Consider the following 72,089-nt stretch of genomic DNA (forward strand, 5'->3'; position numbering starts at 1 on the left):
TTATACAGAGTGAAGTGAGTCAGAAAGAGAAAGATAAATATTGTATTGTGTACCGCACATATATGGAATCTAGAAAAATGGTCCTGAAGAATTTATTTACAGGGCAGCAATGGAGAAACAGACATAGAGAATAGACTTATGGACATGGGAGAGGGGAGGAGAGGGTGAGATGTATGGAAAGAGTAACGTGGAAATTACATTCCCATATGTAAAACAGATGGCCAACGGGAATTTGCTGTATGGCTCAGGAAATTCAAACAGGGGCTCTGTATCAACCTAGAGGAGTGGGATGGGGAGGGAGACAGGAGGGAGGGGATATATGTATACCCCATGGAAAAGAAATGCAAAAAAGCAAAATGGCTGTCTGGGGAGGCCTTACAAATAGCTGTGACAAGAAGAGAAGTGAAAAGCAAAGGAGAAAACAAAAGATATAAGCATCTGAATGCAGAGTTCCAAAGAAGAGCAAGAAGAGATAAGAAAGCCTTCTTCAGCAATCAATGCAAAGAAATAGAGGAAAACAACAGAATGGGAAAGACTAGAGATCTCTTCAAGAAAATTAGGGATACCAAGGGAACATTTCATGCAAAGATGGGCTTGATAAAGCACAGAAATGGTATGGACCTAACAGAAGCAGAAGATATTAAGAAGAGGTGGCAAGAATACACAGAAGAACTGTACAAAAAGATCTTCATGACCCGGATAATCACGATGGTGTGATCACTCATCTAGAGCCAGACATCCCGGAATGTGAAGTCAAGTGGGCCTTAGAAAGCATCACTACAAACAAAACTAGTGGAGGTGATGGAATTCCAGTTGAGCTATTTCAAATCCTGAAAGATGATGCTATGAAAGTGCTGCACTCAATATGCCAGCAAATTTGGAAAACTCAGCCATGGCCACAGGACTGGAAAAGGTCAGTTTTCATTCCAACCCCAAAGAAAGGCAATGCCAAAGAATGCTCAAACTACTGAAAAATTGCACTCATCTCACATGCTAGTAAAGTAATGCTCAAAATTCTCCAAGCCAGGCTTCAGCAATACGTGAACCGTGAACTTTCTGATGTTCAAGCTGGTTATAGAAAAGGCAGAGGTACGAGAGATCAAATTTCCAACATCTGCTGGATCATGAAAAAAGCAAGAGAGTTTCAGAAAAACATCTATTTCTGCTTTATTGACTATGCCAAAGCCTTTGACTGTGTGGATCACAATCAACTGTGGAAAATTCTGAGAGTGATGGGAATACCAGACCACCTGACCTGCCTCTTGAGAAATCTGTATGCAGGTCAGGAAGCAACATTTAGAACTGGACATGGAAGAACAGACTGGTTCCAAATAGGAAAAGGAGTACATCAAGGCTGTATGTTGTCACTCTGCTTATTTAACTTCTATGCAGAGTACATCATGAGAAACGCTGGACTGGAAGAAATACAAGCTGGAATCAAGATTGCCGGGAGAAATATCAATAACCTCAGATATGCAGATGACACCACCCTTATGGCAGAAAGTGAAGAAGAACTAAAAAGCCTCTTGATGAAAGTGAAAGAGGAGAGTGAAAAAGTTGGCTTAAATCTCAACATTCAGAAAACAAAGATCATGGCATCTGGTCCCATCACTTCATGGGAAATAGATGGGGAAACAGTGGAGACAGTGTCAGACTTTATTTTTTGGGGCTCCAAAATCACTGCAGATGGTGATTGCAGCCATGAAGTTAAAAGATGCTTACTCCTTGGAAGGAAAGCTATGATCAACATAGATAGCATATTGAAAAGCAGAGATATTACTTTGCCGACTAAGGTCCGTCTAGTCAGTGCTATGGTTTTTCCTGTGGTCATGTATGGATGTGAGAGTTGGACTGTGATGAAGGCTGAGCGCCGAAGAATTGATGATTTTGAAGTGTGTTGTTGGAGAAGACTCTTGAGAGTCCCTTGGACTGCCAGGAGATCCAACCAGTCTATTCTGAAGGAGATCAACCCTGGGATTTCTTTGGAAGGAATGATGCTAAAGCTGAAACTCCAGTACTTTGGCCACCTCATGCGAAGAGTTGAATCATTGGAAAAGACTCTGATGCTGGGAGGGATTGGGGGCAGGAGGAGAAGGGGATGACAGAGGATGAGATGGCTGGATGGCATCACTGACTCGATGGACATGAGTCTGAGTGAACTCCGGGAGTTGGTGATGGACAGGGGGGCCTGGCATGCTGCGATTCATGGGGTCACAAAGAGTCGGACAAGATTGAGTGACGGAACTGAACTGAACTGAACTGATGGCTGATTCATGTTGAGGTTTGACAGAAAACAGTAAAGTTGTGCAAATAAATTGTCCTTCAATAAAAAAAAATAAACTAAAAAAATACATTGTGAACATCTTTAGTATTACAAGCTGTATCCTGTGGAAAGTGGAATTGCTAGGGCATGTCACTTGGGATTAGAGATTGCTACCTTGGGATGTGCATGAGGAGCTAGGTTATTGGTATAAATAATGTGGCGAAAGAATAATTACCTACTTACATCTTTGAGGCATGGTTCATTTTTACATGTTATTTTTGCCTCTTTGCAAATCATAGGTCTGTGTACGTGCACCTGTAATGTTACCAACACATGGATGTATAGAACAAGGTTTCTGCTCTGGTGCTTTTCTTTGTAATTTTTTGGGATCCTCTTCTATTTATGGATACCAGAGAAGCACTGAATGCATTTCATCACTTTCATTATCAGCAGTTTGGTGTTTCTGAGTGAAATGGATTGTCTCTGTGCAGCTTTCAGGGGGCAGAGTCCACCCCACCATCTTGTGGCCAGGATGGGCGAAGATGGCAGAGGGCACCCAGAGGTGCTGCTGGCAGATGGAGACTGTACTGCAATCATGAGTTCCAAAGAAACGTCAGAGACTTAAATGGAAATATGTGAAAATTCTACCCATTACATTTAATTACCTCTTTAAAAATCTAACGTCCCCTTCTCATTTCACAAGTTAATTTAATAAATGCTGATACATAATAAATAATGCAATGGGGATTGATGGCAGTTTGGGACATTTCAGGCTGGAGATAATCAAACATGAAAGAACGCTTTAATCGGTAGCTGGGGATGTGTCTGGGTTGCAGTCAGCTCCTGGCTGCAGAAGGGAAAGCATGGGGAGTGTCTGGGTCCCCACATGTCTCCCCGCTCTCCTGGCCTATCTGCCCCATTCTGGCCTTGGCTGGCAGACGAAGCCTCCGAGCTTCCAGCCCACACTGTGGGGAAGGACGACCTCTAACCTTACACTGAGCGCTGCCTTTGAGGGTTCTGGTCCCTCTGCCTCTCCTCTCCCCCTCCCTATCATGTATTTGTGGGAGACAGGAGCCAAGTACCCCACCTTAGTCAAGAGAACCAACGTGGTCTGACCACTCAGGACACTTCACAGGGAGTGGCTACAACAGCATTCCTGTGTGGTGGGTGAGGGTGGGAGAGGGGCGTGTTGGCTTGGGACGCACTTCAAGAAGAATAGCTTCAGTTCAGTTCAGTTCAGCCTCTCAGTCATGTCCGACTCTTTGCGACCCCATGAATCGCAGCACGCCAGGCCTCCCTGTCTATCACCAACTCCCGGAGTTCACTCAGACTCACATCCATCGAGTCAGTGATGCCATCCTGCCATCTCATCCCCTGTCTCCCCGTTCTCTTCCTGCCTCCAATCCCTCCCAGCATCAGAGTCTTTTCCAATGAGTCAACTCTTCACATGAGGTGGCCAAAGTACTGGAGTTCAGCTTTAGCATCATTCCTTCCAAAGAACACCCAGAACTGATCTTCTTTAGAATGGATTGGTTGGATCTCCTGGCAGTCCAAGGGACTCTCAAGAGTCTTCTCCTACACCACAGTTCAAAAGCATCAATTCTTCAGCGCTCAGCTTTCTTCACAGTCCAACTCTCACATCCATACATGACTACTGGAAAAACCATAGCCTAGGCTAGATGGACCTTTGTTGGCAAAGTAATGTCTCTGCTTTTTAATATGCTATCTAGGTTGGTCATAACTTTCCTTCCAAGGAGTGTCTTTTAATTTCCTGGCTGCAATCACCATCTGCAGTGATTTTGGAGCCCCCCAAAATAAAGTCTGACACTGTTTCCACTGTTTCCCCATCTATTTCCCATGAAGTGACACTTCAAGAAGAATAGCTGACAGTATCCTTATTTCAGGCTTGGAAGTGATTTTAGAATCACTTTCAGAGCTCAGAAAATTTAAAATCCTCATTAGATAGCTAAGGAGATCGGGGCAATGAAAGGCTAAATGATTTTCCTAAGGTGACCAGGATTACGTGGTTTTGCATCTATTCAAGAGAAGTAGATGGGTAGGTTAGGCACTGTGCATGGGGTTGGGGCCACAGAGATAAGTCTGATTTATCCCCGACTTCAAGGGTCTCTTGAGATAGGAGAGGATCTATGTATCTCCCTTTCTATGTGCTTACCTATCTGTATCATCTGTTATATCTACTATTATCCATCTATCTATCCATCCATCCCATCTATCTCCATCACCTTTCCACTCTTTGTTGAGCCAAATAATACATGGCTGTCCAATGAAGGTGGGAGTGAGGAAGAACAGCTCAGAATCTGATATCAGTAACAAAATCTCAAACTATAGGTGTGTGGATTGATCTCTGGGCTTTCTATTTTGTTCCATTGATCTATATTTCTGTCTTTGTACCAGTACCATACTGTCTTGATGACTGTGGCTTTGTAGTAGAGCCTGAAGTCAGGCAGGTTGATTCCTCCAGTTCCATCCTTCTTTCTCAAGATTGCTTTGGCTATGCGAGATTTTTTGTATTTCCATACAAACTGTGAAATTATTTGTTCTAGCTCTGTGGAAAATACCGCTGATAGCTTGATAGGGATAGCATTGAATCTGTAGATTGCTTTGGGTAGTATACTCATTTTCACTATATTGATTCTTCCAATCCATGAACACGGTATGTTTCTCCATCTATTAGTGTCCTCTTTGATTTTTTTTCACCAGTGTTTTATAGTTTTCTATATATAGGTCTTTAGTTTCTTTAGGTAGATATATTCCTAGGTATTTTATTCTTTTCATTGCAATGGTGAATGGAATTGTTTCCTTAATTTGTTTTGCTATTTTCTCATTGTTAGTGTATAGGATGGAGAAGGCAATGGCATCCCACTCCAGTACTCTTGCCTGGAAAATCCCATCGATGGAGGAGCCTGGTAGGCTGCAGTCCATGGGGTCGCTGGGAGTCGGATATGACTGAGCGACTTCACTTTCACTTTTCACTTTCATGCACTGGAGAAGGAAATGGCAACCCACTCCAGTGTTCTTGCCTGGAGAATCCTAGGGATAGGGAAGCCTGGTGGGCTGCCCTCTATGGGGTCACACAGAGTTGGACACGACTGAAGTGACTTAGCAGAGCAGTGTATAGGAATGCAAGGGATTTCCGTGTGTTGATTTTATATCCTGCAACTTTACTATATTAATTGATTAGCTCTAGTACTTTTCTGGTGGAGTCTTTAGGGTTTTTATGTAGAGGGTCATGTCATCTGCAGTGAGAGTTTTACTTCTTCTTTCCCAATTTGGATTCCTTTTACTTGTTTTTCTGCTCTGATTGCTGCGGCCAAAACTTCCAAAACTATGTTGAATAGTAGTGGTGAAAGTGGGCCCCCTTGTCTTGTTCCTTACTTTAGGGGAAATGCTTTCAATTTTTCACCACTGAGGATAATGTTTGCTGCAGGTTTGTCATAGATAGCTTTTATTATGTTGAATGTTCCTTCTATTCCTGCATTCTGGAGAGTTTTTATCATAAATGGATGTGAGGTACCATTTCATGCCAGTCAGAATGGCTGCTATCCAAAAGTTTACAAGCAATAAATGCTGGAGAGAGTGTGGAGAAAGGGGAACCCTCTTACACTGTTGGTGGGAATGCAAACTAGTACAGCCACTATGGAGAACAATGTGGAGATTCCTTTAAAAACTGGAAATAGAACTGCTTTATGACCCAGCAATCCCACTTCTGGGCATACACACCGAGGAAACCAGAACTGAAAGAGACACATGTACCCCAATGTTCATCGCAGCACTGTTTCTAATAGCCAGGACATGGAAGCAACTTAGATGTCCATCAGCAGATGAATGGATACGAAAGCTGTGGTACATATACACAATGGAGTATTGCTAAGTCGCTTCAGCCATGTCCGACTCTGTGAGACCCCATAGATGGCAGCCCTCCAGGCTCCCCCATCCCTGAGATTCTCCAGGCAAGAACACTGGAGTGGGTTGCCATTTCCTTCTCCAGCGCATGAAAGTGAAAACTGAAAGTGAAGTCGCTCAGTCATGTCTGACTCCTAGCGACCCCATGGACTGCAGCCTACCAGGCTCCTCCATCGATGGGATTTTCCAGGCAAGAGTACTGGAGTAGGGTGCCATTGCCTTCTCTGAATGCTATAATGGAGTATTACTCAGCCATTAAAAAGAATACATTTGAATCAGTTCTAATGAGGTGGATAAAACTGGAGCCTATTATACAGAGTGAAGTAAGCCAGAAAGAAAAACACCAATACAGTATACTAACGCATATATATGGAATTTAGAAAGATGGTAATGATAACCCTGTATGCGAGACAGCAAAAGAGACACAGATGTATAGAACAGTCTTTTGGACTCTGTGGGAGAGGGAAAGGATAGGATGATTTGGGAGAATAGCATTGAAACATGTATAATATCATATAAGAAATGAATCACCAGGCTAGGTTTGATGCAGGGTGCAGGATGCTTGGGGCTGTTGCACTGGGATGACCTGGAGGGATGATGTGGTGGGGGAGGCAGGAGGGGGGTTCGGGATTGGGAACACGTGTACACCCATGGCGGATTCATGTTGATGTGTGGCAAAACCAATACAACATTGTAAAGAAAAAAAAAATCAAACTATACCTTTTTGTGTAATTAAAAAAATATTCTGTCCTCAGGCAAGTCACTGTGAGAGAGCTCATCCTGATGGACACTCTTTAATTCAGCCTATTTCCTTCCTGTCACTTTAAATCAGGTCTTAGTGCCTTGGTCACGTCATAGGGTTCCACTTGAAAAGCCTTCGACTGATCCTGGATTGTTTCTATTTGAAGGTAGGTAGAGACAGAGCTTGAGTTGTAGGTGAAACTTTTTGGGTTATTGTTAATCTGGACAGACACTGTCTTCATTATTGGAAACACACAGGGAGATGCAGTTCCAGTCTGCAAATTCAATAGTGCCTAATCTGCGAAATATACTGTATTTAGTTTTTTATTGTTCCAAACCCACTTAAATCCAGTTCTGAGCCTCTGCCTCGGTGCCTAGGGAACTCTGCTTTGTCTGACGAAATCCCACAGCAAGGAGCAGCGCAGGGCTGGGGCCCTCTGCTCTTTGATCACTCTCTGGTTTCCACTGCTGCCCCTGTGGGAAACCAGCCCAGGGTCTGGTGTCCCCAAGGGCAACGTGCCCTGTGCCCCAGAGGTGACAGTGTTCCAGAAGATACTGGATCTTGCCACTTCTCTCCTGCGGCTCTCCAAGGCTCTGCTCTCCAAACCCTAAAATCAGTGGTGAGATTAGGTCTGGCTTTCATACAAGATGAGGAGAAATCTCCAGAAACAGCGCAGAAATCTCAGAGGCCAAGAGTTAAGAAGATGTTCTGGTTAAAGTTAGAGAATAAAGGCAATAAACAAATTAATTGTTGTCTCAGAAATAATTAACCATGAGTGTAAACTCCAAAGCCCCTGGGCAGAATTTCATTGCCCCTTGGCATTGACAGAAGCTGCACTGGACATCTCTGATCCAAACCAATAGACACAGCCAGTGATTACATCTGAGAGGGGGCAGCGTGGAGTGTCCTGATCATTTCTCCCTTAATCCACAGTGAGATTCCTCCTCTCCTCCCTCCCTTCCTTCTTTCTTTTGGTCTTTGTCTTTCTTACTTTTGTAAGCTAAGCTAATGTATAATTTTTGCTTCAGACTTTTGTCTTTAAACTGATACATGGCAAAACCAACACAATATTGTAAAGTAAAAAAAAGAAAAGATGAATAAAGTCTGAGGATCTAATGTAAAACATGGGGAAAAAAAAGGCATTTACCATCTCAAAAAAACCCCCAAGAAACAAAAAACAACAACTGTACCTGACCCAACTCATCTAGATGTGACCACTGGCCAATTAAAAACCCATTTTTAAAAAGCTGTGGCCACTCCTGCCTGGTTTGTAGCAATTATTGCTCAGCTTCCTGCTTGCAGCTTTCTCCTGGGTTTTCTTCTTATTTAATTGACAGGTGTGACTGCTCAGGCCTAAGTCAGGTGGTGGGATCGCCTGATTCTCTTCTCTTGTGAAATGATGATGACACAGGCCTGCTGACACCCACCACGACTCATCCATCACTCAGGCTCCGGCATGTCACTTCTCATCAGCCCCGATGCTGGGGCCTGAGCTGTGCCAGCAAGTCTGCCTGGTGGTGCAGTCCTCTGCTTGGAGAGCTTCAGTTCAGTTCAGTTCAGTTCAGTTGCTCAGTCGTGTCCAACTCTTTGCGACCCCATGAATCGCAGCACACCAGGCCTCCCTGTCCATCACCAACTCCCGGAGTTCACGCAGACTCACGTCCATCGAGTCAGTGATGCCATCCAGCCATCTCATCCTCTGTCGTCCCCTTCTCCTCCTGCCCCCAATCCCTCCCATCGTCAAAGTCTTTTCCAATGAGTCAACTTTTCGCATGAGGTGGCCAAAGTACTAGAGTTTCAGCTTTAGCATCATTCCTTCCAAAGAAATCCCAGGGCTGATCTCCTTCAGAATGGACTGGTTGGATCTCCTTGCAGTCCAAGGAACTCTCAAGAGTCTTCTCCAACACCACCGTTCAAAAGGATCAATTCTTTGGTGCTCAGCCTTCATCACAGTCCAACTCTCGCATCCATACATGACTACTGGAAAAACCATAGCCTTGACTAAACAGACATAGTTTATTTTCCCCTAATGATCCATCCAAAGGGTATCGACTGTGATTTCCATTTTGTGGTTTCTCCTGCTGTGACCTATCACTAGAGGCTCATAATGGTGGCTTCTTTAAGAAATATTAGTTGGGTTGATTTGCTAAAGAAGCAAAGGAAATAAAATATTTTTATACTCATTTTTGTGGCCACTGCAACTAAAATCAGCAGAATCCTGACTCAAGAATGCAAAACAATTTGATTTCTTTTTGGGGGAATGGTGCAAATTTCCAAATCACCTCAGAATGTACAAAAGGTAATGGAAGACATGTGCTGATTTGACATTATAGGATTTTATGTTCTTTAATATGTAAATTGTCTTTTTTCAAGTTTTATATCTGTAGAAGTGAAAGTCGCACAGTTGTGTCTGACTGTTTGTGATCCCATGGACTGTAGCCTGCCAGGCTCCTATGTCCATGGAATTCTCCAGGCAAGAATACTGGAGTGGGTAGCCATTCCCTTCTCCAGGCGATCTTCTCAACCCAGGGACTGAACCCAGGTTTCCCACATTGCAGGCAGATTCTTTACCATCTGAGCCACCAGGGAAGCCTATATCTGCAGAAGGACAGTCCTAAATATTATAATCATACACACACACTATATATATGTGTGTGTGTGTGTGTGTATGTATGTATATATATATGTATATATATATGTATATGTATATATATATATGTATATGTATATATATATATAGGCTTCCCAGCTGGCTCAGTGGGTAATGAATCCATTTGAAATGCAGGAAACACAGGAGATGAGGGTTCGATCATTGGGTCAGGAAGATCCCCTGGAGGAGGACATGGCAACCTACTCTAGTATTCTTGCCTGGAGAATCCCATGGACAGAAGAGCCTGACAGGCTACAGTCTATAGGCTTGAAAAGAGTTGGACACCACCAAAGCGACTGAACACACACATACACGGACACACACTATATATACTATACAATTATATATAACATATAGTATCTATGTTACATATATGTTGTTGTTGTTTAGTTGCTAAGTTGAGTCTGCATCTTTTGCAGGCTCCTCTGTCCATGGGATTTCTTAGGCAAGAATACTGGAGTGGGTTGCCATATCCCTTCTCCAGGGCATCTTCCCAACCTAGGGGTTGCACCCAGGCCTCTTGCAATGGCAGGTGGATTCTTTACCACTGAGCCACCTGGGAAGTCCATGTCATATATCTCCACACAGCGATGTATGTGTTTTTACAAGCAGATTCTAGTTCTCCTTTTCACTGCTCCATTTACCAGCTGAGGATCTGACTCAGGCCTTCCACACCTTCAGCCCTTGCCTCCCCTCCATCCACTCCCTGGAAGTCAAGGCTTTTAATAAAGCCTCCACTTAGATGTTCTTTGTTCACATACCACTCTGATGAGTCCAAGTGGCCTCTCTGTGAAGTGGTCTCTGTGTCTGCATGAAGAGCTAAGAATTAGGCAGCTGACCCTCTGGACTTTGGGTCAACCTGAGGGGCAGCCTAGTAGGACCCAGTCCTGTCCCCTGCCCCATCAGAGGATCTTATCTGGGGCCAATCTGAGAGACAGAAATTATTTTTAAAAAAGCAATTCTAAGATTTTTTTTCCTCTTATTATTCTGAAATCAAATTAAGGTTTGCTTAGCAGAGAAGCAAGGTAATCAATACAAATTCTTTAAAAAATTTCTGCTAGACAAAACAACATTCAATAATAAATTATATGGAAAATGAACTGTAAATTAGAAAAAGACAAGCAGCCTCTGACAGACAGGTAAAAAGGACCTTGTAATTACTTTTATCTAGGAAGACAGACCCACAAACAGAGTGAATTTTTAAATTAGTTTGCTCATTAAGAATGTCTCTTGCATGAAAGCCAGCATTATCTCTTTAATTAGAAAGAACCTGACTTTTGAAGGTATTTAAGCCAAATCACTATAAAATGCTGGATGAAATTGCTGCATTTATCTACTAAAAAAAAAAAGAAAAAAGATTTGGATATTTGATATCCTGTTGGCTGAACCCAGAATGATCTCTGATTGTTTCCAAGGCAAACCATTCAATATCACAGTAATCCAAGTCTATGCCCTGACCAGTAACACTGAAGAAGCTGAAGTTGAATGGTTCTATGAAGAGTTACAAGATCTTTTAGGACTAACACCCAAAAAAGATGTCCTCTGCATTATAGGGGACTGGAATGCAAAAGTAGGAAGTCAAGAAACACCTGTGTAACAGGCAAGTTTGGCCTTGGGAGTACAGAATGAAGCAGGGCAAAGGCTAATAGTTTTGCTAAGAGAACGCACTGGTCATAGCAAACACCCTCTTTCAACAACACAAGAGAAGACTCTACACATGGACATCACCAGATGGCCAACACTGAAATCAGATTGATTCTATTCTTTGCAGCCAAAGATGGAGAAGCTCTATACAGTCAGCAAAAACAAGACCGGGAGCTGACTGTGGCTTAGATCATGAACTCTGTATTGCCAAAATCAGACTTAAATTGGAGAAAGTGGAGAAAACCACTAGGCCATTCAGGTATGACCTAAATCAAATTCCTTATGATTATACAGTGGAAGTGAGAAATAGATTTAAGGCGCCAGATCTGATAGAGTGCTTGATGAACTACGGACAGAGGTTTGTGACATTGTACAGGAGACAGGGATTAAGACCATCCCCAAGGAAAAGAAATGCAAAAAAGTAAAATGACTGTCTGAGGAGGTCTTACAAATAGCTGTGAAAAGAAGAGAAGAAAAAAGCAAAGGAGAAAAGGAAAGGTATACCCATTAGAATACAGAGTTCCAAAGAATAGCAAGGAGAGATAAGGAAGCCTTCCTCAGTGATCAGTGCAAAGAAATAGAGGGAAACAACAGAATGGGAAAGACCAGAGATCTCTTCAAGAAAATTAGGGATACCAAGGGAACATTTCATGCAAAGATGGGCTCAATAAAGGACAGAAATGGTATGGACCTAACAGAAGCAGAAGATATTAAGAAGAGGTGGCAAGAATACACAGAAGAACCGTACAAGAAAGAACTTCACAACCCAGATAATCACGATGATGTGATCACTCACCTAGAGCCAGACATCCTGGAATGTGAAGTCAAGTGGGCCTTAGGAAGCATCACTATGAACAAAGCTAGTGGAGGTGATGGAATTCCAGTTGAGCTATTTCAAATCCTAAAAGATGATGCTGTGAAAGTGCTGCACTCAATATGCCAGCAAATTTGGAAAACTCAGCCGTGGCCACAGGACTGGAAAAGGTCAGTTTTCATTCCAATCCCAAAGAAAGGCAATGCCAAAGAATTGATACTCTTGAACTGTGGTGTTGGAGAAGACTCTTGAGAGTCCCTTGGACTGCAAGGAGATCCAACCAGTCCATCCTAAAGGAGATCAGTCCTGGGTGTTCATTGGAAGGACTGATGCTGAAGCTGAAACTCCAATACTTTGGCCACCTGATGTGAAGAGCTGACTCATTTGAAAAGACCCTGATGCATTGAGGGCGGGAGGAGAAGTTGACGACAGAGGATGAGATGGTTGGATGGCATCACTGACTCAATGGACATGGGTTTGGGTATACTCTGGGAGTTGGTGATGGACAGGGAGGCCTGGTGTGCTGTGGTTCATGGGGTCACAAAGAGTCAGACACGACTGAGTGACTGAACTGACCTGGCTGAACCCAGTCTGTGTAAAAACATTTCTCCTGATAAACACTTCTCTTGGAAATTTGAAAAGTGTATCTGTGCATACTTGATTGACAGCGGGAGCAGATTTTCTGTTTGGGCCCCAGCTTCATGCCGTTCCCTGACAAGAAAGCATACGAAGCCAAGAAGGCAGAAGTGGGCCATCTCTAGGAATGTAAAGTCTCAGATAGTTTTGAGGTTCCTGTTTATGCCAGTAGTGTCAAGCTGTGTGGGAATGTGTGTGGAATCTGGAGTGTGGAAAGGCCAGTTTATTTGCCCAGCATCCCAGCCTGTGTCAAGGCTGAGCCCAGAGAAGAGGCAGGTGTGCCCAGTGGTCCCTATTCATCTACCCCCAAACCCTAAAAATATTTAAACTTGGCCAATATTCCAGATTGGTTTCTACTATTAATACAATGTGGTTATTATCACTTGCTGTTTAGTCACTAAATTGTGTCTGACTCTTTTGAGACCCCCATGGACTATAGCCCCCAGGCTCCTCCATCCATGGGATTTCCCAGGCAAGAATACTAGAGTGGGTTGCCATTTCCTCCTCCAGGGGATCTTCCCGACTCAGGGATTGAACCTGTGTCTCCTGTATTGGCAGGCGGATTCTTTACCGCTGAGCCACCTGGGAAACTCCTATTATCACTTGAATTCCACAAAATGACACTTGTGCTAAACAGCATTTACTTCTTTCTATTATCCTGAAGAAATGTCTGAAACTTCCATAATTTGGGGGGAATGTTAACTAAATCACTACAACATGTTGCCTACTGACATCAATACATACAAAGTAATTTGCCTAATTGTTTATCAACCTAATTTTTTATAAATGTGAATATTAACTAGAAAGAAATGTATTACCCTTGTCAATAACATTGGTGGGAATTTCAGAGTAAGATGGACTGTATGATATATAAGTGTCTTTATTCTCAGAGAGATTAAATTCTATTATTATAAATAAAATTTATTAAACTGTTAAAGTTACCATATCCCAAAGATGGGGGAAGTCAATAATCCAGAGGTATTAATTCTATATTCTAATTCATTTGTCTATATTCTTCTACAGTCTAATCAAGGTACTCCTCATGCAAAGAAGTACAGTGCTTATAAGGAGTTACTGACCATTTTTAAGTCAGAAGAACTGCCTAGATTGATGATAACTGAAAACAAAACAGTCTCCTACCCAACTATACCTGTGAAATGGAAAGATTGCTCTCAGCTATTCAGATTCGAAATAACCTCTCTCCATAATAATTTAACACAAAATAAAGAAAATCAGGAGCTGCTAGACCTTGTAAAAATGGCAAACTAGCTCGAGGTGCTGGCTTCATTCTCCTCAAAGTAAAGTTAAGAAGTAGTAGTAATAGGTGAGAAAGGAAAGCTTGGGGATGCTGGCAAGTTACCAAAAAATTACAGTGAGAAACCTCTGGGTATTTTGGAGCCTATTTTGTTGCTCATTGAGCTGAGGGAGTCTGGAGGAGAAACTTTTTGTTTATGCTTCCCTCTTTTCTCTCTTCTGAGCTGCACTGAGTCAAGCGACCGTCTGCTCCTTTGTGGAAGAAAGAGCAACCTCAGAGACTGAGCAACCTCAGACTCTTCCTTACAGGGTCTGTGGAGCTGGGGTTGATACCAGGGCAGCAAAAGCCCTCCCCAGGTGGAGGCTTTGTGAAAACAGGTGTGGGCAGACATGAAACAGATTGACGACGGCATCTTTAACAGTAACACTGGGTGGAAGAGGTCATTAAGAATATTTCTAAATATTAAGATGTATAACTTGGAGTTTAAATTTTATCTAACAGATGGTTACAAAAATGTGGGAATGCAATAAATATTTTTGCACTGACAGTCTCAGACATTTTACTACATAAAGACACATATTGAAAATGCATTTTGAGATACATTGACGAGATCTGCTTATGAATGAAGAGAATTAAATCCACTTGAGTTGATGTGGAATATCTTTTCATGTGCTTGTTTGCCATCTGTATTCAGATTCTTTGTAGCATAAGTGGTTTGTGAATATTTTCTGTAGTTTGTTATTTCTTTCCTTTTCTATGTCTTTTGTGAGCAAAAGTTTTTTAACTTTTATGGGGTCCAATTTATTAATTTTTCCAGTATGGATTTTGTTTTCAGTTTCAAGCATAAGATGCTCTACATGTTTTAAGTTTTTACTTAATAATTTATTTCAGTTCAGTTCAGTTGCTCAGTCGTGTCCGACTCTTTGCAACCCCATGAACCACAGCATACCAGGCTTCCCTGTCCATCACCAACTCCCGGAGTCCACCCAAACCCACGTCCATTGAGTTGGTGATGCCATCCAACCATCTCACCCTCTGTCATCCCCTTCTCCTCCTGCCCTCAATCTTTCCCAGCATCAGGGTCTTTTCAAATGAGTCAGCTCTTTGCATCAGGTGGCCAATATTGGAGTTTTGGCTTCAAAATCAGTCCTACCAATGAACACCCAGGACTGATCTCCTTTAGGATGGACTGGTTGGATCTCCTTGCAGTCCGAGGGACTCTCAAGAGTCTTCTCCAACACCACAGTTCAAAAGCATCAATTCTGAGGGGGTAGAGAAAGATGGCGGAGGAATAGGATGGGAAGATCACGTTCTCCCTCACAAATTCCTCAAAAGAACATTTCAACGCCGAGCAAACTCCACAAAACAACTTCTGTAGGCTGGCAGAGGACATCAGGCAACCAGAAAAGCAGACCATTGTCTTCAAAAACAGGTAGGAAAAAATATAAAAGACGAAAAAGGAGACAAAGGAGGTGGGGAGGGAGCTCCGTCCTGAGAAGGGAAGCCCGTCCCGGGAAGGGAATTTTAAGAAGAGAGGTTTCCAAACACCAGGGAACACTCTCCCTGCCGAGTCTGTGGCGAGCCTTGGAAACACAGAGGGCAACATAACAGGAAGGAAAAATAGATAAATAATTAAAACCAAGAGATTACAAGCCCACCAGTAACTCCCCCAGCGGAAAAGCAGCACAGACGCCTGCATCCGCCATTGGGAAGTGGGGGCAGGGCAGGGACGCGCGGGAGGCGCGGGCTGCAGTGCTTTGCAAGAATCGGGCAGGAATGCCCCACGCGCAACCAGAACGATCTAACTTGGGCTAGCAAACCAGACTGTGGGATAGCTACCACGCGAAAAGCTCAAAAATAAGACACCGCCAGGACCGAGCACAGAACAAAGGACGGAGTGGAAAAAGCCGGCTGCAGACCATTCCCCGCCGGGGACAGGCAGCCAGAGCCGTAAGGACTGGAAAGGGGCAATTGCAGACCCAGAGAGACTTTACTTACCTAACTGCAAGCAGGCTCCTTTGCTAAGACTTCTGGGGGTGCTGGACAGTCACAGTCTGCCTCACGGGGTGCGCCAGCGGTCCACCCAGAGAGCTGAGCGGCAGCGGCGGAAAAGGTGACAAGCCGCGGCGATCGTGCTCGCCAAACTCCTGAGCTACTCGGACCTGGGAAGGGCACAAAGCGCAGTCCCAGCCGCATTTGTGCCTCTGAGGGCTGCCTGAGGGCCGAACCTGAGCGGCTTGGACCGGGAAGTGCACGCAGCCTAGGGCCGGCCCCAGACGGTTCCCGGCTGAGCATCGTAGAGCCGGAGCGGTTTGTGCGCCGCGAGAAAGGACAGGTCAAGCGGGGCAGAGATACTGTGTACACACGACAGTGCTATTTGTTTGCAGCATCCCCCCTCCCCACAGCGCGACTGAACTAGTGAGCCTAAAAACCAGCAAACAGAAGAAGTTAAACAGAGGGAACCACCTTGGAAGTGAGCCCACATGGCCCATAACATCAGAGAAGAGCCAGATATATTTTTAATTTTTTAATATTTTTAAAAACATTCTTTTTTTTTTTTTTGCTTTTTGCTTTTTTTTTTCCTTTTTTTCCGAGCTTTTTTTTTTAATTGTTAAGTCTTCTATTTCTCCTCTAATTTTTATTTCTATAACCTAGTATTACTATTTTTTAAAAAAGACTTTTTTTTTTTTAAGGCAAACACCATATATACTCTTTGGATGGTTGTTGGTGTTTTGTTTCGTTTTTTTGTTTGTTTGTTTGTTTTTAATAATTCTTTTTTTTCTTTCTTCCTTTTCCTTCTGCTTTTCTTTAATATTGTATCTTTGAAAATCCGACCTCTACTCCAGATTTTTTAATCTTTGCTCTTAGGTTTTTGTTGTCAATTTTGTACATTTAAAAACCCAAACTTCACTACCCAAGTTTACCTGAGAGCGAGATTACTGGCTTGACCACTCTCTCCTCCTCTGGACTCTCCTTTTTCTCCACCAGGTGGCCTCTGTCTCTTTTCTCCCCATCTCTTCTCTATCCAACTCTGTGAATCTCTGTGTGTTCCAGACGGTAGAGAACACCTAAGGAACTGGTTACTGGCAGGATTTGTCTCTCTCCTACTCATTCCTCTCTCTTATCCTCCTGGTCACCTCTGTCTACTTCCTCCCTCTCCTCTTCCCCGTATAACTCTGTAAATACCTCTGAGAGGTCCAGACTATAGAGCGCACATAAGGAAGTGACTACTGGCTAGCTTGCTCTCTCCTCTCTTGATCTCACCGCATCTCATTCCAGTTACCTCTAACTACCCCCTCCATCTTCTCTTCTCCTTGTAACTCAGTGAACCTCTCTGAGTGTCCCTCAATGTGGAGAAACTTTTCATCTTTAACCTAGATGTTTTATCATCGGTGCTGTATAGATGGAGAAGTCTAGAGGCTACTGTAAAAATAAAACTGAAAACCAGAAGCAGGAAGCTTAAACCCAAAGCCTGAAAACATTAGAGAACTCTTGAATTCAGGGAACATTAAGCAATAGGAGCTCATCAAATGCCTTCATACCTACACTGAAACCAAGCTCCACCCAAGGGCCAACAAGTTCCAAAACAAGACATACCACCCAAATTCTCCAGCAACACAGGAACACTCCCCTGAGCCTCAATATACAGGCAGCTCAAAATTATCCCAAAACCTTTGATGTCTCATAACCCATTACGGGTCACTCCACTGCACTCCAGAGAGAAGAAACCCAGCTCCACCCACCAAAACTCCAACACAAGCCTCCCTAACCGGGAAACCTTGACAAGCCACTGATAGAACCCCACCCAAAGTGAGGAAGCTCCATAATAAAGAGAACTCCAAAATTATCAGAATATAAAAAGGCCACCCCAAACGCAGCAATATAACCAAGATGAAGAGACAGAGGAATACTCAGCAGGTAAAGGAACAGGAGAGTTGCCCACCAAACCAAACAAAAGAGGAAGAAGTAGGGAATCTACCGGAGAAGGAATTCCGAATATTGATAGTGAAAATGATCCAAAATCTTGAAATCAAAATGGAAACACAGATAAATAGCCTAGAGACAAGGATTGAGAAGATGCAAGAAAGGTTTAACAAGGACCTAGAAGAAATAAAAAGAGTCAAAATATAATGAATAACACAGTAAATGAGATCAGAAACTCTCTGGAGGCAACAAATAGTAGAATAACGGAGGCAGAAGATAGGATTAGTGAAATAGAAGATAGAATGGTAGAAATAAATGAATCAGAGAGGAAACAAGAAAAACGAATTAAAAGAAACGAGGACAATCTCAGAGACCTCCAGGACAATATGAAACGCTCCAACATTCGAATTATAGGAGTCCCAGAAGAAGAAGACAGAAAGATCATGAGAAAATCCTTGAGGAGATAATAGTTGAAAACTTCCCTAAAATGGGGAAGGAAATAATCACCCAAGTCCAAGAAACACAGAGAGTCCCAAATAGGATAAACCCAAGGCGAAACACCCCAAGACGCATATTAATCAAATTAACAAAGATCAAACACAAAGAACAAATATTAAAAGCAGCAAGGGAAAAACAACAAATAACACCCAAGGGGATTCCCATAAGGATAACAGCTGATCTGTCAATAGAAACTCTTCAGGCCAGGAGGGAATGGCAAGACATACTTAAAGTGATGAAAGACAATAACCTACAGCCCAGATTACTGTACCCAGCAAGGATCTCATTCAAATACGAAGGAGAAATCAAAAGCTTTACAGACAAGCAAAAGCTGAGAGAATTCAGCACCACCAAACCAGCTCTCCAACAAATTCTAAAGGATATCCTCTAGACAGGCAACACGAAAGGGTGTATAAACCCGAACCCCAAAACAATAAAGTAAATGGCAACGGGATCATACTTATCAATAATTACCTTAAACGTAAATGGGTTGAACGCCCCAACCAAAAGACAAAGACTGGCCGAATGGATACAAAAACAAGACCCCTCTATATGCTGCTTACAAGAGACCCACCTCAAAACAAGGGACACATACAGACTGAAAGTGAAGGGCTGGAAAAGATATACCACGCGAATAGAGACCAAAAGAAAGCAGGAGTGGCAATACTCATATCCGATAAAATAGACTTTAAAACAAAGGCTGTGAAAAGAGACAAAGAAGGCCACTACATAATGATCAAAGGAACAATCCAAGAAGAAGATATAACAATTATAAATATATATGCACCCAATATAGGAGCACCACAATATGTAAGACAAATGCTAACAAGTATGAAAGGGAAATCAACAATAACACAATAATAGTGGGAGACTTTAATACCCCACTCACACCTATGGACAGATCAACTAAACAGAAAATTAACAAAGAAATGCAAACTTTAAATGATACATTAGATCAGTTAGACCTAATTGATATCTATAGGACATTTCACCCCAAAACAACGAATTTCACCTTTTTTCAAGTGCTCATGGAACCTTCTCCAGGATAGATCACATCCTGGGCCATAAATCTAAACTTGATAAATTCAAGAAAATTGAAATCATTCCAAGCATCTTTTCTGACCATAATGCATTAAGATTAGATCTCAATTACAGGAGAAAAACTATTAAAAATGCCAACATATGGAGGTTGAACAACACACTTCTGAATAACCAACAAATCACAGAAGAAATCAAAAAGAAATCAAAATATGCATAGAAACTAATGAAAATGAAAACACAACAACCCAAAACCTGTGGGACACTATAAAAGCAGTGCTAAGAGGAAAGTTCATAGCAATACAGGCATACCTCAAGAAACAAGAAAAAGTCAAATAAATAACCTAACTCTACAACTAAAGCAACTAGAAAAGGAAGAGTTGGAGAACCCCAGAGTGAGTAGAAGGAAAGAAATCTTAAAAATTAGGGCAGAAATAAATGCAAAAGAAACAAAAGAGACCATAGCAAAAATCAACAAAGCCAAAAGCTGGTTCTTTGAAAGGATAAATAAAATTGACAAACCATTAGCCAGACTCATCAAGAAGCAAAGAGAGAAAAATCAAATCAATAAAATTAGAAATGAAAATGGAGAGATCACAACAGACAACACAGAAATACAAAGGATCATAAGAGACTACTATCAGCAGTTGTATGCCAATAAAATGGACAACGTGGAAGAAATGGACAAATTCTTAGAAAAGTACAATTTTCCAAAACTGAACCAGGAAGAAATAGAAAATCTTAACAGACCCATCACAAGCACGGAAATTGATACTGTAATCAGAAATCTTCCAGCAAACAAAAGCCCAGGTCCAGATGGCTTCACAGCTGAATTCTACCAAAAATTTCGAGAAGAGCTAACACCTATCCTCCTCAAACTCTTCCAGAAAATTGCAGAGGTAGGTAAACTTCCAAACTCATTCTATGAGGCCACCATCACCCTAATACCAAAACCTGACAAAGATGTCACAAAAAGAAAACTACAGGCCAATATCTCTGAGGAATATAGATGCAAAAATCCTCAACAAAATTCTAGCAATCAGAATCCAACAACACATTAAAAAGATCATACACCATGACCAAGTGGGCTTTATCCCAGGGATGCAAGGATTCTTCAATATCCGCAAATCAATCAATGTAATTCACCACATTAACAAATTGAAAAATAAAAACCATATGATTATCTCAATAGATGCAGAGAAGGCCTTTGACAAAATTCAACATCCATTTATGATAAAAACTCTCCAGAAAGCAGGAATAGAAGGAACATACCTCAACATAATAAAAGCTATCTATGACAAACCCACAGCAAACATTATCCTCAATGGTGAAAAATTGAAAGCATTTCCCTAAAGTCAGGAACAAGACAAGGGTGTCCACTTTCACCGCTACTATTCAACATAGTTCTGGAAGTTTTGGCCACAGCAATCAGAGCAGAAAAAGAAATAAAAGGAATCCAAATTGGAAAAGAAGAAGTAAAACTCTCACTGTTTGCAGATGACATGATCCTCTACATGGAAAACCCTAAAGACTCCACCAGAAAATTACTAGAGCTAATCAATAAATATAGTAAAGTTGCAGGATATAAAATCAACACACAGAAATCCCTTGCATTCCTATACACGAATAATGAGAAAGTAGAAAAGAAATTAAGGAAACAATTCCATTCACCATTGCAACGAAAAGAATAAAATACTTAGGAATATATCTACCTAAAGAAACTAAAGACCTATATATAGAAAACTATAAAACACTGATGAAAGAAATCAAAGAGGACACTAATAGATGGAGAAATATACCATGTTCATGGATTGGAAGAATCAATATAGTGAAAATGAGTATACTACCCAAAGCAATTTACAAATTCAATGCAATCCCTATCAAGCTACCAGCCACATTTTTCACAGAACTAGAACAAATAATTTCAAGATTTGTATGGAAATACAAAAACCTCGAATAGCCAAAGCAATCTTGAGAAAGAAGAATGGAACTGGAGGAATCAACTTGCCTGACTTCAGGCTCTACTACAAAGCCACAGTCATCAAGACAGTATGGTACTGGCACAAAGACAGAAATATAGATCAATGGAACAAAATAGAAAGCCCAGAGATAAATCCACACACATATGGACATCTTATCTTTGACAAAGGAGGCAAGAATATACAATGGAGTAAGACAACCTCTTTAACAAGTGGTGCTGGGAAAACTGGTCAACCACTTGTAAAAGAATGAAACTAGATCACTTTCTAACACCGTACACAAAAAAAACTCAAAATGGATTAAAGATCTAAATGTAAGATCAGAAACTATAAAACTCCTAGAGGAGAACATAGGCAAAACACTCTCAGACATAAATCACAGCAGGATCCTCTATGATCCACCTCCCAGAATTCTGGAAATAAAAGCAAAAATAAACAAATGGGATCTAATTAAAATTAAAAGCTTCTGCACAACAAAGGAAAATATAAGCAAGGTGAAAAGACAGCCTTCTGAATGGGAGAAAATAATAGCAAATGAAGCAACTGACAAACAACTAATCTCAAAAATATACAAGCAACTTATGCAGCTCAATTCCAGAAAAATAAACGACCCAATCAAAAAATGGGCCAAAGAACTAAATAGACATTTCTCCAAAGAAGACATACGGATGGCTAACAAACACATGAAAAGATGCTCAACATCACTCATTATTAGAGAAATGCAAATCAAAACCACAATGAGGTACCACTTCACACCAGTCAGAATGGCTGCGATCCAAAAATCTGCAAGCAATAAATGCTGGAGAGGGTGTGGAGAAAAGGGAACCCTCCTACACTGTTGGTGGGAATGCAAACTAGTACAGCCACTATGGAGAACAGTGTGGAGATTCCTTAAAAATTGCAAATAGAACTACCTTATGACCCAGCAATCCCACTGCTGGGCATACACACCGAGGAAACCAGAATTGAAAGAGACACATGTACCCCAATGTTCATCGCAGCACTGTTTATAATAGCCAGGACATGGAAACAACCTAGATGTCCATCAGCAGATGAATGGATAAGCAAGCTGTGGTACATATACACAATGGAGTATTACTCAGCAGTTAAAAAGAATTCATTTGAATCAGTTCTGATGAGATGGATGAAACTGGAGCCGATTATACAGAGTGAAGTAAGCCAGAAAGAAAAACACCAATACAGTATACTAACACATATATATGGAATTTAGGAAGATGGCAATGACGACCCTGTATGCAAGACAGGGAAAGAGACACAGATGTGTATAATGGACTTTTGGACTCAGAGGGAGAGGGAGAGGGTGGGATGATTTGGGAGAATGACATTCTAACATGTATACTATCATGTGAATTGAATCGCCAGTCTATGTCTGACGCAGGATGCAGCATGCTTGGGGCTGGTGCATGGGGATGACCCAGAGAGATGTTATGGGGAGGGAGGTGGGAGGGGGGTTCATGTTTGGGAATGCATGTAAGAATTAAAGATTTTAAAATTTAAAAATAAAAACTAAAATTAAAAAAAAGCATCAATTCTTCGAGTAATTATAAATTGTACTGTTTTTTCATTTCAGCTTCTACATATTTCTTGTAGATAAAAATGCAATTTATTTTTGTACGTTGAACTTATATCCTGCAACCTTATTGACCTCACTTATTAGTTCTAGGATTTTTTTCTTCTTCTTTTTTAGATTCCATGAAATTTTCTATGTAAATCATGGCATCTACACATAGAGATAGATTGAGGCATTCTTTTTTAATCTAAGGACTTTTCTTGCTTTATTGCAGTGACTAGGACTTCTAGTACTATGCTGAATATGAATGGTAAGAGCAGACATTATTGCCTTGTTCCTAACATTAGAGAGAAAATATTTAGCCCTTTATCATGATGTTTGATCTTAGCTGATTTTTTGTTTCTTTTTAAAATAGAAGCTCTTTATCAAGTTGAAGTATTTTTCCTTTTTTTAAACTTTCTGAGACTTTAATCACCAGTCATGTTAGATTTTTTTCCAACATTCTTCCTCCTTGTCAGAACAGTCAGTCCCAGATGGAAACTATGGACACAGCTCCATCTTGGCTGTCAGACACCTGGTGAGCCTGGCACCCTGAGGAGGGTCATCTTCGAAGGGCAGAGCCAGGTGACAGTCGCCCTGTGTGGCAACTATCACAGGCATCCAGGGAAGAGAGGAGTCATTGTCCACAAAGGCCTCCACAGCCACAGATTTGTGTTTGGGTTGAGAATGCGATGCACCAACTTCTTCTCCCAGAAGTGACCAGTGAGTGGCTGTCAGCAGATTTACAGTGAGAAGCCCTTCAGCCACAGTGTGTCATTCCTGACCCCTCCCTTCCAGGCAATGCTCCCCTGTGGCCCATTCCTACCATCCTTTCCTTCTTGTGTTCCCGCAGGTCCATCTCAGCCAGCATCCCCAAGCAAGCTTTGTCAGGGTTTTTTAACCCACTCAAGCAGGACCCCTCCCCAAGTTTACAGGAGACCTTTTGGCTAAGAAATAGCTCTGTGGTAGGAAAGGCCAGCCCCATAATGAGACACTTAGAGAGGAAGACTCTGTTTCCCAGGAATTATACTGCTGCTGACCTGCCCCTGCCCCCTGGCCTCTACTATTATTTAGGTCAATGATTCCAGCCCCAACCTTTCAACAGAGGAAGACTTGAATGTGAATAAAGATTGAAAGTCTTAAACATACAAATTAAAATATATGTGCAAAACTGTCAAGTAGGATTTGGTTCACATTGGTTAATCCTCAAATATTTTAATCCTGTACAAGTATGTGAACCAGCAGGTTGCTGTTTAGAAATTAAATCAACAGTGATGTTGCTCTCATAGTTTTTATGATAATACCACTAGCTATGAGAAAATAAATCCCCCAAACAAAGTGGTTTTTCATTTGGACTGGTTTTCAGTTAAAATGATGGCTTTAAAGGAGACCATGTAGATAAAATGAGTAAACATGAGATCTGTCCAATCAAAAGGAATTATGACTTAATTACAGGTTTTAATTGCTATGGTTATCATTTGATTGTTGAAAAAGGCCAGGATCTCAGGGAGGTCAGAGAAACGTGACAAAGGTATTCATATTTTGACCTTTCTGAGGAAGCTAATTAGCTCAGCTTTATCAAATGCTATCATGACCCTGTTCCCTCAATGTATGAATAAATTATTACACTCCCACTTTGAAGGCAATTAGAAAAAAAGTATCTCACCCACTGAAAAATTTTCTAATACTGTATAATAGAGAACTTTAAAAGTTCTTCCAACTCAAGACTCTTTTTAAAAGCTAGCACTTGGGATTCAACAAAGGAAGAGTTTTCTAATGAAGCCTAAATATGAAGTCTGTTGTGCATTTGCGTTAACAAGTGAAAGAAATCTGGGAATTAGAACAAAGCTTTGCCTGGTTTCTCTTCATTTTTAAGAAGAATGATACAGGGAATTGCTTTTCTTTTACTAAAGAAGTTTGGAAACTTACCCAGTTGGCTAACTCTCTATTTTCAGAAAACAACTGTCTTATTTCTGCTTTATACATCATTTTCTATGAAGTGCTTAAAGTTCTCCTTGGTCTAGTCTGCTGCTGAGTTTCAAATGAAATATCCCTTGAGGCTCAGGGATGCTGGAGACCATTTGTTGTATCAAACATGAAGCCCAAGAAAAACAGCATCTTAATTTTAAAGAGGAATTATTCACAAAATAAATAGGGTAATAGTCATGAGATTCCAATATTCTTTAATCTTAAATGGGATTTCTAACTTCTCAAAGCAACTTTGTTAGAAACAGCTATAGAGATCCTTTAAAATGAACAAAAGTGGCACTTCTGAAGGGCAGAAGGGATCCTGTTGAACACTGCTGAGAATGAACTGTGGGAGAACCAGGGTCGGGGGAAAAGATGAGCTTGCCAGGTATTAATTTTGATCCTTATCAGATATCCAAGCAAAATGTCAAAGATGCAGTTGGACATAGGATTCTGCAGTAAAAATGCGAGGGACAAGAAGTCTGAAAGCCTAGGAAAGTTACAGAGAGTCGGAGCTTAGAGACATCACCTTGGTAGGGGTGTCACTGGTTTCCAGATGGCATTAAAGCCACAGTGCCAGGTGAGATCATCAAAAGACAGTGCAGATGCAAAAGAGAAAAAGGATGAAAGATAAAGTGATGTGTTTTCTATATCTAAACTTCACACTTTTTGCGACAAAAGAAAGTCAAAATGCAAACAAAGCCCGAGATTGGATAAACTGTTTGCAAAGTTTGTAGCTACCTTGTAAGTTGTAGAGCATTACATTTATAATCATAACAAGCAGCTCATATTTTTATGTACTAGGTTTCCTGGGGCTAATCCACAGCAGCTCCTTAGTCTCTCTTTTTTTTTTTAAATAAAAATTTATTCATTTAAATTGGAGGTTAATTACTTTACAATATTGTATTGGTTTTGCCATACATCAACATGTATCCACCACAGGTATACACATGTTCCCCATCCTGAACCCCCCACCCTCCTCCCTCCCCATACCATGTATGTGAGACAGCAAAAGAGACACAAATGTATAAAACAGTCCTTAGTCTCTTAAATGAGTCACCCTCCTTCAGGTGTTAAAATCCACTGTATGCAAGTCCAGAAGTCCGAGTCCTTAGGCAACGCCAGGCACTCTGGCTGCCAAATTTTTTGACAGAAACCTGCGAGCCTTGGCATCCTCAGACACAAACTACTGCAGAATAATCAGCTGCAAGAAAGAAGGGGCCCTAAACCATCAGCAGCTCCTGAAGAGCACTGTACAACATGGAATCATAGTCTGATTTCCACAGGACTGGACTTGAAACTTCAGGTGGGTTGTTTAGAATCAAAATACAATCTATGACTTGGCTGATCACTTAACTTCATTGGGCAAGAGCTTTCTGAGGAATGCAAACAATGACAAATGAAAAGCTTTTTACTTCTGCCATCAGGAAGGAAAATTGGTAAATAAGTGGTCTTGTCTATTTCCCTGTTTGAATTTATTTTTCAAATTTGTTGTGTTTCCTTTTGATCACCATAACTGCCCTGCCTGCATGAGCCTTGCTCCTCTGAGAAATAACTTTATATGAAGAGGAGGGTGCCAAGTCTCTTTAATTGTTAAACATTTTTTTTTAGTATAGGAAGATTTTCAAACTAACTTTTCCATCTCCTTGTCTTCCCTTAAGTGTTAAAGGATTACCTGAAAGGATTACAAGCAAGAAAAAGAATTTTCTCATCTCTACAAGCCTGGTTGGAGAAGCAGTCAAGCCCCCGATAATGTGGCTATTGATTATAGTTCATATTTTCACACCTACAATTTCAGAAAGAGTCCTAGAAAAGAAAAGGTGTGTCAACACATAATCATGAAGCTATTTAAAGGTGCTGTGAGGTTAAAGTTACAAAAATAATCCAGCCTATTATTTAGAATAACCATCAGTCAGAATATGGCAAGTTGTCAATGTGGTTTTATAACATTTCCTGTTCCTATTAACCCCAATGGGGATTTAATTACTATTAATATGACGAAAGGTGCATGGGAACATTTCTATAACAGTTTATATAATCAAGTCTTTTTATTGCTTTGCATCATGGGTTCTTCTCACTTTTCACAGTCTTTGCTTACATCAGATGAGCAGTACAATGCTCATTAACAGCTGCTTTTTCACCCATAAACTTCCATCCTCTGAGCAAGTCAGCATTGGCCTGTCTGCTCCCTCCCTGCCTGACTCTTAGGATGGGATGATTTTAACTCCGGATGCCTCATATAGGCCATATTTTATGGTGCGAGGCAGGTCATAACTACAAAGAGAAGGTCTTCTATGTATTTTGGGAAGGTCTGCAGTGTCCAGAGCAGAAGACATTTTTTGGCTCCATGAAGCTCATGACTCTCGAGCCCTCCGACTGAAAGGCAGGCACATGCCTTTTGGTCCCATGTGGACTTAGCCTGGACATTTTAAGAACTTGTATCCCTTTGGGAAGGAATTTGTCCACCCGACAATCATTCTCCCTTTATATCTTAACTACAGAAACTCAATTTTTCTTCTGGTTTCCAATGTTCCCAGTTCAAACACCATTATTTCCTAACTTCTTTCTTATTAAGATGTAAAAGTGTGAGTGTTAGTCACTCAGTTGTGTTTCTTTATGACCCCATGGACTGTAACCCACCAGGCTCCTCTGTCTATGGGATTCTCCAGGCAAGAATATTGGGGTGGGTAGCTATTCCCTTCTCCAGTGGTAACAGTTTGACAAATTCTTGGCCAATGAGACATGAGTATAAACCACTTTGTGAATTTTCTGGAAAAACTTTTAAAAATACCAGATATAGATGACGTATTATCTTTGCTCTTAGTCCCATCTCTCCCTCCTGCCTGGAACATAGTCCTGATGCATGGAAGTACAGCAGCCATCTTGGGACTGTGAGGATGAAATCTTTATGTTAGAGAAGGCAGTATAGACAGGACAAAAGAAAGTCTGAGAGTGGATGATGTTACATAACATCTGCAGCCCTAACCACTCTGTCACTTGACTTCACCATCTGTGAGAAAATTGAATTCTGTGCACATTTAAGCCACTGTTATTCAAGATTCTGCTCATTTGTAGCCACATGCATCATCAATTGATTCAAGCCTCTATTAATTTTAGTATTTTCACAAGCATGTTAAGTGGTAAAAATTAACAAATATGTGATTATTGCTTAGAGAATGAAAATGATTATTGAGATGGCTCCACCCCAGGCCCATGAATCAGAGCTTTGATGATGGGTCCGAAAATTTATAGTTTTCCAAATGTCCAGGTGGCTCAGTGGTAAAGAATCTGCCTGGCAAGAAGGAAATATGGTTTCTGTCTGAACCCTGGGTTGGGAGGATCCCCCAGAAAAGGAAATGGCAACCCACTCCAGTATTTTGCCTGGGAAATCCCATGGACAGAGAAGCCTGGTAGGCTGCAGTCCATGGTAGTTGCAAGAGAATCAGACATGACTGAGCAATTAAACACCACCACCACCACTGCCAACACAATGTCCTCAGGTAATTGTAATCAACTTGGAGTGGAACTTTGAGAAACCACAAATAGAACTTTCAGCTGAACATTATCTTAAAGACTGGACTTAAAGTGCACAGATAATAGTGCATGAAAGGTTCAGGCTCACACATCGTCATGGATAGAAAGCCATTCTGAGCAGCACACACTGAAGGCTGGGAAGCATGCAGGAGGGGACGGCAGGAACCCTCTCACCTTGTTCAACCTCAGACAGTATTGGAGTATCAGGTGTAAGCTTAACGAAATCACGATAAAAAGCAACTTAGTACCCGTGAAGGACAAATTTTGCTTTTAGTTTCTTGAGAAATCTGTGAACTCACTGAGGAAGGAACTGCCTTTTCACCTTGGGTTCCTAGCATTCATTAGCAATGATGTGGTGTTTATTTTTATGATAACCAAAAATAATAAAAATTCTACTGTGGCAACAACTTCAACTTGGAGAACCAAGTTTTAGAAGTCAGTATTTCTCTAGGTGGGGTTCTAGAAAGATTCCCAGTGGTTTGGATTTTATTTTTTCCTTCAGTAAGGGACTGCACTTTATCCAGGACTGGGAAACATCTGTACACAGCGATTGCAGTAGAATTTATGAGGCTTAATTTTGCTAAGGAGTCAAACTGAGTGGGCAGTGAAGGCATATGAATTCTCTCCGAACTGCAGGAAAAATGTAAAAAAAGAAAGCAACACCTCCAGAACATTCTAAGGTGATGTGCTTTCTGGTTCGTGGCCACACTTGGAACAAATAAGGTGCTGCATAAATGGAAAAAAAAAGAGATGGTGCCCCTTCTCCCTTTCACCCTATGTGGAGGCCAGACCCTCAGCTGATGGGCGAGGGCAGGGGCCGAAACAGGGTTTCTGTATCACTTGGAAAAATACTTCTGTTCCCACTGAATTGCAAAACACATTGCAAAACACATTGTGCTAACCTTTATATCTTTGTTTTCCTTTGAAATATCAAAATTTAATGGTTGTGATATATTTCATTTGTCAGAATCAAGCAATTTTTACTTTGCATCTTAAAACTTGATGGAATTGTAATTTTCCTGGCTTTTAGTAGCTTAAAATCAAACTGGTCAAGTCAATTTAAGGATAATTTAGTGAAAGAAAACATTTCCCTGTGTCTGACAATTTCCATGAATAATGTATCTTTAATAGCTGTCAATTATGGTGGTTTTTAGAGATTTATGAAGGGGATATAAATATCTCCAAAAGGTGATTTATGGTGCAGACTCAAGATAATTCTTCCAACAAAGCTACTCGGACAGCATATAAATTACTATACAGTATGGAAAACGATAGAAAACATTGTGAATATCTGTTTTCTATGTCCTATTCCTTTTTATTCCATTCTTTCACCCCATAATTCTGATAGCTTAATCAGAATTTTAGAGGTGAAAGAATCTGAGATTCATCAGATCTACCCCTTTGAATGTACAAAATATATTTTATAATGTATATTTTGTATATCTTATACAAAAGGCTAGAAACTAAAAGTATTCTGACTTCTTCAAATAAACCTTTCATAAGTACTAGACTTGCACAAAGAATTTCTACAGAAAAATGTTTTTGAATTGTGGTGCTGGAGAAGACTCTAGAGAGTCCCTTGGACAGCAAGGAGATCAAACCAGTCGATCCTAAAGGAAATCAACCCTGAATATTCATTGGAAGAACCGATGCTGAAGCTAAAGCTCCATTACTTTGGCCACCTGATATGATGAACTGAATCACTGGAAAAGACCCTGATGCTGGGAAGCTTGAAGGCAAAAGGAGAAGGGGGAAGCAGAGGTTGAGATGGTTAGATAGCAGCCTTGCCCCAATGGACATGAGTTTGAGCAAACTCCAGGAGACAACAAAGGACAGGGAAGCCTGGCACGCTGCAGTCCATTGTGTCACAAAGAGTTGGACATGACTTAGTGACTGAACAACAAGTACTAGAATCACACAAAGAATTTCTACAGAAAAACATTGAATATATTTGTAATGTTAGGTGGCAGAAAGTGAAAAACTGAAGAGGCGAGAGTATGACTGACAAGAAAGACATTCTGTGTGCTGAGAGGCCTCACACAAGCTCACAGGACAACTAGCTATAAGAAAATGTTTGCTGCTGCTGCTGCTAAGTCGTTTTAGTCATGTCTGACTCTGTGAAACCCCACAGACGGCAGCGCACCAGGCTCCCCCATCCCTGGGATTCTCCAGGCAAGAATACTGGAGTGGGTTGCCATTTCCTTCTCCAATGCATGAAAGGGAAAAGTGAAAGTGAAGTCGCTCAGTCGTGTCCGACTCTTCGCGACCCCATGGACTGCAACATGGCTGGATTAATCCGCCTCCTTCCTGCGTCTCCTTTGCTCAGAGCCTGAGGGCCTGGAGCAGGGAGGTTCTGTTTCCTTTCCAGTTTATCTGGTTTTACGTTCACGTTCTGAGCTTCACCCATTCCTCTGATGTCTGGCCTCGTCGTGGAGGACACACGAGAGCCATCAGAGCTGCTGCTTCCTGGAGCCTCGCAGGGGCCGCCAGTCCTGGTCCACAGGCAGAACTGGGTGCTGTGGGGAAGTTCACACACCCAGACTGCATCTTCAGAGTCTCTGCTTTGTAAGTGGAACTTTAGCCCATCGACTCTTCTTGACACCAGTCTTTGCATGAGGCCGCCAGGAGGACTGCACTCCTCATAATCTCGCTTTCCCTTGTGCTGTGGTGCTCAAGGCAGAAGCTACCTCAATCATCAGGTTCATGTGCTTTGATGGTGTGAAGGTTGACTTTATGTGTCAGCTTGACTGGGATGCCCAAACAGCTGGGAAAATATTATTTTGGAGTGGGTCTGTGAGGATGTTTTACTGAAGATGATCCTCCCCAATGTGTGTGGGCATCACCCGGCCCACTAAGGGCTGCACAGAGCCAGAAGGTGGAGGAAGGAGGGTAACTCCCTCCCTCTGCATGACCTGGGCTGTCCATCTCCTGCCCTTGGACATCCAAACTCTGGTTCGGGGGCTCCTGGACTTGGGCCATGACCTACACTGCTGGCCCTTGATTCTCAGGCCTTTGAACTTGGACTGAATGGCACCCCTGGCTTTCCTGACTCCAGCGTGTAGATGGCAGATCCTGGGACTTTGTGGCCTCCACACCATGAAAATGGCTTACAGAAAAAGTGCAACGGACTCTTTGGCCAATGGAGTACAATGGTGGGCTTAAGTTTTTAAAAAATACTTTTCCTTTTCCAAGAGGAAATGAGCCACTAAGCTTGTACATTTAGCAACATGATAGAGTGGATTTATAAAATTTGCTTTGTGCTATATGAGGCACAAATGATGAGGCAAAAAACATAAATACAGGATAAAGTTTCAAAGGAAAGCTCAAGAAGAGTGGTTTTGTCTCTGTCTGTAAGGAAGGACAAAAACTCAGTTCCCGTGTCACATCCTTCTTTTTTAAAATTTTTATTTATTTATTTATTTATTATGATTATTATTTTTTTTTACTTTACAATATTGTATTGGTTTTGCTACACATCAACATGAATCTGCCATGGATACACCCCTCTTTAACTGTGCTTTCTCTACCATAATATTTTAAATATTTAAATCTAGAATTGGTGACCTGATAATATAAAGGAGAGTCTTATTAAGTTACATGGAGAAAGAAGAGCAGTGGCTAAGGCATGAAGACAGACTAGAGCTCTTACTGAATGCCTGGTGGGCCCACACTGGGAGGGCACACTAACGAAGTCCTCCAGGTGGCATCCACACCACGTGGCGTGTGACCCCAGAGAAGCCCACCTTGGGCCCAGAATCCCTTGGTGGGTGGAAGTCATGCTCCAAAGCTCCAGCTCTATCCCTCGCCTGCCCAGATGCTGGGCTGAAGCTGTGATGACCTGTTGTTCTGAGTGCAAGCTAGTTATGATGTTAGAATAGTTAAGCAGTTGTATATTTAAGATTGATCATTTGTGTATATATATTCATACACTTTTTATATAATCTACTACTGAATATTTAATACTGTTTAACATTCGACACTAAAATCTAGCAGTCAACTTATTTGTTCCTGTTACTTTATTTGCTTGTTAGATTGATTTCTAGTAAAAGTATAATATATAGTATGGTATAAAACAGACTTCTATATGTTCAGTCATACAGGCAAGGACTCATGTAGAGGCTAGAGTTCATGCATTTTTCTAGATGCTCAGAGTCTGTGCTCAGGAATGAACAAGGGAGGGGCAAGGGCATCTCCAGCAGAAGTTGGCAGCAGTGCACATCCTCTAAAGGAACAGGAGGATGACAAACGGGGGTCCTGGGGAGGGCTTGGGGTGTGACTGCCGACAGGGCACCCAAGGAGGATCTCTCTAAACACATGTTCTCACTAAGACCAGAGCGGATAATAGACCAGCCACGACACTGCCACGCAGACATGGCCTTGACACACGGGGGAAGGAGGGAAGCTGGGAGCTGGGGATGGGGCAGGGGGAAAGGAGCCTGAGCTGAGAGGAGGTAATTTTATTCCAAGAGCCAGGAAAACCATTGTGCAAGGGTTTCAGCAGGGGCGTGGCATCACATGATGGAAGGTCTGAGGGACCCCTGGCTTCTGTGTTCAGGACGGATGTCAGGAGGGGAAACATCACTAACTGCCAGGAGGGAAGAGTGCAGAGGCAGACGGGACCGCCTTTGCAAAGTCAGCTTCGTGGAGACAACACACATCTGAGGTAAAACCAACAGAACATTTCTCTGAATGGATCGGGTCTGCTGAGTGCGGGACAGGAAGGGTGGCATCTAAACACTGGTCCTGACAATTGGGTGTGGCTTTGAGAAGAGTCAGAGACAGGTGTGGGGGGTTCAGGAAGCTTTGGTTTATAGGAACACGCTGTTGGCAGGTGTGTGCAGGTCTAGAGCTAGCACGTCGGCCGTAACGGATACTGTGGACTGTCTGAATTAGAGTCACACCACTGCAACCATTTCCCACAGAATTTAGTTACATGGTTTCCATCTTTCCCACTGCATCTGATCAACATCTATCTCCTGCACACAGCAAGACATGATGAGCTGCATCTGCCTGGCCGACTCACAACTGTTACAGTCTTTATATGCACACATACATATGTGTATAAATTTCATGTACATACATATATATGATTTGTGAACTAGAGCTATTTACAGTGTTAAGTTTCAGGTGTATAGCAAAGTGATTCAACTATACACACACACACACACACACACACACACACACAGGTTTTTTTTACATTCTCTTCCATTATAGGTTACTGTAAGACATTGAGTAGAATTCCCTGTGTTACACAGTAGGTCCTTGCTGGTTATCTATTTTATATATGGTAGTGTGTGCATGTTAACCTGCCACAGTCTTGGTATGTTCAGAACTAAATTGATCTTCCTCCCCCCAGGTTACTCACCCAGATTTTCTACCCCAAAGCGGCACAGGTGGGCACTTGTGCCGAGGATCTGCGTCTCTGTGCCCCGCCCTCTCCCCCACTTCCTCCTCCCAGGTTAGGCTCCATCTCCTCCCACCAGGGCTGCACCAACAGCCTCCCGACCAGCCCCTAGAACTCAACTCAGCTTGCTCCAGTGGGACAGACATCATGCGGCAGAAGCATAATGCTCACTCTGTCCCTTTCTGATAAAGACACCCAGCAGTGCTCCCTATCTATGGGGACAGGGCTGTTTCCATCGTAAACCCCCCTACAAACCCAGTCTTATCTCCTATCACTCAATGCCCTCAGCTCTGTGACCAAGCAGATCACAGCCCACAGCCACGCCTGAGCAGGTTCCTCCTGGCCTCAGCGCATCTATAAAACTGTGCAGAGACAAATGTTCTTCATAGGTCTTCGCGTAAATGTCACCCTTCTACACTAGTCAGCCTTTAGAACAGAGAAAGGGTTTGATTTATCTTTGCTTTTTGTACCCTATAACACAATATATTATGGAGTATGGCTCAAAAAGTATTTGCTGAATGAATATATTTGACATAAAAAAAATGCAAGAGCATATGACCAATTAGGTTAGTTGCATGCAACAAGGAGATATTTTAAGAAATATTTGCTGGATGAATGAATAAATGTTTTCTGACAACTTGAAATAAGAATGAAAAGCAAGTGAAAGCACAAAAGCTTAGGGAATTATATAAAGTAGAATTGAAGTGAAGTCACTTAGTCGTGTCCGACTCTTTGCAACCCCGTGGACTGTAGCCCGCTCAGGTTCCTCTGTCCATGGGATTCTCCAGGCAAGAATACTGGAGTGGGTTGCCATTTCCTTCTCCAGGGGATCTTCTCAACCCAGGGATCGAACCTGGGCCTCCTGCATTGAAGGCAGACGCTTAAACCTCTGAGCCACCAGGCAAACCTCTGCATATAAAGTAGAGGTTCTCAACAAATACTTGAGTGAATGAAGGAACTTTTATGAGCAACACTGAAACCAAAACTTGGCCAGCAGAGTTAGTGGGTTTTCTTTGTTTTGATTTGTGTAATAAGAACATTTAACATGAGGTCCACCTTTTAACAAACATGTAAGTGTACAGTGAGTGCATCAAAGGGTGTGCGTGCATGCTCAACCAGTTGTGCCCCACGCTGCAACCCCAGGCTCCTCTGTCCATGGAATTCTCCAGGTCAGCATACTGGAGCGGACTGGTCGTTCTGACCCAGGGATCAAGCCTGTGCCTTCTGCACTGCAGGTGGTTCTTTACCACTCCACCACCTCAGAAGCCCATGCAGCACAGCACTGTTAACTATAGGTGCTACTTTCTAGAGCAGATTTCCAGAATTTATACATCCTGCCTCACTGAATGACTCATTATGTTTAAAAAAAACGTACCTGGCTGTTTAAGTTTTAATGATGACACAATGTGAAGGTGACCTGTGCTGACTTTTAAAATTCATACTTTAATGTTTTTGTGCTTGTACAGCTATGGTTACAATTTCTCATAATTACATCTCTAGGGGAAATACTTTTCTGTGGTGCAGCAAGGGGACTGTTAGATGCTAATATACTAAACAGCCATAAATTCCAGAATGTCCCAGTTGATCACTGTGAACCTAATTTGCATAGTGTCCCTGAGACCGAACCCTAATCCCCACTCCTGGCAGTCAGCACCCCCTCAGGGCTCTAGGCTTTGGGTTTAATGTGTTTTATAGGAGTTGATTCTTAACCTCTTTTGCTCCCAAACAAGTCAGCACTGTTGCTGCAGCACAAGCTGGCTGAGCCTTCAGAAGCTAAAGAAAAGAAACAGTGTTAGTTGCTCAATTGTGTCTGACTCTTTGCAAACCCATGGAATGTAGCCTGCCAGGCTCCTCTGCCCATGGGATTTCCCAGACAAGAGTACTGGAGTGGGTAGCCATTTCCTCCTCCAGGGGATCTTCCAGACCTTGGGATTGAACCTGCATCTCCTGTGTCTCCTGCACTGGCACATGGGTTGTTTACCACTGAACCACCAGGGAAACAAACGATGACCCATCCATTGATGGGTGGAAGGATGAGAACAGGTGGCCCCATAATAGTATGTGTAGTTGTCCTGTGTCCTCCTTTTATGATGGTAAGAGGAAGGGAGGAGGGAAAGAAGGGAGGAGGGAAAGTTGGGAGGAATTTTTTGACTCCAGACAGTGGGTCATCATGGCCTGGCCTTCAAGGCTGGGTGAGGATTCTTGCTTATTTCCAAGGTCGAAGAGCTGAGGGTCACTTTCTGGAAATGGTGATTCCAGTGTATTTGGGTATCTTCAAATCCTGGTCTCTGAGTGTGAGCTTTAAAATCAAAGACATCAACACTGGTTGGGAAGCCAAATGACTCAGGACTTGGGGATGCTGGTGAAAAGTCAGGAGACTTTACTCATGAAGAGACTCACCAATGGGAAGATCAAAGGGACCCTCCCAGGATGAGTAGCCCAAGAAGGCAGGACAGACACACAGCAATGTGGTGAACAGTTATGTAAAGATTAACAAAATCTTGAGAAAGATAAAGCACATCTTCCAGTGCGTTCAGCCAGGTCAGTCAACTGGTCGAGCGAGGACCTGTGTGTCCCTGAAATACAGCAGGAGGGAGGCGGCGCTGCAGGCGCATGACCGCACCTCTGCTGATGGAGAGCAGCATCAGGACGCCCTGGAGAGGAGCACGGCAGGGAGAGGAGCATGGCAGGGAGAGGAGCAGCTGGGAGGGTCTGCGTGCACTCAGAAATCATGACCTTAGGTTTCAGTAAGGTGCCTCCATGTCACTTTAGAATTGGCTGTGACTCAGCAAAGGAGATGCCCACGCTGAGTGTGACTCCGGAGCAAGGGCACCAGGATCAGGCTGTTGGAACAGAAGACCCCCTTGTCAAGTAGGGGGAGGCACATGATCCACCTCACTCAAGCAAAGGTGCTTTCCAGGGAGTTACAATTTTTAGATGTTAAACAATATAACATAGTAAAGTGGAATTAGCAAATTAAGATACGGCTGCTAGTACAGAGGGTCGTAAAGAGTCAGACATGACTGAGGTGACTTAGTACTCATGCATGCTAGGTATGCATACTAAGAAATGTTAAAACCCGGGGAGGAAACAGTTAAGGACAGGGACAGGGTCTTAACAGGGTCTTAATCAGAACAGGGTCATAGGAATTTGTAAAGCAGCACAACCATTTTGAGCCGTGTCCTCTGTATTCTCATTGTGGATGTCAGAATTGTTTGAAGTTCATTAGACGTTTTCATTGGAGAAGGCAATGGCACCCCACGCCAGTACTCTTGCCTGGAAAATCCCATGGACAGAGGAGCCTGGTGGGCTGCAGTCCATGGGGTCGCTGAGAGTTGGACACAACTGAGCAGCTTCCCTTTAACTTTTCACTTTCATGCATTGGAGAAGGAAATGGCAACCCACTCCAGTGTTCTTGCCTGGAGAATCCCAGGACGGCAGAGCCTGGTGGGCTGCCATCTATGGAGTCGCACAAAGTTGGACATAACTGAAGCGACTTAGCAGCAGCAGCAGCAGCAGGCATTTTCATACTAACATCAATGGTTCTCAGTCATCCTGAAACACTGGAATTATGTTTATGCTTACTGATTTAAATAGTACAACAGGGAAGCTTGTAACAGAATAGAAAGCAGATACTAAATGGTTAAAGTGACACAGATTTTGCTGTTAAAGAACACATTTTAGTTACCTAGAGATTTCACTTTTGTGGAACTCTTTCAGTTACCAAAATCAGTTAAATAAAGCATTGTTATGTGTGGGAATTATGTTATTTTCATTAAAAAAACAATGATCTAAATTATGTGGCTAATTTAAGTCCTTGCTGATTATAGTATAAGCCTGGCATTCAATTTGACTAACAAACTTCTCAAGAGATAATGACAAACTATTTTTTGTTGCCTAAGTGTAGATTCAACACACCAAATTGTTTTCTCCCTCTCGATTGTTCCAAAAACAATTAACAAGTACAAGTACAAAATATGCACAAGTACATATTTCTAGGGCACAGATCAGCTGGTGGTCCCCAGTGTCCCCATAGCCTCACGCTGACGCCCTTGACGTGGACTCAGACCTCCTGAGAGATGGGCTTGGAGACAGCTCGACTTTGCCCCCACACTCCAAAATACTCAATTTCTATCATATACATTCTGTCCTTCCTTCATTCATATCTTACATTTGTGATTTGAAAACTCAGTTAAGAGTATAGATATTAAGGAAAACAGACAAGGAGAAGTTTGAATATAGTAGTTACCTAATTTTTTCATTGCTTCAACCATAAAAATGCTAGGATATAAAGATGAGCAATAAAGATAAAATGATGAAATGGCATTCCAACATTCAAAGTTGAGCACAGCTCATCTTTGATATAAATCCTTCTAGAGCCTCACCTCATGACCACAAATACAGACATGCCATGAATTACATATTGTCTTCTCCTTCCTTCTTTTCTTCTATTTTCCCCATAAGGCAAACACTCTTATTTTGACTACATAAATTTTGAAACTTTCAAGAAGTCTATCCAAAATGAAATAACAGCAACTAGTTATAATCCCAAAGAAAGGCAATGCTCAAACTGCATACAATTGCGCACATTTTACATGCTAACAAGGTAATGCTCAAAATCCTTCAAGCTAGGCTTCAGCAGTATGTGAATCCATAACTTCCAGATGAGCAAGTTGGATTTGGAAAAGGCAGAGGAATGAGAGATCAGATTGCCAGCATCCATTGGATCACGGAAAAAGGCAAGGGAATTCCAGAAAAAAGTCTACTTCTGCTTCATTGACTATGGTAAAGCTTTTAAGACTGTGAATCAAAGCGAACTGGAAAATTCTTAAAGAGATGGGAATACCAGATCACCCTACCTGCCTCCTGAGAAACCTGTATGAATGACAAGAAGCAATAGTTAGAACTAGACATGGAACAACAGACTGGTTCAAAATTGGGAAAGGAGTATATCAAGGCTGTATATTGTCACCCTGCTTATTTAACATATATACAGAGTACATCATGAGAAACATTGGGCTGGATGACTCAAAAGTTGGAATCAAGATTGCCAGGAGAAATATCAAATGGCACCCCACTCCAGTACTCTTGCCTGGAAAATCCCATGGATGGAGGAGCATGGTAGGCTGCAGTCCATGGGGTCGCGAACAGTCAGACACGACTGAGCGACTTCACTCTCACTTTTTACTTTCATGCATTGGAGAAGGATATGGCAACCCACTCCAGTGTTCTTGCCTGGAGAATCCCAGGGACGAGGAAGCCTGGTGAGCTGCCATCTATGGGGTTGCACAGAGTCAGACACAACTGAAGCGACTTAGCAGCAGCAGCAGATATGCAGATGATACCACTCTGCATATAATAAAGGCAGAAAGTGAAGAGGATCTAAACAGCCACTTGTGAAGGTCAAAGAGGAGAGTGAAAAAGCTGGCTTAAAATTCAACACTCAGAAAACTAAGATCATGGCATCCAGTCTCAATCCACTTCATGGCAAATAGATGGGGAAAAAGTGGAAACAGTGACAGTATTTTCTTGGGCTCCAAAATCACTGCAGATGGTGAGTGCAGCCATGAAATTCAAAGATACTTGCTTCTTAGAAGGAAAGCTATGACAAAACTAGACAGCATATTAAAAACCAGAGACATCACTTTGCTGACAAAGGTCTGTCTAGTCAAAGCTATGGTTTTTCCAGTAGTCACGTATGGATGTGAGAGTTGGACCATAAAGAAGGCTGAGTGCTGAAGAATTGATGCTTTTGAACTGTGGTTCTGGAGAAGACTCTTGAAAGTCCCTTGGACAACAAAGAGATCAAACCGATCAATTCTAAAAGAAATCAACCCTGAATATTCATTAGAAAGACTAATACTGAAGCTGAAGCTCTTATACTTTGGCCACCTGATGTGAAGAGTAGACTCTCTGGAAAAGATCCTGGTGCTGGGTAAGATTGAAGGCAGGAGCAGAAGGGACAACAGAAGATGAGATGGTTGGATGGCATCACCGACTCAATGGACATGAGTTTGATCAAACTCTAAGACATAGTGAAAGACAGGGATGTCTGCGTGCTGCAGTCCATGGTGTCACAAAGAGCTGGATATGACTTAGGGACTAAACAACAACAACAAAACAAAATTACCAAACAGGAAAGAAATGTTTGCAATGCCACCAAATCAATGTATGAATTCAGTACAAAACTAACAAAGTATTACTAAGCCTAGCTGGGGGTGATGTTGTCTTGATGTGTGTGTGTGTGTGTGTGTGTGTGTGTGTGTGTGTGTGTGTTTTGTCTTGATTTGTTTTTAACCCACCGGAATTTAGTGACATAAATATCAAGGTTACAGATTTCTAAAATGTTCTGTAGCACACAAATGTCTCCACCTGGTCAGGCCAAACTTCAATCATGGTTTACATAAGAGTCGACCTTTTATCTGATACTCACACTAATTCCAGGGAGTCCAATAAAGTGGAATTGATATATTTCTAAGAAGTTAGCAAATATCATCTGCATTTGATAAACACTCTCTGAGGAATTATGATCTATTATCCTAAGAGCTAATGGGACATCCATGAACTGGCAGCAGTTAAAATATAAAGAGGTCAGTCAAGGTTTCTTCTAGGGAGAGAAAGTCTGGGAGGGTGCCCTGCTGCGGGTGGGCAGGCTCAGCCTGCCTCCTCCTGCCCTGATGACCCTATGACCGACACCCTTTGGGTGTGCTCCCTCAGTCGTCAGACTAGAAGGAAGTAGCTTGGGGAAGAGGGAATGTCACTGTGGCTAGAGCCCATGTCCCCATGTCGTGACAGCTTTCTTAGCTTTCTGGGGCTCCTCTCAGTTCCCAGGCTGCCAAGCAACCTGCGGAAGCCCCTTTCTCCTGGGAGACACTGGCTTCGACGGGGAGCAGCAGGACCATGGCTCCTCCGGGTCTCTGGCATCTTCCTGGGGATGGGCAGGGCTGACACTCTCACACTCTCTGGGAAGTTTCTCCTCTATTCCCAAGTGGAAAATCTCCCTCTTGGTGGATTTTCTGCAACGTTGCATTATGCATTCCTCATGTAGCTCAGGCTGTATTTGAAGTTTTGGCTGGAGCTTTTGAATCTCACTTTCAAGTTGTGAACCTGCAGACTGGAGAGATGCCTGCTCAGCTCTGAGATGTTTCATTTGACCTGCGAGCTCTTTGTTCACTTGGTTTTCTTTACACATGTGTAAAATATGCCTTGCTTTTCCCCTTAAAGCCTATTTTTTGATGAATAAACTTCATTTCCTAGAGCGGTTTTCAGTTCAGTTCAGTTCAGTCACTCAGTCGTGTCCGACTCTTTGCGACCCCATGAATCGCAGCACACCAGGCCTCCCTGTCCATCACCAACTCCCGGATTTCACTCAGACTCACGTCCATCGAGTCCGTGATGCCATCCAGCCATCTCGTCCTTGGTCGTCCCCCGAGCGGTTTTAGGTTTGTGGAAAAGCTGAGCAGAAAGTGCAGACAGTTTCCATAGACCCCCTCACCTCACCCCACCCTGTTCCTCCTCTTCCTAGCATCTCACATTGATGAGATGAGGCTGTTGTGACTGATGAGCCAGTCTTGATGCATCGTTAACACGAACACTATTGTTAACTTAAGTGCTCTGTTGGTATGCTGTCACGCAGTCATGTCTGACTCTTTGTCACCCTGTGGACTGTAGCTGCCAGGCTCCTCTGTTCATGGGACTTCCCAGGCAAGAAAACTAGAGTGTTGCCATTTCCTTCTCTAGAGAATCTTCCCAACCCAGGGACTGAACCTGCGTCTCCTGAATTGGCAGGCAGATTCTTTACCACGGCACCACCAGGGAAGCCCTTCAAAGTGAAGTCGCTCAGTCGTGTTCGCCTCTTTGCGACCCCGTGGACTGTTACCAGGCTTCTCCATCCATGGGATTCTCCAGGCAAGAATACTGGAGCAGGTTGCCATTTCCTTCTCCAGGAGATCCTCCTCACCCAGGGACTGAACCCGGGTCTCCCGCATTACAGGCAGATGCTTTCATGTCTAAGCCACCAGGGAAGTCAAAAGAGGTGCTCAAATTGCTTTCCTCTCATGATATATTAACTGAATCAAAACGTTGATGAATTTTTGAGATAACTTGACAAGGATTTTTTCAAAGATAATCAACCTTCTGATAGATATTTATCAGAGAATTTCAAAAAAGCCTGGAATGTGTTTCTTTAACTTTTATTTTATAATTCTTCAAAATATTCAAAACACTACCATATGACCCAGCAGTTCCATTTCTGGGTGTTTATGCAAAAGAATGACATCAGGATCTCGAGGAGATATTAGCCCTTATGTCCACTGCAACAATACTCACATTTCACATACAAAAGTGTTTGAATAAACAAATGAAAGGCTCGGCTACTTTTTCCCATCAAAGGATCTTTACGATTGATCCAGCCAGACTCCTGGAAGTAGCAGTCACCTGGGATCTAATTTCAAAATCTGAGCTATTTTAATGCTGAACTCTAAGCCCTGCAAATACATGTTCTTTCAGTTCATTTTTGTTTTCAGGGTGCAACCTTCTGGTACCCAATCTGTGTGGGGTGGAAGTCACCTCTGACCCCAGTCCTGCAGGCCTGTATCCCTCTCCTTGATCTTCAGAAGCAGAACTGCTTCTGAACTGCTTCACACTTTCCTGCCCAGAGCTGGCACGTGAGTTCAGAGTGAAGCAGCCATCAGCATGGGGCTCCTTCCTCCCCTGGACTCTGGATCTGTGGGTCCTTGCTGTGTTGGCGGCTCTGAGCCCTCCAAGCAGAGTCTAAGAATAGCTTTTGTAGCCCCTTCAGCACCTCAGCAGGGAGAACATCTTAAATTATTAATAATTATTAGTTATAATTTTTAGTAACTGGCTTCTGGTTATGAGAATGGGGAGTCCTGAATCACCCTGGCTTCGTCGGGAGGCAAGAATCCATCATGTCCGTCTTTGTGTCCACAGCCCAGAGCAGAACTTTACAAAGGGAGAACTTCACTGTGTGTTTATTGAGCTGAATAAAGCCTTGCACCATTTAAAAGAATCCAAGAGAACCGTGAAATTCAAGGAATTATGGCCTGCACCATAGTTTCACTTCATGGTTTTTAAATTAACCACATTAAATTCAGACAGTTATAAAGTAGACAAAAGACAAGAATGGGTTTTTGAAAAATTTTCATAAAATATTCTCTAGTGAATTGTGCATCAAAAACAAGATAAAATCATTTATTAGGCTTTGGAAAGTGCTTAATGTCCAATCATAAAATAGAAAATAAAATTTTAATGTGGTGAAATTAAAAAAAAAAACAACAACCTAGAAGCAAGTAACATTTTGTGATTCAGCAAAGTGCCTTGTTTAAGGGTTTCATAGGCTCTATCTTTGGGGGATGGGAAGTGGGTCCAGAGTCAGATAAAACGGAAAGTCTAGTTATGACCATAATTTAACAGAACAGGTGTTCTGAAAGCCAGACTTGGCCTGCAGATGTGGGATCAGTGTTCACATCACTGTGGCATCAAGTCTCATGAAGCATGTCTGGAGAGGACGTGTGCTATCAGCAGTGAGCTCACAGCCAGATTTCCCAGGTGGCTGGCTTCACTCGACAGGCGATGACTGGGGTCCTCGGGGTCACAGCCAGGCTTTCATTACAGGGACAACCCTGCATCGTGGGACCTGGAAGCTGGGTCAGGACGGTGAGATCAACCCCTGATGGCACTTGGTGAGTTGGCCACTGCCCAGGAAGACACTCAAAGATGACCCAAGCCCAGGTTTGCAGAAGGTCACTCTCAAAGAACTGTCGGCTGAATGGAAAGGAACTCAGAAATCATGCTTGGGTTGTCCTGCTCGCCTTCCCTCACTGTGTTCCTCATGTCTTGGCGCTGACTGGGGACTGGCGGACGCTCCCATCAAATTTATTTATGAAACGACATGTGCTAACGGTTTGCATCTGTTGTGCTGGTGAGCATGTATAAAACTACGCGAAGGTGAAGCTTTCCAATCACCTTCTGGTGGACACAAATGTAAGTCATGTTCCCTCAGTTTTGTAGTTTCATATAATTTATGGGCGATGAACTGCGTGATGATATGAGGGAATATGTTCAAAGACGAGGCTGTCATTTATATTCCAGAGGCCCAGAATAAGTGGTTCAGAATGCAGTGATGCTATTATATATCTCTGAGATATATAATATCTGTGAACTTCCTACTTCTACAAAACACAAAATAATGACTATAAGTGAAAAGAAGCAAAGCAGAGTGAAAGATCACAGAGGGGTCTCTGCCACCCCAGGATCAAAAGGAGCCAGATGCATGACCTGGCTCCAGAAAAAGCCAAGTGACCCCACATTTATTGTCAGAGATACCCACCACTCAAGAGAGGTTCCTGGCACCAGAGCATGCGTATTATAGAGCGATTGCAGTGTGTAACATAGAAGGATGCATTCTTAATGGCCCGTGAGCTTTTGTGAGTTTATCGTCTCTGTGGGATTTGGGGTGGTCATGTTTGAAAGACTTTGTTGCAAACTCTGCACGTAAAGCAATCTTGCAACATGGCACAGAGGGCCTTTCTCACGTTGCTGTTGTAGGACAGATGGCCCAGTTATACAACATAAGCAGCTATGCCCTCTGCGAACCACTGAGTGACTTCAGGAAGACTGATCTTTGAATAGTGACTAACGGTGCTGGTGAAAAGGGCTTCTTTAAAAACTTTACAAGGTTATTTTGGGTTTGGATTAAAGAGTCATCATTTTGTAGGTAGAAAGTGGTTTCCTACTAAATTTAGGAGGAACTCTGGCAATTGTGGATCTGGAGTGAATTGAGAAGTCTTACTTCAGAGCCTGTGGGGCTGGACAAGGCAGCACGAAGATTCTAAGGGAAAAAGGCCAGAAGAGAGACAACTGTGAACAAGCGGAAGTGGAGAATTTTAGGTGATGGAAGCGACGGGTTAATCTGATCTTTCTGGGCAAAGATTAACATAAAACTTACTTTTCTGCATGTGCTGTATTGTTTTCTTTAAGGGTGAACTAAAATAGTTTGAAATATGAGTTTTAAGAGCCAGGGAGGCTAACATAAACATTTAGATGCATGAATTATTCAGATCAGGGGGTGAAGACCATATTTACAATCATCTGTTGACTTTATATATGGTCATAAATATGATGTATATGTGGACTATATTGTATCTCACCCCTAGATTTATATCTCTTTTGTTTTTTATATCCAAGGAAGCTGATGGATGATGCTTACATTATCATTCACCTGATGGCAGATTTTATTATTATTGAAAATCTGCCTAACTCATTAACTGTGCTGTTGCAATAACAACTTTCCTTAACTGAATTCAGTAACAGAAAATCACAACTGTCACGGAGTTACAAAAGTAAAGATATAAAATGTACTTTGCTTGCAGCTACTTGGCGAAATCATGGTACACACTAGCTACTTTGGGGGTCTGGTTAATAACCATGTAAACAAAGACCTCTGTTATTTCTGGACAGACGTACTGAACAAATTCAGTGGCAAATAATTACATGCATGGCAGCAAGGTTTCCTTTCTGTTGGTTCGGGGTACATGAAGCACTGACAGTGAGCCAGACCTGAAGGTTTCTCTTAATGATGATCACGTGGTTAACCAAACATAGTCACAATCCAACAAGAAAACGTATTACCAAAACATCAGTCTTTGGTTTTAAAATTCAAAGTAAATGGCAGTATTTTTTGATGAGTGCATTTTAGTTCAGGAGTTAAATAAGACAAGTATTAATTCACTTGATATAGATGTATCACTGGTTTTCAGTTGGTCCATACCAGCTCTCTCAACAAGAATATAAAGCAATATAGAATAAATATAGACAATGGAATCAGATAGCAAATGACTTTTCAGAAGGCTTGAGTATTCTGCAGTAAATGACAGTAATGATTCAACAGATATGCTTTCACTGTTTATGGAAATATTTTCATAATCCCATTATCTGTATAATAAATTTTGGTGGTGATATTTAGACAATAGCATATTTTAGAGATTCTAAAGTATGGCCTACAGATCCTAGTTTGTATCCCAAATCCTTACATGGTGAAAACTATTTAAAACTCTTATTCATATGTCACTTGTTTTTTCACTGTGTTGGCAACTGTTCCAATGATGCCAAGTAAAGGCTAGAGTCTCAGGACAAGTCAAGACAGCAGTGCCCCATGAAAAGATGCTCATGATCACCAGTTAAGAGAAATGAGAATCAAAACCACAATGAGGTACCATCTCACACCACTTAGAACAGCCATCACTAAAACATTGACAAATAGCAAATGCTGGGGAGTGGATAAAAGCGAATCCTCTCACACTGTCAGAGGAATGTAAATTGGCACAGCCACTGTCACGAAGAGTATGGAGGGCTCTCAGAAAACTAAAAATAGAACTAGCACACCATCCAGCAATTCCACTGTTGGGTACGCGTCTGAAAAAAGTGAAAACACTAATTTGAAAAGACACATGTACCCCACTGCCCATGCATTCACAGCGGCACTATTTACAATAACTACCTAAATACAGAAACTACCTAAATGTCCATCAACAGATGGATGGATAAAGAATGTGTGTGTGTGTGTGTGTGTGTGTGTGTGTGTGTGTATACACATATATGCAATGAAATACTACTTAGCCATTAAAAAGAATGAATTTTTGCCATTTACAACAACATGGGAGACCTGGGGGGGGCATTCTATTTAGTTAAATATGTCAGACAGAGAAAGACAAGTGCTCATGGCATCACTTACATGAAGAATCTATAAAATAAAAAAAAAAACTGGGGAATATAAAAGAAAAGAAACAAATTCTCAAAATGGACAATAGCAGGAGCCACCCAAGTGTGAAGTGTGGACTCTAGGTGATCATGACACGTCACTGTAGGTTCATCAACAGTTACAAATGTCCAGTGAGGACGCTGATAATGGAGGAGGCTGAGCGTAGGTGGGACCAGAGGGTGTATGGGAAATCTCTATACTTTCCACTCAAAATTGCTGTGAACTTAAAACTGCACTAAAAAAAAACCCCAGTGAAGTCTAAAATAAAAAAGTAGTGGGTAGATCTGGGGCTATAATTTTGGGACTGTAAACGTGTTACTAAACTCCTGAGTACAGGATTATGATCAGGATGATACACAGCAGGGTGTTTTCTTTTATTCTGCTGCTTCAACCTGAGGCAAGCCTGACTTATAAAGCATTCCTTGCCTCCACCTGTGACAGAGTTTATTTAATTCTCTTGGCCTACCCACTGACGCTGTCACCATTATGGAAAACTGGCTTTATGTGGGGGCTCTCATGTAACCTACTAGCCTTCCCAGAGCTCTCAGGGAGCTGGTTTTCTGTCTCCAGGGCAGGATGAGCTCATCAAGACACACGTCCTCAACCTACAGGTAAGCATTGCCTGCGGGGTTGCATAGACCCTGAATTCAAGTTTTCTCTTTGTTCTTTGTCTCCAGTAGTTTCTGATCCTTTTATCCTCTGACATATTTTTGAAAGATTGGATGCTTTTCTTTTTTACTGTTTCAAATCACAAGTTAAAAAACTTGTTTTTATAAATTTATTTACTTTAATTGGAGGTTAATTACTTTACAATATTGTATTGGTTTTGCCATACATCAACATGAATCCGCCACAGGTATACACATGTTCCCCATACTGAACCCCCCTCCCTCCTCCCTTCCTGTACCATCCCTCTGGGTCGTCCCAGAGCACCAGCCCCAAGTATTCAGTATCATACATTGAACCTGGACTGGCGATTCATTTCATATATGATATTATACATGTTTCAATGCACACAAGTTTTGTGTACCAGAATGAATTCTCTTGATAACTTCTTCAAACATGGTGATTGAAACATTTTAAATTGTTATTAACTCGGTATGGATCCCTTAAGCAATTTCAAACACAGAGAATGACATAGTTATTGCAAATACTTGACCTAATCTTTATAGCATTTTGACTAACTTCACAACTGGTTGTGGAAAGTCTTTTAAGGAGATGTTAGCACATGGATTAATGAAGATCTTATCATACAAGCAGTAATTTAATTAATCTAATGATTACCATAATTAAGAAAAATCTTACAGCACAACATTTTTATCTTAGATTTCATTAAATTTTTTTTTTTAAATTTTACTTTATTTTACTTTACAATACTGTATTGGTTTTGCCATACATCAACATGAATCCGCCATGGGTGTAATTAAAAGCAAAATAAGAGGGAGAAATTAAAAAAAAATTTTCCATGGTGAAAGTTCCTTTTCATATGTCCATCAAAATATCCAACACTTTTTAAAGCTTCTTACAGTAATTTAAAAAGAGATTATTATTGCCTGATCATCCTAATTTAGTCTCTTTCTTTATGCTTATCTTTTAAAGCTAATTTTTGATTTTAGGAAGGTGCTTTTGTAGTTTTGCAGCAGGTCAAGTCCAAATCTCATTGGAAAAGACCCTGATGCTGGGAAAGATTGAGGGCAAGAGGAGAAGGGGATGACAGAGGATGAGATGGTTGGATCGCATCACCGACTCAATGGACATGGGTTTGGGTGGACTAAGGGAGCTGGTGATGGACAGGGAGGCCTGGCGTGTTGCGGTTCATGGGGTCGCAAAGAGTTGGACACTACTGAGTGACTGAACTGACTGACTGAACTGAAGTCCAAATCTTTATACCAAGTCTCTCAGGGTGTAACTGGAAGTGGTGGTCCTCCTGGTCAATGCTCAAAAGCCAACAAAGAGGCAAGGATGTTATAAAGGAAAGTTTGCTTTATTTCAGAGGCCGGCAACCTGCGGGGAGAGGGAGGGCAGATGCCTGTCCAAAGGTCAGCTCCCCATCACCGACTGTCAAGGGGCAAGAGCTTTGATAAACCAGGAGGAGGCTACATGCAGAAACCGCACATCTGTCATTGGTGATTGTTTTAAGTGCAGTTAGTCTTCAGTTCCAGGGTGGGTTTGCTACCATTTCTTTGAGGCTAGTTCTTGGAACCACGCCAGCTTATGTCATGGCTACAGTCTAGTCATCATGTAGTTAACTTTTCCACCTTTGGGGGGTTTCAGTAGCCATAAGCCAGCTCACAGGGGTGGCTCAGAATGTTATACAACAGCCTTTGAAGAGGAACTAAAGGTCCTTGACTATGCTTAATGACTGTTTGGTCTCAACTCTTTTCCTTTGTTTCTGCATTTTTCTCAGTCCTTTGATTAAAGTTTTTCTTTGGCTAAAGTCTTTCTACAGACAGAAGGCAGGCTGAGGACATGGCTGGGGAGGGGGGCAAGAACCATAGGGTCCTGCTCTGTTTTAAGGGGAGGGGGAGGCCCAACTTTCACATGTCTGGGAGTGTCCGCACAGGAGTCTGTGGGGCAGAGAGTGAAGAGGAGTCCCCTGTGGCCCTAGCCCAGCGGTCTAAAGTCAAAGAGGAAGTGAGCTTCTTGTCAAATGAAGCTGCCAGGCTTCACTGAAAATGCCTGTTTGTGGAGTCTCGTCAGAATCTGTCCTAAGATCCACTGGATCCAGGTTCAGTTCAGTTCAGTTCAGTTCAGTTCAGTTGCTCAGTCATGTCCAACTCTTTGTGACCCCATGAATCGCAGCACGCCAGGTCTCCCTGCCCATCACCAAGTCCCTGATCCAGGTTAGGGCAATGTAAACAAACAAACAAAAAGGAATTGTATCTGTTAACTGGTTTTTCAAGTGGTTTAAAAATAAGAAAACATTTAAAGAATACCAACGAGAAATTAACTGTACAGAACATAATTTGCATTCCTAGCCTGAATGGATTCATTCCTTTGTTTATTTATCTCGTTTTGATATGGTCTAAAGGAAGACATTCATGGCTCCTGAAAAAGAGTGAGACTGTAATCACACGATCTGGCTTCCAGCACCCACACTTCCCTTAACAAGGCACGTGACTGCTGCAAGTTAGTTCAAATGTATAGTCTCAACATCCTCACTTGTAAACTCAGGGGCAGGACTGTATTATCCTTACATCTCTTTCAAAAGTGACCCCGGGCATCAGCAATCCATCCACATCTCCTCTGTTTCCACTCTGTCTTGGTGTACTCATGAGCCAGCTATCTTACCTCTACAAATGTATTTTCAAACAAACTCAGTTCAGGTCAGTTGCCCAGTTGTGTCCAACTCTTTGCGACCCCATGGACTGCAGCACGGCAGGCCTCCCTGTCCATCACCAACTCCTGGAGCTTGCTCAAACTCATGTCCATTGAGTCGATGATGCCATCCAACCATTTCATCCTCTGTTGTCCCCTTCTTCTCCTGCCTTCAATCTTTCCCAGCATCAAGGTCTTTCCCAAGGAGTCAGTTCTTTGCATTAGGCAGCCAAAGTATTGGAGTTTCATCTTTAGCATCAGTCCTTCCAATGAATACTCAGGACTGATTTTCCTTAGGATGGACTGGTTTGAGCTTTGTGCAGTTTAAGGGACTTTCAAGAGTCTTCTCCAAAACCATAGTTCAAAAACATAAATTCTTTGGTGCTTAGCTTTCTTTATTGTCCAATTCTCACATCCATAGATGATGACTGGAAAACCCATAATTTTGGCCAGATGGACCTTTGTTGGCAAAGTAATATCTCTACCTTTTAATATGATGTGCAGGTTGGTCATATGAATTAATGCAAGCAATCAGCCAACTTTTAAAAGGTGCATTCCTAGAAATGGGCATATTTTGTGGTTAATCACAGGCTCCTCCTGGGAAGACACTGACAATTTCCTTCCCAAGACTGGCCACTCTAAGGGTTTCTGCTTCAGAAAGCCCAGTACATGTTCAAATTTGAAGGAGCCCCACAGCCTGGCAAGTGGATTTGAAGGGTGGAGGCTCTTTCCTGTAAAGTCTGGGCTGGACCTTGAGTGTGGGATTTGGGGCTTTGGGGAGGGTGCTGCTTGTTCCCGGATCTGGGTAGGTGTGGCTGGCATTTTGGGCTCTTTTGGGAGCTTCTCAGCTAACTTGTTAACTTTCGAGATGAATACAACCTTACAGGAAATGTTTTAAATATGGAATGCCTTAACTCACCATTATTGCCCCCTTTTGCCTGTTTCTCTATAGCTTGTATTCCATAGGGTCAGACAGCCTGTGATGACACTTATAGGTCACACACCTCTTGCCTTTACAGTTCATGCTTCTATCACAAGCAGGCCATACTGCAGCATAGTCTTGGGAAGGCATGCTTCACAGGAGTTTTTAAACAATCTAAATGAACAGATGGCCACCAGAATGTCCATGATGGAGGAAGAAGTGATGAGTGTGAGGGACAGTGAAGGTCCCTGTGACCTGGAAAAGCCCCCTACCCTACTGAAGAGAGAGATTTCCAGGTAAGATGCTCAGCTGTGTTGCTGCACACAGACATTCTTGTAAAACCAATCTGAAGTAAGCTGACCAAAGACCATCTTATTTTCCTTACGGCATTTTATGAACTCATTACAACCAAGGCAAACACTTTCCTTATGGAAATCATAATATTTAAGATGTTAAGTTTAGAAATTTTTATTTCAAATAGAACTATTGCTTTATATTTCAGAAACAAGTTTATTTTTATGCTGCAGAAAAGTGCTGCTCACCTAGAAACAATCTTACAGTTACCAAAGGGGAAGAGGGGGATACACTGAATACATATATGTGTGTGTGTGTACATATATATATAACTATATCACTTTGCTGTATATCTGAAACTAACACATTGACATTAGCTATTTTTTCTTTATATATATATATGTACACACACACACACACACACATTGAAACATGTAATATATGAAACGAATCGCCAGTCCAGGTTTGATGCGTGATACTGGATGCTTGGGGCTGGTGCATTGAGATGGCCCAGAGGGATGGTACAGGGAGGGAGGAGAGAAGAGGGTTCATGATGGGGAACATATGTATACCTGTGGTGGATTCATGTTGATGTGTGGCAAAACCAATACAATATTGTAAAGTAATTAACCTCCAATTAAAATAGATAAATTTATATTTAAAAAAAAGAAAAAGAAAAAGAAAAAACATGTGCTGCTCAAGTTTCCCATAAAATGCAGGTAAATATAAAATTCATATAAGGTTACATAGACAAGTGTTGTACAATATATACAACCTTTTGAGTTCTCATTATGTGCCAGAATCTCCATGCTTCCTTTATAGCATTCCATTTAATTAAATAAATGTGAAACCAATTCATACTAAGTTCACATTTAAAGTAATACGATAAAAGACATAGGTCTGCTAATTTTCCGTTATTCATTTTTGAGCAGATGAGAAGCGACCATTTCAGTCACTGTTCATAAAATCTTCATTATTTAAAAATGGGTCTTAGTTTCGTCACTCAAGATGAAGCTATCAGACTTAATTTTCAAAGAGAAAAGCAATCTAGCTGCAATGGAATTTCTGTTTCCTACATATCCACCTGGTAATTGCATCAACCCTAGAAACAGCTCTGCCCTGTGAGATGGGAGACAAATAAATTGATTCCAGACGTCAGGTAATAAACAGCACAGGGATTTCATGATGCCATCTGAGGTAATTTTTACAAATGTCACCTGGTGAGAGTTAGAAAATAAGGCTATAATTACTGTGACAGTGTCAGGAAAAGAAACCTTAAGCTGTGCCGACAATGCGGCCAGCTCCGCACTGTGCGAGAGGCAGCCACCACGGGGGTCCTGGTCCTGGTGACAGGGGAGGCGTGCTGCGGGGACCAGCCGTGATGTGGCCTGCGGGAGCCCCTCCCCAAGAATTCCGCCCACCTCAAGACTGGCAACAGTGGTTCGCACTCATCGTGGACGACATTGTAGATTCACCATATTCGGTACCACCAGCAGGGAGTTTCCATACCAAGAACCACTGAATCAGAAGAGAAACCATCACTGGGTTCCTGGAAGTCCTCAGGGCAAAATAAAACTGGTATTATTATTGACACATAAATATTTTAGGGCACGCTTTCAGCCTCAAACACAGAGGACCTGTGTTTTACAAGTTTGCACTTTAAATGCTGCCTTAAGCTGATGCGCCCTTAAGTATATTTACGTGAATGTTGACACCTGCAGGGAAATTGTAGCATCATAGAAATGCAGAATTCATGATGAATGTCATTGTTAATAAAGAAAAGCCTTCTAAGCAGAATATTGAAAATACTTAAAATGGAAAAAATATATTAATATTTTAATGACAGCAGAGAATGGTGATATATTTGAGAGCTAGTTCTATGAGCAAGCTTTATGATTAGTTTGCCAGATCTGCAATTGTTAAAACTTGACCAGATATTAAAAGCACTGTCTCTAATACCTGAATATGACAACTTAGACTCAATTGTAATTTATTAAGAAATTATCATTTTCCTTTAATATATTTTGAATATATTTTGTGCCTAATAAGAAGGGTGGAGTAATTTTAAAGTTGTTACAGATAGGGCAACATTTAAATTATGATAGTTAAGAAACAGGCATTGACATTAAAATATGGGCATATAAAGTTGGGAAAGCAGTGAGGGGGAGTTCATTTTTAATAGCCTGGCTTCCTAGGAATGGTTTAATTAGATTGATCATCAGCATTTTCACTGAAAAATGTTAATAAAGTATTAAATATTTGAAACATTTTAATATGACACATCAAATAGCTTGATTTTTGAGCCCATGACTTAAATTTCTAGTTTATCTACGTTCAATAGACATTTATGGAGTTTCTACTCTGTTTTAAACGTGTTGGTGGGAAAGTTCAAAGATAGGTAAGTTTTTCTTCACCTTGAATGCCTTGTCACCTAACGTGAGGCAGGCCCAGGCCACGGGGGTGAGGGGAATGGTGTGGGGTGCAGCAGTGTGCCTGGGCTGAGGGTGGGTGTCTTGTATTAGTAAAGCTTGGAAGTGATTGCAAAGGACTTTAAAAAAATAACAATAAACTTTTTCTGACCTTAAAAAGAGGCAGTAAGTCATGGTATTTAACTTGGAACTAAAAAGTACTGCCCAATTTCTCAGCAGGCTCCCTCCTCCTCTTTGCTTCAAACACTTGACCTCAAAAGCTTACCAGCTCAGAAAAGACTGTGTAGGTGTTAAAGATTTGTCAGTGTTAAAAGGTCTGTTCCTTCTCCTCCCGGGCTATATTGGGCCTTTAACTGGGACTTAGTGTCAGTGGCTCCCTGCCCACAGGCTTCCTTCCTGCCTCCTGCCCCTGCCACTGGGCCGCCATTACATAGAAAAACCAGTCCAGGGACCCAACAGGAAGGTCTACCCAGTGTCCCTCCACTGTGAAGCCTGTTTAACTACTTCAGTTCTAGTTAAATTATCTTGTAGTAAACCTTGGATTAAAGCACTCTGAGAATTAATGGGTTGACCTTTATAAGAAGAGACAAGGTCCAGCATTCCACGTTTAGTAAATTTCTCTGCAGCTGCTTCTTGGGAGTCTTGCTGAATGAGGGTTACTGAGACACCTGTTACAATGATTTTTCTTGGAAATCATTAGAACTTAGTATCAGTTCAGCTCAGTCACTCAGGTGTGTCCAACTCTTTGTGACCCCATGGACTGCAGCATGCTAGGCTTCCCTATCCTTCGCTATTTCCCGGAGATTGCTTAAACTCATGTTCACTGAGTTGGTGATGCCATCCAACCATCTCATACTCTGTCATCCCCTTCTCCTCCTGCCTTCAATCTTTCAAGCATCAGGGTCTTTTCTAATGAGTCGGTTCTTCCCATCAGGTGGCCAAAGTATTGGAGATTCAACTTCAGCATTAGTCCTTCCAATGAATATTCAGGGTTGATCTTGCAGTCCAAGGGGCTCTCAAGAGTCTTCTCCAGAACCACAGTTCAAAAGCATCAGTTCTTCTTCACTCAGCCTTCTTTGTGGGCCAACTCTCACATCCATACATGACTACTGGAAAAACCATAGCTTTGACTATACAAACCTTTGTTGGCAAACTAATGTCTCTGCTTTTTAATATGCGGTCGAGGTTGGTCACATTGTTTCTTCCAAGGAGCAAGCGTTTTTTAATTTCATGGCTGTAGTCACCATCTGCAGTGATTTTGGAGCCCCCCAAAATAAAGTCTCTCACTATTTCCATTGTTTCCCCATCTATTTGCCATGAAGTGATGGGACTGGATGCCATGACCTTAGTTTTTTGAATGTTGAATTTTAAGCCAGCCTTTTCACTCTCTTCTTTCACTTTCATCAAGAAGCTCTTTAGTTCCTCTTCACTTTCTGCCATAATGGTGGTGTCATCTGCATATCTGAGGTTATTGCTATTTCTCCTGGCAATCTTGATTCCAGTTTTTGCTTCCTCCAGCCCAGCATTTCTCATAACGTGCTCTGCAAAAGTAGGAAGTCAAGAGATATCTGTAGTAACAGGCAAGTTTGGTCTTGGAGTACAGAATGAAGCAGGGCAAAGGCAAACAGAGTTTTGTCAAGAGAATGCCCTGGTCATAGCAAACACCCTCTTCCAACAACACAAGAGATGCCTCTACAAATGGACATAACCAGATGGTCAATACCAAAATCAGATTGATTATATTCTTTGGAGCTGAAGATGAAGAAGTGTTATACAGTCAGCAAAAACAAGACCAGGAGCTGACTGTAGCTCAGATCATGAACTACTTATGAAAAATTCTGACTTAAATTGAAGAAAGTAGGGGAAACCACTAGACCATTCAGATGTGACCTAAATCAAATCCTTTATGATTATACAGTGGAAGTGACAAATAGATCAAGGGATTAGATCTGAATGAATGCATGAAGAACTATGGACGGGGGTTCAGAATATTGTACAGGAGGCGATGATCAAGACCATCCCCAAGAAAAAGACATGCAAAAAAGGCAAAATGGTTGTCTGAGGAGGGCTTACAAACAGCTGAGAAGAGAATTGAAAGGCAAAGGAGAAAAGGAAAGTTATACCCATCTGAATGCAGAGTTCCAAAGAATAGCAAGGAGAGATAAGAAGGCCTTCCTAAGTGAATAATGCAAAGAAACAGAGGAAAACAACAGAATGGGAAAGACTAGAGATCTCTTCAAGAAAATTAGAGATACAAAGGGAATATTTCATGCAGAGATGGGCTCGATAAAGGACAGAAATGGTACGGATGTAACAGAAGCAGAAGATATTAAGAAGACTTGACAAGAATACACAGAAGAACTAAGCAAAAAAGTCTTAATGACCTGGATAACCATGATGGTATGATCACTCACCTAGAGGCAGACATCCTGAAGTGCAAAGTCAAGCGGGTCTTAGGAAGCATCACCAGAAAAAAAAGTTAGAGGGGGTGATGGAATTCCAGCTGAACTACTTCAAAGCCTAAAAGATGATGCTGTGAAAGTGCTGCAGTCAAAATGGCAGCAAATTTGTAAAACTCAGCAGCGGCCACACTGGAAAAGGTCAATTTTCATTCCAATCCAAAGAAGGAAAATGCTTAAGAATGTTCAAACTATCACACAATTGCACTCATTTCACATGTTAGCAAGAAATGCCCCAAATCCTCCAAGCTAGGATTCAACAGTACATGAACTGAGAACTTTGAGATGTACAAGCTGGATTTAGAAAAGGCAGAGCAATCAGAGATCAAACTGCCAACATCAGCTGGATCATAGAAAAAGCAAGAGAATTCCCCCCAAAATCTACTTCTGCTACATGGACTATGCTAAAGCCTTTGATTGTATGAATCGCAACAAACTGTGGAATACCAGACCACCTTACCTGCCTCTTAAGACACTTATACACTGGTCAAGAAGCAACAGCTAGAACCAGACATGGAACAATGGACTGGTTCCAAATTGGCAAAGGAGTATGTCAAGGCTGTATATTGTCACCCTGCTTATTTAACTTATATGCAGAACTTAGTATATATAGGCATTAATTTCCCCCTGTGCTTTGCTGAAAGTAGAAAATTTCAGATCGTGGCCACTTTTTTCTTTAGAAAGAATGGTAAACATGTCTTTAAATTTAATTAAAATGGGAGAATCTAATTCATGTTAATTTTTCTGATCCAAACAAGAAAACTATGTGTGTGTGTACATATCAATTCTCAGGGGCAGTCACGGAACTAGCCTGGCGGTCTGGTGGGGGAGCAGGTGGCAGTTAATTTGTGTGTCAACTTGACCAGCTGAAACATCCTCTCTGGGCCTGTGTGAGGTGTCTCTGGATGGGCTCAGCACCTGATCGGTGGGCTCAGTGGTCACCCTCCCCAGTGTGGGGCTCCATCTTGTCAACTGAAGATCTGAGAAGAAAAGCCGGAGGCAGGAAGAATGTCCCCCCTCTCCTCCCAGTGCTGAGCTGGGATCTCTCACTCTCTCTCTCCCGCCCTCCGTCCGGGGTTCATGTCAGCAGCCTTTGGACACAGACTGAAATACACACCAGCACTGTGGGGTCTCCAGCTGGCAGGTCACGGCCCCTCAGCCTCTAGATCCTTGAGCTGATTCCTTAGAGCCTGCCTCCCGGTGCGGAGCTCTTCCCTGCTCCTTGGAGCCCTGGGCGTCTACAGAGAAGGAGCACAGATGCGCAGGCAAGGAGACGGGAGTGCCGTCAGGGAAGATGAAGCCAGGGCTGGGGTCACACCCCTGCTGCTCTTCCCGCCACAGACACCCGCCCCCCCACCGCTGAGTGGCAGCTGCAGATGAAATGTATACATGTGTGTATACAGGAAAAGAAGCTTATATAACATATGGGTTACACTTTGATGGTTCTGTACACAATGCATTGTGTCCTATCACATCTGAATCTACTGTAACATTTTATTTAAAAACCTGTTGCCTGGGACCCAGTAAGTCAGTTTCATAAAACAAAGTGGGTCACTATTAGTAGACTGAAAAGCACTACTCTACCACTGCTTCACTTTACAATTCTTTTCCCGTATATGAAAATATGTATTGACCTACTTATTTAGGGCTGGTTTGTGTTCCCACAGGAGAATATATGGGTTCATGGAAGCATTAGCTTTGTCTATGTTTCCTCTTCCCAGCACATGAAATAGCATGTGACATAGAGCAGGTTCTCAATAAGGGTTGGAAAGCAAATGAACTAATGAATCCTAAAGGAAATGTCAGATGGAAAGTGCATATATAAACCTCTAATAACAATATGTTATGGATGCAAGTTACTGTTATAAATAATAGGAAATGATAAATAATCATAGGTGCTGGAGAACCACTCCGTAAGAGTGGGCATGGCAGTAAGAGTGCTAACACTCCTACATGTCGAGTCCACCCTCACTCACCTAAAGGACTCACCCACACAGCCACTCCCCTGACCCACAGCCCTGGCCCTCAAGCCTAAGCTCCATTCCTTGACCCCAGGGTCTGTATTTTCATCTCTCTCTGCATTTCACTCACAAGTAATCTGCCCTTTCCTTTCATAAGGCCTCAAGTTTTTTAATTTTTTCATTTCATTTGTTCCTCCACCGTTTCCCTCGTTTCTACTCCTCCATTTCTGGTTTCTGTGGGTGGATCATTCTAGTCGTATACTTAAAATTCTCTGTAGCCACAGCCTTCTGCCAAAGACTCTTTCCTTCCCATTACTTTCCTCTAAATGTGTTGCTACGTCTTTGTATCTCATTGTTCATTTTTATTAATGCAATCTGAGCTGTTTCAGGTCATCATTTACCCACTCCTGATGACAGCAAGTTGTTAGTCAAGTATTCCACCATGTTCTGCATCTAACTTGGTCTGCCTGATCTTGGGCTATTGTTACTAGTATTTGAAATCATATATACATTATTTATATTAAATATATTTATAGGTTGAGGGTAAGAGGTGAAGGGGCCAGCAGAGGATGAGCTGGCTAGACAGCACGGCTGACTCAATGGACACGAGTTTGAGCAAACTCTGGGAGATAGTGAAGGACAGGGAAGCCTGGCGTGCTACAGCTCATGGGGTTGCAAAGAGTTGGACACAACTTAGCCACTGAACAACAACCACAGTCATAGTTACTATACACAGCCCATATTTCCAGCCTGTCAATCAGACCGTTACTTTGCCTCCTAGTTTCATGCCTTCTGTGATGCTCATAAACTCCTATTACAAATGCGCGTCAGTGTCTATGACCAAACTACTGACTTCAATTACATAATGAAATGCCCTTAATGTGCGGGTCAATGGAAGCAGGACTGAAACCCAACTTCCGATCACTTCTTTCCTGAGTGAATTTTTATGTTTCATAAATGGGACGGGATACAGGATATGGTGAAGTGAAAAAGATCTCTGACATGCAATCAGCACCTGCTAGTTACTGAGAGCCCTCCAAACCCAGCCCGGCTGGGCCCCATTTCAGAGCTTGTTTCTTATCTGTAAAAACTGTAAAGTAAGGTTAATGGTTCCTAAGGGACCTAGAGAGCCATGGGGAGGATTAAGACAGATCATACATGAGTTTAGTAAGCAGTCAATACACATTAGCTCTCCTCTCTACTTTCTTGACCTAAATTATGTTCAAAGTCATGTAATAAGACACTTTTTTGATAAAGTCATCCATAATTCAAAGGAAAATACCAACATGGATTTCAAATCACTGAACTTCTCTTGTTAATGTGGACTAGATTTAATGAACATCTTATATATATTCTAATATGGGAATATTGCAAAAAGTCTTTTGAGACACATGACTGTTACCAATATTTTAAGTGAAAATGGATTAAATCTGCTGTGGGAATATAAATTTGAGGAGTTCATTTGAGAAAAAAGAATCCCAAGAAGTGTTTAGAAATGAATTATAGAAATAAAAGAAATATATAGTCATTTTGTTTCAGAGGAAGCAAGACTGAATTGTAGCGAAATTAGAAGAATATACACATAGACATGCAAAGGAATTATTTCCCCAAACTATAGCAGCACTGATCACCATGCACTGAACAAGATTTTACAAGTCAAAAAAAGTCAGTCCAAGGAGGCTGGCACCCTTGTGTCTGGAATAAATGCCATGTGACAGGTGAGCCATTCCCATGGGGGAATTGAGCAGGTAAAGAAAGGTGATGTCACATGTCTCATCCTAGGGACCACTGCACTGGTCGAGGTGTGGTAGACACTGCAAGTCTACGCCAGGAGTTTGGTGAGTACTAGTCGGGTCTGCGGGTCAGTGGATATTTGAATGCCTGGAATGACTGCCCCAGCTACACCTGGCCATTGAGTTTAGCAACATGGAGACTTTAAATGAGAATATCAGCAGGAAGACAATCGGAAAAGGAGAAAACAGAGACCTCATGAAATCTGAAATTTCTCCCAGGACACAATCTGCAAAATCCAAGAATGACAGTTCTATCCAGGATAATTTGTTGTAATTCCTGTAATAATCTGCCTTAGGTAAGAGGAGGCTCAATAGGTCTTGACAACTCATATCAGACCCCACTCTGAGGGAGTGTTTAGGGGAGAGGCTCATAGAGGCTGGGCTGACCTGGTGGCTGGTCAGGCACTCATGGGGAGGTCACCAGATCTCTGTATCTGTCCCCTTCTCCACCATCTTACCCTCAGCATCACCTCTATCATTTATATACGGAGTATAGCTCCATCCTTACATATACCTACACCTACCTACATCTACATCTCTGTCCACATCCTCTGTCTCTGGTTTTATCACCCCTGCCATTTAATCTATCTTCATTTTCTGTTTTATATCCGTATCTAGCTAGAGCATCTACTCCCCCCACACATAATTCAGTCTACTTTATCCAGGTAGCTTTCCCTGCTTGTATCAGCTTTAGAAGAATGGAAACCATCTCTTGCCTCATCTCCTTCAGCTTCCTGAGGGGTGAACACGTGAGAGGAGTATGTGGTGTTTACTGTGAGGCTGCCTGTAAGTCTGCCTGGCTCTCCCAGAGAAGAAAAGCCTGCTCCAGCCTGTCCATGCTGCTCCAGGCTGAGAAACTCATCACCTGTTTGATGCCGCATGTGAAGGATCCTGCCCAGTTGGGGCCATCTCAGAAACTATTGGTCACATGCTGGACATTAACAGCATAAGGCAATTAATTTGCAGCCTGGGAAAGAGAGAGGGCCCTGGGTTCCAGGTAAAGGAAGCATGTCTGCCAGTGGAGCACGCGGGCACGGGGCAGAGGGGCCTCACTGAGACCCTGGTCACCCCCAGCTGTGTGACGCTGGTGTCGATGCCATGTGTTCCTTTGCTGCACAGGATGGACAAGGGCTCTGCTCTTGGAGTTGGTGTGAAGCTTCCACACTACTGCTGGGCACCCACTCTTCAACTGCTGTGTTATTTCCTGCTCCAGTACTGACATGAGAGACTTTGCAATAAAAGCAAGTTCTGGTGGGGTTGGGGTGGGGGTGGCTGGTGACCTGGTCTAAGCAAGCAGAGCATCCCTCTAGAGATGATGGGACTTCATCTGTGAGCTCTGAAGTATCAGATGGAATCAACCGGGCAGCATTCTCATATAGGAAGCGGCATCTTCAAGGGCCTCATGGGGAACAGAGCCATGTATTCAAGTGTCCAGTGTAGGAGACACTTGGACATGAAGGGTCAGATGCCATGAACTCGGGGGGCAGAGGGGCCTGGCACTGGGGATGCTCACTGGCCCATGTGGCAGCATGTGGGTGGCGCTAAGCAGAGGTTGCGGTTTGTGAGCACTGAGGAGGCAGGAAGCTTTTCACCATGGAGTGAGGGAGTGGCAAACATCACATCTGTCACACAGTGAGAGCTTGGCCAGTGCCCCGAGTGTCAAATTATCTTCCTTGTTTCTTCTGCAAATTTAAACTGATACAATCTCATAGCTGGAATAGATTTTTAGTTGCTTATAAAGTACTTGAGCATATTTCTGCATTCAAGGAACAAATTGGATGATATTTTGACCATGCAAGGTGACCCTTTAAAAGAACACTAGCCGGTCTCAAGGTTTTTTCCTCCCTAGTTTCTTAAGCTGTAGCTCAAATCTCATGTTACTTAGTTGATGAAGTCTTCATTTATAGATGTGATCTCAGGATGACACTCAGATTTCTGATGTTTCAATGCTAACATTTTAATTTGCTCTTTGCTCACATTTCCAAGACATACACATACTTTGGGATGGTCTGTTCTGGTCAGGTGCTGGATCTGGAAAGATTTCTTCCAAGATTGTAAATTGGAATTTCTCTGGAATTGCCTAAGATGCACCTACCTAGATAGAAATTACTTTCCAAAAGAATAAATAAAGAATTTGAAAGCATATATTTTCTCAAAACCTTACTGAGGAACTCACTATGCCTGCAGCTTCTATAAAATAATTTAAAAAATTGGCTTTTCTGTGATTTCACCCTTTTTAATTTTCATCACACTTTTGTGTGAAATAAACTGGCCTTTATACATATTCTACCATTTTAAGAGAATAATGAAAATATAAATATCTAATGGCATATCAATAAATATATACGCACACAATATTTCAAGTTTTACAGAGGCAGCAATTACGTGATAAAATGTAATTACTAAAGAATGTTTTGTCTTTAGCTGCTGAGTCCTCAGTTCAGTTCAGTTCAGTTGCTCAGTCGTGTCCGACTCTTCGCGACCCCATGAATCGCAGCACGTCAGGCCTCCCGTCCATCACCAAGTCTTGGCGTTCACCCAGACTCATGTCCATCGAGTCAGTGATGTCATCCAGCCATCTCATCCTCTGTCATCCCCTTCTCCTCCTGCCCCCAATCCCTCCCAGCATCAGTCTTTTCCAATTAGTCAACTCTTCACATGAGGTGGTCAAAGTACTGGAGTTTCAGCTTTAGCATCAGTCCTTCCAAAGAAATCCCAGGGCTAATCTCCTTCAGAATGGACTGGTTGGATCTCCTTGCAGTCCAAGGGATTCTCAAGAGTCTTCTCCAACAACACAGTTTAAAAGCATCAATTCTTCGGCGCTCAGCCTTCTTCACAGTCCAACTCTCACATCCATACATGACCACTGGAAAAACCATAGCCTTGACTAGATGGACCTTTGTTGGCAAAGTAATGTCTCTGCTTTTGAATATGCTGTCTAGGTTGGTCATAACTTTTCTTCCAAAGAGTAAGCATCTTTTAATTTCATGGCTGCAGTCACCATCTGCAGTGATTTTGGAGCCCGAAAAAATAAAGTCTGACACTGTTTCCACTGTTTCCCCATCTATTTCCCATGAAGTGATGGGACCAGATGCCATGATCTTCGTTCCCCATGGAAAAGAAATGCAAAAAAGCAAAATGTCTGTCTGGGGAGGCCTTACAAATAGCTGTGACAAGAAGAGAAGTGAAAAGCAAAGGAGAAAAGGAAAGATATAAGCATCTGAATGCAGAGTTCCAAAGAAGAGCAAGAAGAGATAAGAAAGCCTTCTTCAGCAATCAATGCAAAGAAATAGAGGAAAACAATAGAATGGCAAAGACTAGAGATCTCTTCAAGAAACTTAGAGATACCAAGGGAACATTTCATGCAAAGATGGGCACAATAAAGGACAGGAATGGTATGGACCTAACAGAAGCAGAAGATATTAAGAAGAGGTGGCAAGAATACACAGAAGAACTGTACAAAAAAGATCTTTATGACCCAGATAATCACGATGGTGTGATCACTCATCTAGAGCCAGACATCCTGGAATGTGAAGAAAAGTGGGCCTTAGAAAGCATCACTACGAAGAAAGCTAGTGGAGGTGATGGAATTCCAGTTGAGCTATTTCAAATCCTGAAAGATGATGCTGTGAAAGTGCTGCACTCAATATGCCAGCAAATTTGGAAAACTCAGCAGTAGCCACAGGACTGGAAAAGGTCAGTTTTCATTCCAATCCCAAAGAAAGGCAATGCCAAAGAATACTCAAACTACTGCACAATTGCACTCATCTCACATGCTAGTAAAGTAATGCTCAAAATTCTCCACGCCAGGCTTCAGCAATATGTGAACAGTGAACTTCCAGATGTTCAAGCTAAGTCCTACTATAGGCTTTAAAAATATTGATCAGGTCTATTTAAGAAAGGCACATTAATGGATGTGTTTTTGAAAGAAATCTTCTAGTTTTGAAAGAATGTTGACCTGAGACATGGCCTAAGCCATTCAGCTTTTCATCCTGAGGGGTGGGGCCTTGTGTCCATAGGTGATGAGGTAGGATGCAGTGGTACCTGCCCTGGGAGCTGGAGCCCGCCTCCCCATCACAAGCCTGTACTATGGCCTGACCCAGGAGGTCTGCATCTGTGAGTGTCAGCCAGGCCCCACTGAGTACCAGGATGCTGTGCAGACTCTGTAGTCCCATCATGACAAGAGGGACGTTTGCAGGGGATATGGAGCTGATGCTTTCAGGCTTTTCCCTGTAGTGGGACCCTCTCTACCAGGAGGTTGTTTATCTGCAGAGGACACTTAACACTTGGAGAAAATTCCTGGGCCAGCAGGAGAAACCCACCTACCACCATGCATTTAGGGGATCTTTCAAGCTACAGGCAGGACTTTTGGAATCACACAAGCTTTCTCAGGCCTCTCAAAACACCATGGCTATTAGTGTTTCCCAACTTTTGCCTCTTTGAGCGTGAGTTCTCTCTTTGCTTTGTAAATTAACATTGAGTTCCAATTTTGTTAACAGTCAGACATTCAGAGTTTATGGGTGACTGAACCATTTTTTGCGTTGCTTATCATATTTTAAAAAATTGACTTTCCTCTTAATGGGAAACTTTGCTTTCTAACAGAAAAATAATTTTCTATGGAAAGCACACATAGTGAGGAAGAAACCCCCAGATATTTTGCTTGGCAAAGAAGATTCACAGATGAGGAGTCTTGGGCTGATTTCTAGCCATGGGTGCCCCCACAGATGAGGGAATGACATGGGATGTGTCATTATTTGTGAAAACAGCAGAGCAGAGATGCTCTGTACGTGAGCTGCTCCTCATGTTTAGCTGCTTAAGGAATAAAATCATTGGGTCTTTTTATAATAGATACTTAAGTTGTGGCAGAATAGTGTCTTTTATTTACAACAGTAATTTTAAAAATAATATAAATAAGAAATATAAAAATAATATAAATAAGAAACACCAGTGAACCTTATTCTTGTATTTGTAAAATACTTAAATAAAGTATTATCAGTTGAATCACATTTTTACATATAGTGATCTAATTGCTGTAGCACATATGATTTATGTATGTTTGAAAAATAATTCCTTTGGTTGTCTTTTAGAAATACGTTCCAAACAATCATAGGACTTTTGTACCAGAAGAACCCAGAAAATCATCTAGTCAAATGTTTTCAGGTTGAATTCAGTCACTTAGTCATGTCTGACTTTTTGCAACCCCATGGACTGCAGCATGCCAGGCCTCCCTGTCCATCACCAACTCCCCGAGTTTACTCAAATTCATGTCCATTGAGTCAGTGATGCCATTCAATCATCTCATCCTCTGTTGTCCCCTTCTCCTCCTGCCTTCAATCTTTCCCACCACCAGGGTCTTTTCCAAGGAGTCAGTTCTTTGCATCAGGTGGCCAAAGTATTAGAGTTTCAGCTTTAACATCAGTCCTTCCAATGAATATTCAGGACTGATTTCCTTTAGGATGGACTGGTTGGATCTCCTTGCTGACCAAGGGACTCTCAAGAATTTTATCCAACACCACAGTTCAAAAGCATCAATTCTTAGGCACTATGCTTTCTTTATAGTCTAACTCTCACATCCATACATGACCACTGGAAAAACCATAGCTTTGACTAGATGGACCTCTGTTGGCAAAGTAATGTCTCTGCTTTTCAATATGCTATCTAGGTTGGTCATAGCTTTTCTTCCAAGGAGTAAGCATCTTTTAATTTCATGGCTGCAGTCACCATCTTCAGTGATTATGGAGCCCCCCCAAAATAAAGTCAGCCACTGTTTCCCCACCTGTTTGCCATGAAGTGATGGGACCAGAGCCAAGATCTTAGTTTTCTGAATGTTGAGCTTTAAGCCAACTTTTTCACTTTCCTCTTTCACTTTCATCAAGAGGCTCTTAAGTTCTTCTCTTTCTGCCATAAGGGTTTTCAGGTTAGACTATGAAATTGAGACCTGGGTCACATGGCTAGAAAATTTCAGGTTTAGTGATTAAGTCAAAATTACTTCTGTCTAATAACACTGTCTTTCCATCAATAGTGATGGTGTTCTTGAAACTTCTAAATATCCATGAAGAACTAAAATAATTGGGTCATACTGATTGAGAATGTTTAACAAGTTTAGGTTACTTTGAATGGAAACACTATAGGATAACCAAGGAGATGAGTTTTCTTCATACATGGGAAGTTACACTAATGAGAGATCCATCCTTGATTTTGGTTAGGCATTTCTGGATGCAGGGTCTCTGGACATTTGCTTGATGTCCTAGGACTAGAGGAAAGAAAACACTGCAGAGGAACCTGCGGAGAAGCAGCAAAGAGAAATAGAATCAGGACAAGCCATGGACGTCTTGAGAGACAAGGAACACTTGAGGAAACATGGCGCTGTCCAGCCCATGCTCCCCCCCAACCTTATGCTGTCACTTCAGAACTCACTGATGAGCAATAAACAAAACCATTAATTCAAGGATTGCTCACTGGGTGGTTAGATGCCCAGCAGTGGGATGCGGAGCAGGAGGAAAAGGCTTCCTGTCCTTGAGGGACTCAGAGCTCATGGGCATCACAGACACGGCACACATGCAGGTATCCAGGAGCAGGTCACTGTGACAGGGCAGGGAGACGGCCAGGAAACAGAGCAGATGACTCTGTGCTGTGAGAAAGGGATGCTCAAGAGATATTTTTGTTGTTTGTATTTGTTTTATTTTATTACTTATTTAAATTTATTTACTTTAAAAAAATTTATTTAATTGGAGGTTAATTACTTTACAATATTGTATTGGTTTTGCCGTACATCAACATGAATCCGCCACAGGTATACACGTGTTCCCAATCCTGAACCCCCCTTCCTCCTCCCTTCCTGTACCATCCCTCTGGGTCGTCTCAGTGCACAAGCCCCAAGCATCCAGTATCATGCATCAAACCTGGACTGGCGATTAATTTCATATATGATATTATACATGTTTCAATGCCATTCTCCCAAATCATCCCACCCTCTCCCTCTCCCACAGAGTCCAAAAGACTGTTCTATATGTCTGTGTCTCTTTTGCTGTCTTGCATACAGGGTTATGGTTACCATCTTTCTAAATTCCATATATATGTGTTAGTATACTGTATTGGTTTTTTCTTTCTGGCTTTCTTCACTCTGTATAATAGGCTCCAACCTCATTAGAACTGATTCAAATGTATTCTTTTTAATGGCTGAGTAGTATTCCATTGTGTATGGAAAACTGGAAATAGAACTGCCTTATGACCCAGCAATCCCACTGCTGGGCATGTACACTGAGGAAACCAGAATTGAAAGAACACATGTACCCCAATGTTCATCGCAGCACTGTTTATAATAGCCAGGACATGGAAGCAACTTATATGTCCATTAGCAGATAAATTTATTTTAATTGGAGGCTACTTTACAATATTGTAGTGGTTTTGCCATACATTGACATGAATCCACCATGGGTGTACATGTGTTCCCCATCCTGAACCCCCTCCCACCTCCCTCTCCATCCCATCCCTCTGGGTCATCCCAGTGCACCAGTCCTGAGCACCCTGTATCATGCATCAAACCTCGACTGGCGATTTGTTTCATATGTGATAATTTACATATTTCAATGCCATTCTCCCATATCATCCTGCCCTACGCATCTGTGTCTCTTTTGCTGTCTTGCATACAGGGTTATTATTACCATCTTTCAAATTCCATATATATGCGTTAGTATACTGTATTGGTGTTTTTCTTTCTGGCTTACTTCACTCTGTATAATAGGCTTCAGTTTCATCCACCTCATTAGAACTGATTCAAATGTATTCTTTTTAAAGGGCTGAGTAATATTCCAATAAACCGTGGAAAATTCTGAAAGAGACCAGAATACCAGACCACCTGACCAGCCTCTTGAGAAATCTGTATGCAGGTCAGGACGCAACAGTTAGAACTGGACATGGAACAACAGACTGGTTCCAAATAGGAAAAGGAGTACATCAAGGTTGTATATTGTCACCCTGCTTATTTAACTTATATGCAGAGTACATCATGAGAAATGTTGGGCTGGAAGAAGCACAAGCTGGAATCAAGACTGCTGGGAGAAATATCAATAACCTCAGATATGCAGATGACACTACCCTTATGGCAGAAAGTGAAGAGAAACTAAAAAGCCTCTTGATGAAAGTGAAAGAGAAGAGTGAAAAAGTTGGCTTAAAGCTCAACATTCAGAAAACTAAGATCATGGCGTCTGGTCCCATCACTTCACAGGAAATAGATGGGGAAATAGTGGAAACAGTGTCAGACTTTGTTTTTTTTTTGGGGGCGGGCTCCATAATCACTGCAGATGGTGATTTCAGTCATGAAAATAAAAGACGCTTACTCCTTGGAAGGAAAGTTATGACCAACCTATATAGCATATTAAAAAGTAGAGACATTACTTTGCCTACAAAGGTCCGTCTAGTTAAGGCTATGGTTTTTCCAGTGGTCATGTATGGATGTGAGAGTTGGACTGTGAAGAAAGCTGAGTGCTGAAGAATTGATGCTTTTGAACTGCGGCATTGGAGAAGACTCTTGAGATTCCCTCAGACTGCAAGGAGATCCAACCAGTCCATTCTAAAGGAGATCAGTCCTGGGTGTTCATTGAAAGGACTGATGCTGAAGATGAAACTCCAATACTTTGGCCACCTGATGTGAAGAGTTGACTCACTGGAAAAGACCCTAATGTTGGGAGAGATTGGGGGCAGGAGGAGAAGGGGATGACAGACGATGAGATGGCTGGATGGCATCACCGACTCAATGGACATGAGTTAGGGTAAACTCTGGGAATTGGTGATGGATAGGGAGGCCTGGCATGCTGCAATTCATGGGGTCGCAAAGAGTTGGATAAGACTGAGTGACTGAACTGAACTGAATATTCTTTTGTGTATAACTACCACAGCTTTCTTATCCATTTGTCTGCTGATGGACATCTGGTTGCTTCCATGTCCTGGCTATTATAAACAGTGCTGGGATGAACATTGGGGTACACGTGTCTCTTTAAATTCTGGTTTCCTCAGTGTGTATGCCAAGCAGTGGGATTGCTGGGTCATAAGGCAGCTCTATTTCCAGTTTTTTAAGGCATCTCCATACTGTTCTCCATAGTGGCTGTACTAGTTTGCATTCCCACAAACAGTGTAAGAGGGTTCCCTTTTCTCCACACCCTCTCCAGCATTTATTGCTTGTAGACTTGGATAGCAGCCATTCTGACTGGCATGAAATGGTACCTCATTGTGGTTTTGATTTGCATTTCTCTGATAATGAGTGATGTTGAGCATCTTTTCATATGTTTGTTAGCCATCTGTATGTCTTCTTTGTAGAAATATCTGTTTAGTTCTTCGGCCCACTTTTTGATTGGGTCGTTTATTTTTCTGGAATTGAGCTGCAGGAGTTACTTGTATATTTTTGAGATTAATTCTTTGTCCGTTGCTTCATTTGCTATTATTTTCTCCCATTCTAAAGGCTGTCTTTTCACCTTGCTTATAGTTTCCTTTGTTGTGCAGAAGCTTTTAATTTCAATTAGGTCCCATTTGTTTATTTTTGTTTATTTTTTATTTCCAATATTCTGGGAGGAGGATCATAGAGGATCCTGCTGTGGTTTATGATGGAGAGTGCTTTGCCTATGTTTTCCTCTAGGAGTTTTTTAGTTTCTGGTCTTATATTTAGATCTTTAATCCATTTTGAGTTTATTTTTGTGTATGGTGTTAGAAAGTGATCTAGTTTCATTCTTTTACAAGTGGTTGACCAGTTTTTCCAGCACCACTTGTTAAAGAGATTGTCTTTACTCCATTGTATATTCTTGCGTCCTTTGTCAAAGATAAGGTGTCCATAGGTGTGTGGATTTATCTCTAGGCTTGTTCCATTGATCTATATTTCTGTCTTTGTGCCAGTACCATACTGTCTTGATGACTGTGGCTTTGTAGTAGAGCCTGAAGTCAGGCAGGGTCATTCCTCCAGTTCCATTCTTCTTTCTCAAGATTGTTTTGGCTATTCTAAGTTTTTTGTATTTCCATACAAATTGTGTAATTATTTGTTCTAGTTCTCTGAAAAATACCGTTGTAGCCTGATAGGGATTGCACTGAATCTATAGATTGCTTTGGGTAGTATACTTATTTTCACTGTATTGATTCTTCCTATTCATGAACATGGTATATTTCTCCATCTATTAGTGTCCTCTTTGATTTCTTTCACTAGTGTTTTATCATTTTCTATATATAGGTCTTTTGTTTCCTTAGGTAGATATATTCCTAAGTATTTTATTCTTTTTGTTGCAATGGTGAATGGAATTGTTTCCTTAATTTCTCTTTCTGTTTTCTCATTGTTAGTGTATAGGAATGCAAGGGATTTCTGCATGTTGATTTTATATCCTGCAACTTCACTATATTCATTGATTAGCTCTAGTACTTTTCTGGTGGAGTCTTTAGGGTTTTCTATGTAGAGGATCATGTCATCTGCAAACAGTGAGAGTTTTACTTCTTCTTTTCCAATCTGGATTCCTTTTATTTCTTTTTCTTCTCTGATTGCTGTGGCCAAAACTTCCAAAATGATTTTAAATAGTAGTGGTGAGAGTGGGCACCCTTGTCTTATTCCTGACTTTAGGGGAAATGCTTTCAATTTTTGACCATTGAGGATAATGCTTGCTGCAGGTTTGTCATATATAGCTTTTATTATGTTGAGGTATGTTCCTTCTATTCCTGCTTTCTGGAGGGTTTTTACCATAAATATATGTTGAATTTTTCAAAGGCCTTCTCTGCATCTATTGAGACAATCATATAGTTTTTATATTTTAATTTGTTAATGTGGTATATTATGTTGATTGATTTGTGGATATTGAAGAATCCTTGCATCCCTGGGATAAAGACCACTTGGTCATTATGTATGATCTTTTTAATATGTTGTTGGATTCTGTTTGCTACAATTTTTTAAAGGATTTTTGCACCTATGTTCATCAGTGATATTGGCCTGTAGTTTTCTTTTTTTGTGGCATCTTTGTCTGGTTTGGTATTAGGGTGATGGTGGCCTCATAGAATGAGTTTGGAAGCTTACCTTCCTCTGCAATTTTATGGAAGAATTTGAGTAGGATAGGTGTTAGCTCTTCTCTAAATTTTTGGTAGAATTCAGCTGTGAAGCCGTCTGGTCCTGGGCTTTTGTTTGCTGGACGATTTCTGATTACAGTTTCAATTTCCGTGCTTGTGATGGGTCTGTTAAGATATTCTATTTCTTCCTGGTTCAGTTTTGTAAAGTTGTACTTTTCTAAGAATTTGTCCATTTCTTCCAAGTTATCCATTTTATTGGCATATGGTTGCTGATAGTAGTCTCTTATGATCCTTTGTATTTCTGTGTTGTCTGTTGTGATTTCTCCACTTTCATTTATAATTTTGTTGATTTGACTCTACTCCCTTTGTTTCTTGATGAGTCTCGCTAATGATTTGTCAATTTTGTCTATCTTCTCAAAGAACCAGACTTTAGCTTTGTTGATTTTTGCTATGGTCTCTTTTGTTTCTTTTGGATTTGTTTCTTCCCTACTTTTTAAGATTTCTTTCCTTCTACTAACCCTGGGGTTCTTCATTTCTTCCTTTTCTACTTGCTTTAGTTATAGAGTTAGGTTATTTATTTGACCCTTTCTTGTTTCTTGAGGTAAGCCTGTATTGCTATGAAGCTTCCCCTTAGCATTACTTTTACAGTGTCCCATAGGTTTGGGTTGTTGTGTTTTCATTTTCATTCATTTCTATGCATATTTTGATTATTTCTGTGATTTGTTGGTTATTCAGCAGTGTGTTGTTCAGCCTCTATATGTTGGAATTTTTAATAGTTTTTCTCCTGTCAAGAGGGTTTTTAAAGACTTCCTCCATAGTAACACACAGTCAATATTTCAAATGGATACACATAGATGAAAGCAAAAATAAGAAACCTCTGAAGATTCATAAACCCTGTGACATGGTTCCTTCCTTGCTGTGGCATTTTTGTTACAGCAGCCCCAGTGGCCTAAGACACCATGTTTTCCTTGTCATCAGGAGGGTGCAGTGGGTGGGGATAACTTTCTGTATGAAACAGCTTGTGCAATGGGCTGCATCCACCTTCCTCAACAGACAGGAAAACCCCTGCTCTGGGCTCATCATGAGCTGGTGGGATCAACCTTGCTCCTGTTAACAACCTCCTGTCCTACAGGAGCTGTCTGCATGTTCCCTGGGCTACTGGTGTCATTTTTATAGTTTTCTGAGGCACTTTGACAGCATCCTGACAAAGGGACAGCAGGAGGATGCTCCTTGTCACAAAAGGTCTTGAGGGAATTTTTGA

The sequence above is a fragment of the Ovis aries genome, chromosome 26, assembly GCF_016772045.2.
Source record: "Ovis aries strain OAR_USU_Benz2616 breed Rambouillet chromosome 26, ARS-UI_Ramb_v3.0, whole genome shotgun sequence".
Taxonomy (NCBI): Eukaryota; Metazoa; Chordata; class Mammalia; order Artiodactyla; family Bovidae; genus Ovis; species Ovis aries.